This window comes from Elephas maximus, chromosome X, assembly GCF_024166365.1.
Source record: "Elephas maximus indicus isolate mEleMax1 chromosome X, mEleMax1 primary haplotype, whole genome shotgun sequence".
Taxonomy (NCBI): Eukaryota; Metazoa; Chordata; class Mammalia; order Proboscidea; family Elephantidae; genus Elephas; species Elephas maximus.
In genome coordinates, this window is record NC_064846.1 from 20,807,644 (window position 1) to 20,879,732 (window position 72,089).

Consider the following 72,089-nt stretch of genomic DNA (forward strand, 5'->3'; position numbering starts at 1 on the left):
AAACATTTGCCCCATCCAGATATAATTTCCCCACACTTTGTTGCAAATGAAGTCACTTCTTTTTGGAAGAGATCTTCAGCTCTGTTTTACAGCCTGCCTCTTCCCCTGAGCAAAATCTGAACCAAGGCTTTGGAGCTGAAAGCAGGGATGGGGTGCACTTCTCTCTGCATGATACTGTTACCCAATTAGGATCCGTGCCCTGGAGCAGTTGAGCCAATGAAAGTACTCCAAGTCAGAAAGAGTGAAAAAGTTTATTAAGGAGATGTATACATCACTGGGGACCTGACAGCAACACAGGCTGTCTCTATGGAGTCCCAAAGAGCAATTTTACATTAGAGCTTATATAGAATCTTAACAAGGGTTAGAAGTGTCTTTGTAGTCCACAGATGGCATGGCTTGAGGAGTTATTCATTACAATATAGTGACAAGAGACTCTTTATCAGACTAAAGAGATACATATCAGATACCTGGGCTCTGATTTTCCTGTTGTGGGGGGAGTTTGTAAGTCACAGGTGGTCGGACAGAACAAAATAGTTATTTGTATCAGATCAAAGAACAAAGTAATTAGCATTAGGTCAAAACAAAGTCGTTAACAGAGGTATGTGAAGGAGGAGGCAGACAGAGGAAGGAGAAAAACTTACAGGTTCATCACGGCGTTAGTTATGTCAAGCTCTCTGTTGCCCGTTTTGAAAAGGAGAAAACATGCTGGGGAGTAATAGGGTCACAATACCTCTGCTTTAGATGCTGAGTTCTTGGTTGAGTAGGGATGGTATTCTTGGGTCTTCTTGGATCGCCTCTCCTGGTATGGAACCTTATGAGCTGGGGCTAGAGCAGTCACTCTTCAAGGGCAGCACCCAAGCTAGAGCCTCTGTCTGAGTTGGTGATGGGCAGAACAGTGCCTCCATTTCTTGGACACACTCACCCAGACCTTAGCCTCTGCAACAAGTAACTGAAAGGAGCATGAGAAATGCTAATGTCTTGCCAATCTTGGGAAGATGCCATATCCCTCCTGCTGGGAGCCGGGGACAGAGGGATTCCTAGTTTTGTCTACACCTGTCTGGAGTGTAGTTTCCGTACACTGAGCTGAGAGCGGGGGCAGGAGGAAGTGGATTGTGGTACAAATGCCACAGACACTCACTGTTCTTAAGAGGTTTTAGTAAATTTTGACTAAATGTTTCTCGACTAAATGTCTCAACTAAATTTTGACTGTGTGCCCTTTGCACCACTTCTGGAGACTTTAAATGGTTGTTTTTGTTTGTTCTATAATTTCCACCAGTTTCACTGGGCATGGGTCTGCACAGTTCCTAACACTGCCATGCTGAAAGTGGAACCTCCTTCGTATAAATTTTGACAAAGTTTTTGGCAATGGATTACTGGACCCCCGTTACCTGCTTGAGGTGGTTTTCTGTGGCCATCACCGGCATTTGTGATGCTGGACAGTCTTTCAGCAATCTCCTAGCTGTGTGTCCTTGGGCAAGTAACGTCACCTTCCGAGACATACACCCAGTACCTGGCTCCCCAGACTAAAATGAGCATGAAGGAGATGATGAGGGCTAATTGCTTAACACAGGGCCCCATCAGAAGCAGTAAACCCACTTTGTGGCCATTACAATGGGATAGCTTGATGAGTTTGGGATTTTCAAGGTGTCATCTTCAGGTTCACTCTTGGCTTTATTCCCCCTTGGCCCCATTGGGTAAAGTTGGCAGATCTTCTGGATTAAGCATGCAGCATGAGGAAAGTAGTTGACAGGACAGCTCAGAGGACAGTGTCCTCCCCAGTCCCTCTAACCCACACTGGATATCTCTGTCCTTGGCAGCCTTCCCACCAGCTAATTCCCTGGTCAGTGCACTCTGCCCTGGGCTTATTAAAAGTTTCGACTCAAAGGTATGATTGGGGCCAATACCCATCTTTCTTCTGTATATTACACGTGCATTACAGAATGTTGGGGAATGCTCAGATAGAGCATGGGCAAAGCACACATGCAGACAGAAATGGGATTCCCTGAAATATCTCCATGCTAGCCTTCCATACTGACTGACGTACCCCCCACTAAATTCAGTCCTTTAGTCAAACCCATACTCCACCAAAATGGAATCTTTGTGCTATCTTACAATCAATCACATGCTAACGTCATTAGTTCATTTGGGACTTCTGATAAGATACCTGGGGAGGAGGCCTGAAGGAGAGTGAATTTTAAAGACAAAAAGATAAGTTCAAACATAGGGGCCCTTTCTAAGGGGGTGCAGCCTTAGTATAGAGCTAAAGGAGTGAAGGCGAGGCACTCAAGGAGACTACTCAGTTCTCTGGTCACTGGTGAAGCATAGCTACCCCAGCACACATTACCTTAAGCCCCAAAGTAGCCTAGAGGCTCCACATTTTTTTCCCTGCCGTCACAACCATCTTACTGTCATAAGCAGCAGATTTTGCTGGTTCAGGGCAGGTCGTCTGGCACAAGGCAGAAAAGGCGTCACGTTGGACTCTGAATTATCTGTGGGACCTGCAATAAATTACTTGAAATGTCATTGGCCAACAGGGATTTTGATTATTAAGCAAGATGATCCAGTGTAGTACCTGGGGCCTGGCATATAAAAAGCCTTCAGTAAAAGAAGTAATTATTACTCAGTGCTTTGAATTTACTCGCACTTCTCAAGACTGTCCGCAGCTCCAAAATGACCTGCTCTCATGGAAAACAAAACCTTCTCATTGTATGAAAATAGATGAAAGAAGTACCCCCACCCAAGTCTCAAAATGTTGTCTTTCTGTTCTCGCCCTGTAGGTCTTCGCTTCCCTCTTGAAGGAGTGTAACACAACTTGCCCCTCCTGCAATGTCTCTTGCCCCAGGTCCTGGCCCCATGCATCCAGACCAGGCACCTCTCACTGCCACTTAAAATCTCTCTAGGGAAGTTAGGGTAGGAGGGTGAGCTGGCCCTAGGTACTCTCTGGTCTGTGGAGGGTGACAGTTCAGAGAACCTCCAGGTTTCTGAGACTATGGTCTCCTTAACTCCCATTCTCCCACATACAGAGCCAGTCCAAGGAAAGACACCATGCACTGGGCCCACTTCCCTCATCAGCTGAGGGGCCAGTAGAACTGGGCATCACAACCTTCATCTGAACTGGGGCAAAAATTCATTACCAGACTCACATAACAAGCTTGGCAAGGGCCACCACTGTCTGAGCCAGTACCAGAATGGAGTAAGGTTAATGGTAATATCCCAAATGTCAATGGTCATCTACTCACCTAACCCCTTAGTCCCTACAAACGCTCCACCATCTAGAAGAGCATGTCAGAGAATCCCTGGGCAGAGGGGTACATACTGTATAGGACACCATGCTGGTTGGGGGTTGGGCGAGAGTAGCTGAGTGAGAATGGCTCAGAGCCTAACGGAAGATTCAATCTGTAACAAAAACCTGTTGCCTTCAACTCGATTCTGACTCATAGCAACCATATAGGACAGAGTAGAACGGCCCCATAGCGTTTCCAAGGAGCGGCTGATGGATTTAAACTGCTGACTTTTTGCTTAGCAGCCACAGCTCCTAACCACTGTGCTGTCAGAGCTCCTCTGTAACAAAAAGAGGGAGATAAAAGGGATATGAATAAAGTCTCAGTCTCTGTAGGAAAAGAGAATAAGAAGTTCCACTAGAAATGATCACTATCATTTTTCACATTAAACTCCTTGTTTAAGGGCCCGAAGTCCATCGAATGGGGAAAAAACAGTCTTTTTAACAAATGGTGCTGACAAAACTGGATGTTCATCTGCAAAAAAATGAAACAGGACCCATACCTCACACTGTACACAAAAACTAATTCAAAATGGATCAAAGACCTAAACATAAAGCCAAAAACTATAACGCTCACAGAAGAAAAAAATAGGGTCAACACTAGAGGCCCTAATGCACGGCATTAACAGGATACAAACCATAACCAACAATACACAGACACCAGAAGATAAGCTAGATAACTGAGATCTTCTAAAAATTAAACACTTATCCTCATGGAAAGACTTCACCAAAAGAGTAAAAAGAGAACCTACAGACTGGGAAAAAAATTTTGTCTATTACAAATCCAACAAAGGTCTAATCTCTAAAATATACAGGAAAATTCAACACCTGTACAACAAAAAAAAATAAATAATCCAGTTAAAAAATGGGCAAAGGAAATGAAGAGACTCTTCACCAAAGAAGACATTCAAACGGCTAACAGACACATGAAGAAATGCTCCCAATCACTAGCCATTAGAGAAATGCAAATCAAAACCATAATGAGATACCATCTCACCCTGGCATTACTCACATGAATAAAAAAAAACAGGAAATAACAAATATTGGAGAGACTGCGCAGAGATTGGAACTCTTATGCACTGCTGGTGGGAATGCAAAATGAAACAACCATTTTGGAAAACGATATGGCACATCCTTAGAAAACTAGAAATAGAAATACCATATGATCCAGTAATCCTACTCCAAGGAATATATGCTAGAGAAATAAGAGTTGTCACACAAATAGACATATGCACACCCGTGTTCATTGCAGCATTGTTCACAATAGCAAAAAGAAACAACCTAGATGTCCATCAACAGATGAATGGATAAACAAACTATGGTACATACACACAATGGAATACTATGCAATGATAAAGAACAATGATGAATCTGCGAAGCATCTCACAACATGGATGAATCTGGAGGGCATTATGCTGAGGGAAATAAGTCAATCACAAAAGGACAAATACTGTATGAGACCACTACTGTAAAAACTCATGAAAAGGTTTACACACAAAAAGAAAGTCTTTGATGGTTACGAGGGAGGGGAGGAGTAGGGATGGAAAAACACTAAATAGACAAGTGTTAACTTTGGTGAAGGGTAAGACAGTACACAATACTGGGGAAGCCAGCACAACTTGTACAAGGTTAGGTCATGGAAGCTCCATAGACACATCTAAACTCCCTGAGGGACTGAACTGCTGGGCTGAGGGCTGTGGGGACCATGGTCTCGGGGAACGTCTAGCTCAATTGGCGTAACATAGTTTATAAAGAAAATGTTGTACATACTACTTTGGTGAATAGTGTCTGGCGTCTGAAAAGCCTATGAGCGGCCATCTAAGATATTCCACTGGTCTCACCCTTTCAGGAGCAAGGGAGAATGAAGAAAACTAAAGTCACAGAGGAAAGATTAGTCCAAAGGACTAATGGACCACATCTACCACGGCCTCCACCAGACTGAGTCCAGTACAACATGGTGCATGGCTACCACCACTGACCGCTCTGACAGGGATCACAATAGAGGGTCCTGGACAGAGCACAAGAAAAATGTAGAACAAAATTCTAACTCACAAAAAAAGACCAGACTTACTGGCCTGACAGAGACTGGAGAAACCCCAGGAGTATGGCCCCTGGACACCCTTACAGCTCAGTAATGAAGTCACTCCTGAGGTCACCCTTCAGCCAAAGATTAGACAGGCCCGTAAAACAAAACAAGACTAAAGGGACACACCAGCCCTGGGGCAAGGACTAGAAGTCAGGAGGGGACAGAAAAGCTGGTAACAGGGAACCCAAGGTCGAGAAGGGAGAGTGTTGACATGTCGTGGGGTTCTTAACCAATGTCACAAAACAACATGTGTACTAACTGTTTAATAAGAAGCTAGTTTGCTCTGTAAACCTTCATCTAAAGTACAAGTAAAAAAGGAAAATAAAACCTCCTTCTTTAAGCCTCTGGAGTGGCATTTCCTGTTAACTCCAGTGAACCCTTTCCTAACATATTGTCTTTAAGTCTCTACTTCACATTTATGTTTCCCTTTAGCCTGAAATAGATGGGATATTTATAGACAATGATGGACTTGTAAAGGAAATAGAGATTAAATTTTATAAAAGTGAATAGCATCACCCTGGATAAAGCATGAAGCATGTGGGAAAAGCAATCCTTTGGATGAAGAGTTTGGTGGTACTACATAGCAACGCTTGTAAGGATGACACAGGACTGAGCGGTGGTTTATTCTGTTGTACACAGGGTCACTATGAGTTGGAACCAACTCGACAGCACTTAACAACAACAGTCAGTATGATGTGCAATATAGTGAGTCCAAGGTATGCTGCCAGAGATGGAGGGTGAAAAAATTGATTTAGGACAGTTGAGTTTAAGAGAAAATGCATTAGGCAATTAGTTACACATTTAGTGAATGTAGGAAGCACATCTGGACGGGAACGAAGTTGGATAATCATGACATATGTATGACCAATTGAACATAGTGAGTCTCAGTGTTTACAGGGCTTCAAAACTTTTAAAAAGCAGGAAAGGTAGTTAATGTGTTTGTGACTCTATCAAAAAGTAAAATGTAGAATCTGGTTTTTATTCCCATTTTTTTTAAGAGGGAACAAAAATGTTCTAAAATTAAGATTATGGTGGTAGGTGCACAACCCTGTGAATATACTAAAAAACACTGAGCTGTACAATTTAAATGAGTGAATTGCATATTATGTGAATTATATCTCAATAAAGTTATTTAAAGAAAACAGGTAGCAGTTCAGATTTGACTCAAGAGCTGTACTTTGCCAACTCCTATTCAAGATCATGTCTTATTTCCTTTTCTTCATTGCATTTATCCCTATACGAACTAAGAGGAACCTGTATCTCAGCACATCTACAACCAGTACACAACATACTACTTGGGAAGCTCAACTGCAGAGCACTGGAGCCTCAGAAACTCGTGGTGGCAGGTTCCTGATGCACAAATGAGGGTAGGATAGTCAAGGACACTGCATTCTAAATTGTGGGCAAACAGTTCATCATCCCCTCAGGCAAAATGTTCAAAGTATATCACTGTTGAGTCAGCATTATGAAAGCAAACTGATTCTGGGATTCACTATTTAAAAGGATAGAGAAAAAATACTAACACAACAGCTACACACCAGGTGCTAAAGTAATACACTCCAGGGAAGATATATGTGAAATCCCAGCTGAGAATGAAATCGCCAACTGATTCTTGTTGTTAAGTGCCGTGAAGTCAGTTTCAACTCCAAGTACAACAGAACGAAACACTGCCCAGTCCACTGGAAGTACTGCTGACTTAAATGACTTCTTTCATAGGGACCTGGATTTGCAACAGCATGTACTTGCCCCTTTCTATCATAGTAGCTACTACTCCATGGGTCAGAAACCAACAGTAGGGATTAACAGAATGCAAGCTCCACTAGACCAGGAATTTTTTTTTCTTTTTTGTTCAAGGCTATAAATCCACTGCCTAGAACAGTGCCTGGCACATAAAAGGCAATCAGTATTTCGGGAGTGAACCAATGAATGCATACCTAAAATATGTAGGATATTGACTTCAACTGTTGTTGTTGTTAGGTGCCATCAAGTCAGTGCCAACACAGTGACCCTATGTACAACAGAGCAAAAAACTGCCCAGTCCTGCACCATCTTCACAATCATTGTTATGCTTGATCCCATTCTTGCAGCCACTGTGGCAATCCATCTCCTTGAGGGTCTTCCTCTTTTTTGCGGACTCTCTAGTTTACAAGCATGATGTCCTTCTCCAGGGACTGGTCGCTACTGATAACATGTCCAAAGTACATGAGATGAAACCTCGCCATCCTTGCTTCTAAGGAGCACTCTGGCTGTACTTTTTCCAAGACAGATTTGTTCATTTTTCTGGCACTCCATGGTGTATTCAATATTCTTCACCAGCACCATAATTCAAAGGCATCAATTCTTCATCCCCCCAACTCTGTCAGTTTGTCATACTGTGGGGACTTGCGTGTTGATGATGCTAGAAGCTATGCCACTGGTACTGAAATACCATCAGGGTCAGCCACAGCAGACAGGTTTCAAATAAACTATCAGACCAACACAGACTTAGAAGAAGGACCTGGCGGTCTACTTCTGAAAAGAATTATCCAGTGAAAACCTTATGAATGGCAGCAGAGCATTGTCTGATATAGTGCCAGAAGATGAGCCCCTCAGGTTGGAAGGCACACAAAGGACAACTGGGGAATAGCTGCCTCCAAGTAGCGTCAACCTTAATAACCTGGATGGAGTCAACTTTTCAGGACCCTCATTTGCTGATGTGGCACAACTCAAAATGAGAAGAAACAGCTGGAAAAGTCCATTAATAATCGGAACCTGGAATGTACAAAGTATGAATCTAAGGAAATTAGAAATCATCAAAAATGAAATGAAACACATAAACTTCGATATCCTAGGCATTAGTGAGCTGAAATGGACTGGTATTGGCCATTTTGAATCGGACAATCATATAGTCTACTATGCCGGGAATGACAACTTAAAGAGGAATGTTGTATTCATCATCAAAAAGAACGTTTCAAGATCTATCCTGAACTACACCGCTGTCAGTGATAGGATAATATCCATACGCCTACAAGGAAGACCAGTTAATAGGATTATAATTCAAATTTACTCACTGATCACTAAGGCCAAAGATGAAGAAATTGAAGATTTTTACTGACTTCTGCAGTCTGAAATTGATGGAACATGAAATCAGGATGCACTGATAATGACCGGTGATTGGAATTCAAAAGTTGAAAACAAAGAAGGATCAGTAGTTGGAAAATATGGCCTTGGTGACGGAAACGATTCTGGAGATCGCATGATAGAATTTTGCAACACCAAAGACTTCTTCATTGCAAATACCTTTTTTCAACAACAAAAACAGCGACTATACATGTGGACCTCACTGGATGGAATCAAATCAACTACATCCGTGGAAAGAGACGATAGAAAAGCTCAATATCATCAGTCAGAAAAAGGCCAGGGGCCAATTGTGGAACAGACCATCAATTGTTCCTATGCAATTTCAAGTTGAAGCTGAAGAAAATTAGAACAAGTCCACGAGAACCAAAGTACAACCTTGAATATAACTAACCTGAATTTAGAGACCATCTCAAGAACAGATTTGACTTGTTGAACACTAATAACTAAAGACCAGATGAACTGGAAAATGATATCAAGGACATCATACCTGAAGAAAGCACGATGTCATGAAAAAGACAGGAAAGGGGCACAATCAAAATAACGGAATAGACAGATGCTTCCAGCGAGCTCTCTTTACAACAAAGACCCAAAAACACAAGTAAAACAAGTATATTTATGGCAAGCTATGAGCCCAGAGCATCAAAGGCAAGCCTGGAAAAGAAACAAAGGGGCAGGGGTAGGAAGAGACCGTTCAGAAGCGAAGATGAGTTACTGGACCGGAATCACAGGGAGCCCTCAGGCACCATTCCTGGAGCCACAGCAGTGGAATGGTACTACCGTTTGGCCGCAGTTTCCTCAGTGAGAAGCAGCCAGCCATACAGCCTACTCACACCTCCCGAACCACAGAAGAACAGCGCTCTTGGCAAAAGCTAAGGACTTCCGTATATTTTACTGTGCCGCCCCCACGCCCAAGCCGGCTTCAGCGGCTAAATTCTCTGGGCCTTGAGATAGGCACAGTGGGGCACCTAGAGCCATCCTCCCAGACATGGAAAAGGAAAAAATTTGCAATTTGGGGAAAAAGAAAATTTGCCTGCCCCACTAACCAGGGGAGCTCAGGACAGAGCACCTCCTGTCCAGGCATAAATAGTCCATGGACATTGAGCACCTTTCCCCTCTGCGTGGACTTGTGTGGGTCTATTTCGGGACAATAGGCCCTTGATGGCAGACTCCAACCGTTTCAGCTGTGCTGTGAAGAGGTGGGTATTTGATGTTTGACATTGCTTTGCCTATTAAACAGGGTCCTCACCTACCCACATCAGGGGCCTAAGGACTGGTAGCTCCACTCAGGTCACCCAGCCACCTGTGACAGGGGTCCAAGGATAACTGCTACCTCCCAGTCCTTACATCCAAAAGCACTGGGTGCCCATGTTCTGTCTGCAGAACCCACCCACCTGTACACTCTAGGGAATAGGGACACGCTTTCTTCGGAGACATGTGGGGGACAATTCTCAGCCCCCTGCCTTGTTCAGAGTGTGACGCCCTGCTGCAACCAGATACTAGTACCTACACCAATCACCCCTGCCCCTCTAAGACTGTAGAACACAGACTGTACCACACACTTGATGATCAGCTACCTGGACACCTGAGCTGAATTCCTACAAGAAAAGTGAATGGACTCCAAGACTGATATACCTGATAACAGCTCTAGCCATCTGATGACAGGACATCAGAGCTCCAAAGGCAAAAATAATCAAGCAAGCTCATTGAAGCAACCCATGGGGGTATACCAAAACAAAACAAAGCAAGAAGCTACAACAGAGTAAGCAAGCATAAACTAATACAATAACGTAGATGGCTCAGAGACAACAGTCAATATCAAGTCACATAAAGAAACAGACCATGATCACCTCAACACGCTCTCAAAACAAAGAATCCAGGGATCTTCTAGATGAAAGTGCATTCCTGGAATTACCAGAGGCAGAATACAAAAGATTACTATAGAGAACCCTTCAAGACATCAGGAAGGAAATGAGGCAATACACAGAACAAGCCAAGGAACACACAGATAAAGCAACTGAAGAAATTAGAAAGATTATTCAGGAACATAATGAAAAATTAAATAAGCTGGAAAAATCCATAGACAGACAACAATCAGAAATTCAGAAGATTAACAATAAAATTACAGAAGTAGACAACTCAACAGAAAGTCAGAGGAGCAGAATTGAGCAAGTAGAGGCCAGAATTTCTGAACTCGAAGATAAATCACGTGGCACTAAAACATTTGAAGAAAAATCAGATAAAAGAATTTTAAAAAATGAAGAAACCTTAAGAATCATGTGGGACTCTATCAAGAGAAATAACCTATGAGTGATTGGAGTAGCAGAACAGGGAGGGATAATAGAAAATACAGACAGAATTGTTGAAGATATGTTTGCAGAAAACTTCCCTGATATCATGAAAGATGACAAGATAACCTATCCAAGATGCTCATCGAATTCTACATAAGGTAGATATTAAAAGAAAGTCACCAAGACATATTATAAACAAACTTGCCAAAACCAAAGATAAAAAGAGAATTTTAAGAGCGGCTAGGGAAGTCACCTACAAATGAGAGCCAATAAGAATAAGCTCGGACTACTTGACAGAAACCATGCAGGCAAGAAGGCAATGGGATGACTTACATAAAGCATTGAACGAAAAATACTGCCAGCCAAGAATCATATATCCAGCAAAACTGTCTCTTAAATATGAAGGTGAAATTAGGACATTTCCAGATAAACAGAAGTTTAGGGGATTCATAAAAACCAAACCAAAACTACAAGAAATACTAAAGGGAGTTCTTTGGTTAGAAAATCAATATCTGAGCCAATATTATTAGTCTTATTGGCTCTCATTTGTAGGTGACTTTTTGTTTATCCCTAGCCACTCTTAAAATTCTCTTTTTATCTTTGGTTTTGGCAAGTTTGATTATAATACGTCTTGGTGACCTTCTTTTAACATCTACCTTATGTGGAATTCGATGAGCATCAACCCAAGACTAGAACACTGGGCAGAGCAACCAGAAGTCAACCCAGGCAGGGAAATCAAAAAACCAAAGAAAAATTTAAAAAAAAAAAGCTCAAAACACGGTAACAGCGATGTTATTATATAAAAGAAGACAACATTAAAACAATAAAGAAGGACTAGAAATGTAATCATGGATCTTCCATATGGGGAGGAAGATATGGCGATACAGAAATAAAAGTTAGGTTAAATTTTAGAAAAATAGGGGTAAATAATAAGGTAATCACAAAGGAGACAAACTATCCTACTCATCAAAATAAAATACAAGAAAAAAATAGAGACTCAGCAGAAACAAAATCAGGAACAGCAAATATGAGAAAAGGACAATATATAATCTACTCAGCACATAAAATTCAGTGGGAAAAAGAAACTGTCAACAACATACAAAAAAAAGACATCAAAATGATAGCACTAAATTTATACCTATCCATAATTACCCTGAATGTAAACAGACTAAATGCACCAGTAAATAGAGAGTGGCAGAATGGATTAAAATACACGATCCGTCTATATGCTGCCTACAAGAGACACACCTTAGACTTAGAGACAAACTAAAACTCAAAGGATGGAAAAAATTATATGAAGCAAACAACAATCAAAAAAGAGCAGGAGTGGCAATATTAATTTCTGACAAAATAGATTTTAAAGTTAAATCCATCAGAAAGGGTAAGGAAGGATTGATTATAATGATTAAGGGACAATACACCAAGAAGATATAACCATATTAAATATTTATGCACCCAATGACAGGGCTGCAAGATACATAAAATAAACTCTATCAGCATGGAAAAGTGAGATAGACAGCTCCACAATAATAGTACGAGACTTCAACACACCACTTTCGGTGAAGGACAGGACATCCAGAAAGAAGCTCAATAAAGACAAGGAAGATCTAAATGCCACAATGAGCCAACTTGACCTCGTAGACATATACAGAACACTCCACCCAACGGCAACCAAGTATACTTTCTTTTCTAGTGCACATGGAACATTCTCTAGAATAGACCACATATTAGTTTTTTTTTTTTCTTTTTTAGGTCATAAAGCAAGCCTTAGCAGAATCCAAAACACTGAAATGTTACATAGCATCTTCTCTGACAACAAGGCCATAAGAAGTGGAAATCAATAACAGAAAAAAGCAGGGAAAAGAAATCAAACACTTGGAAACTGAACAATACCCTGCTCAAAGAAGACTGGATTATAGAAGACATTAAGGATGGAATAAAGAAATTCATAGAATCCAATGTGAATGAAAACACTTCCTATTAGAACCTTTAGGACACAGCGAAATCAGTGCTCAGAGGTCAATTAATATCAATCAATGCACACATACAAAGAGAAGAAAGGGCCAAAATCAAAGAATTATCCCTACAACATGAACAAATAGAAGGAGAGCCACAAAAGAAATCCTCAGGCACCAGAAAAAAACAAATAAAAATTAGAGCAGAACTAAATGAAGTAGAAAACAGAAAAACAATTTAAACAATTAACAAGACCAAAAGCTGGTTCTTTGAAAAAATCAACAAAATTGATTAACCATTAGCCAACCTGACAAAAGAAAAACAAGAGAGGAAGCAAATAAACCAAATAAGAAATGAGATGGGCGATATTATAACAGACCCAACTAAAATTAAAAGAATGATATCAGATTACTATGAAAAATTGTACTCTACCAAATTTGAAAACCAAGAAGAAATGGATGAATTCCTAGAAACACACTACCTACCTAAGCTAACAGAAACAGAGGTAGAACAACTAAATAGACCCATAACTAAAGAAGAGATTGAAAAGGTAATCAAAAAACTCCCAGCAAAAAAAAAGCCCTGGCCCAGAGGGCTTTCCTGCACAGTTCTACCAAACTTTCAGAGAAGAGTTAACACCACTACTACTAAAGGTATTTCAGAGCGTAGAAAAAGACAGAATACTACCAAACTCATTCTATGAAGCCACCATATCCCTGATACCCAAACCAGGTAAAGACACCACAAAAAAAGAAAATTACAGATCTATATCCCTCATGAACTTAGATGCAAAAATCCTCAACAAAATTCTAGCCAATAGAATTCAACAACATATAAAAAAAAAATTGATTCACCATGACCAAGTGGGATTCATACCAGGTAGGCAGGGATTGTTCAACATTAGAAAAACAATTAACGTAATCCATCATATAAATAAAACAAAACACAAGAACCACGTGATCTTATCAATGGATGCAGAAAAAGCATTTGAGAAATTTCAACACCCATTCATGATAAAAACTCTCAGCAAATAGGAATAGAAGGAAAATTCCTCAACATAATAAAGGGCATTTATACAAAGCTCACAGCGAACATCCTCCTAAATTAAGAGAGCCTGAAGCATTCCCACTGAGATCGGGAAGCAGACAAGGATGCCCTTTATCACCACTCTTATTCAACATTGTGTTGGAGGTCCTAGCCAGAGCAATTAGGCTAGATAAAGAAATAAAGGTCATCCAGGTTGGCAAGGAAGAATTAGTATTATCTCTATTTGCAGACAACATGATCTTATACAAAGAAAACCCTAAGGAATCCTCAAGAAAACTACTGAAACTAATAAGAGTTCAGCAGAGTATCGGGATACAAGATAAACATACAAAAATCAGTTGGATTCCTCTACACCAACAAAAAGAACATCCAAGAGGACATTACCAAATTAATACCATTTACAGCAGCTCCCAAGAAGATAAAATACTTAGGAATAAATCTTACCAGAGATGTAAAAGACGTATTCAAAGAAAACTACAATACACTTCTGCAAGAAACCAAAAGAGACCTACATAAGTGGAAAAACATACCTTGCTCATGGACAGGAAGACTTAACATTATAAAAATGTCTATTCTACCAAAAGCGATCTATACATTTAATGCAATTCCAATCCCAATTCCAATGACATTCTTTAATGAGATGGAGAAACAAATCACTAATTTCATATGGAAGGGAAAGAGGCCCCGGATAAATAAGGCATTACTGAAAAAGAAGAACAAAGTAGGAGTCCTTACTCTACCTGATTTTAGAACCTATTATATACCGCCACAGTAGTCAAAACAGCCTGGTACTGGTACAACAACAGATACATAGACCAATGGAACAGAATTGAGAATCCAGACATAAATCCACCCACATATGAGCAGCTGATATTTGACAAAGGCCCTAAAACAGTTAAATGGGGAAAAGACAGTCTTTTTAACAAATGGCACTGGCATAACTGGATATCCATCTGCAAACAAATGAAACAAGACGCATACCTCACTGCACACACAAAAACGAGCTCAAAATGGATCAAAGGCCTAAATATAAGATCTAAAAAGATAAAGATCATGGAAGAAAAAATAAGGACAACGTTAGCCCTAATACATGGCATAAACACTATACAAAACATTACTAACAATGCAGAAGAAAAACTAGATAACTGGGAACTCCTAAAAATCAAACACCTGTGCTCATCCAAAGACTTCACCAAGAGAGTAAAAAGATTATCTACAGACTGGGAAAAAGTTTTTAGCTATGACATTTCCGATCAGCACGTGATCTCTAAAATCTACGTGATACTGCAAAACTCAACTGTAAACAGGCAGATAACCCAATTAAAAAATGGGCACAAGATATGAACAGACACTTCACTTAAAGAAGACATTGAGGTAGCAGATACATGAGGAAATGCTCACCATCATTAGGCATTAGAGAAATGCAAATCAAAACTACAATGAGATTTCATCTCACTCCAACAAGGCTGGCACTAATCCAAAAAACACAAAAGAATAAATGTTGGAGAGATTGGAACACTTCTACACTGCTGGTGGGAATGTGAAATGGTACAACAACTTTGGAAATCAATTTGGCACTTCCTTAAAAAGCTAGAAATAGAAATACCATGCGATCCAGCAATCCCACTCCTTGGAATATATTCTAGAGAAATAAGAGCCTTTACATGAACAGATATATGCACACCCATGTTTACTGCAGCACTGTTTACAATAGCAAAAAGATGGAAGCAACCAAGGTGCCCATCAACGGATGAATGGAGAAATAAATTATGGTATATTCACACATTGCAATACTACGCATCCATAAAGAACAGTGAGGAATCTGTGAAACATTTCATAACATAGAGGAATCTGGAAGGCATGCTGAGTGAAATTGGTCAGTTGCAAAAGGACAAATATTGTTTAAGACCAGTATTATAAGAACTCAAGAAATAGTTTAAACAGAGAAAAAATATTCTTTGATGGTTAGGAGAGGGGGGAGGGAGGGAGGGTGGGAGAGGGGTATTCACTAATTAGATAGTAGATAAGAACTACTTTAGGTGACGGGAAACAGAACACTCAATACAGGCGAGGTCAGCACAACTGGGCTAAACCAAAAGGAAAGAAGTTTCCAGAATAAACTGAATGCTTCGACGGCCAGTGTAGCAGGGGCGGCAGTTTGGGGACCATGGTTTCAGGGGACATCTAAGTCAACTGGCATAATAAAACCTATTAAGAAAACATTCTGTATCCCACCTTGGAGAGTGGCATTTGGGATCTTAAATGCTAGGAAGCAGCCATCTCAGATGCTTCAATTGGTCTGAACCCACCTGGATCAAAGGACAATGAAGAACACCAAGGACAGAAGGTAATTCCGAGCCCAAGAGACAGAAAGGGCCACATAAACCAGAGACTACATCAGCCTGAGACCAGAAGAACTAGATGGTGCCTGGCTACAACCGATGACTGCCCTGACAGGGAACACAACAGAGAACCCCTGAGGGAGCAGGAGAGCAGTGGGATGCAGACCCCAAATGCTCGTAAAAAGACCAGACTTAATGGTCTGACTGAGACTAGAAGGACCCCGGTGGTCACGGTCCCCAGACCTTCTGTAGGCCCAGGACAGGAACCATTCCCAAAGCCAACTCTTCAGACAGGGATTGGACTGGACAATGGTTGGGGAGGGATGCTGGTGAGGAGTGAACTTCTTGGATGAGGTGGACACTTGAGACTATGTTGGCATCTCCTGCCTGGAGGGGAGATGAGAGGGTAGAGAGGGTTAGAAGCTGGTGAATGCACACGAAAAGAGAGACTGGATGGAGGGAGCAGGCTGTCTCATTAGGGGGAGAGCAATTGGGAGTATGTAGCAAGGTGTATTGGCACTAGAAAAAAAAAAGCAAGGTGTATATAAGTTTTTGTGTGAGAGACTGACTTGATTCGTAAACTTTCACTTAAAGCACAATAGAAAAAAAAAAAAGACAGGAAAGAAAGAAAAGACCAAAATGGATGTCAGAAGAGACTCTGAAACTTGCCTTTGAATGTAGAGTAGCTAAAGAGAATGGAAGAAATGATGAAGTGAAATAGCTGAAAAGAAGAATTCCAAAGGGCAGCTCAAGAAGACAAAGTAAAGTATTGTAATGACATGTGCAAAGACCTGGAGTTAGAAGACCAAAAAGAAAGAACACGCTTGGCAGTTCTCAAGCGGAAATAACTGAAGAAAAAATTAAAGCCTCAAGTTGCAATATGGAAGGATTCTATGGGCAAAATACTGAATGATGCAGGAAGCATCAAAAGAAGATGGAAGGAATATACAAAGTCACTATACCAAAAAGAATTGGTTGACATTCAACCATTTCAGGAGTTAGCATATGATCAAGAATAGAAATGGTATAGAAGGAAGAGCTCCAAGCTGCAAAAGAAGGTATTGGTGAAAAACAAGGCTCCAGGAATTGACAAAATACCAGTTGAGATGTTTCAACAAATGGATGCAGTGCTGGAGGTGCTCACTCACCTATGCCAAGAAATTTGGAAGACAGCTACCTGGCCAACAGACTGGAAGAGATCCATACTATGCCTATTCCCAAGAAAGGTGATCCCACCGAATGCAGAAATTATCAAACAATATCATTGATATCACACACAAGCAAAATTTTGCTGAAGATCATTCAAAAATGGCTGCAGCAGTATATCAACATGGAACTGCCAGAAATTCAAGCCAGATTCAGAAGAAGATGTGAAACCAGGGATATCATTGCTGATCTCAGATGGATCCTGGCTGAAAGCAGAGAATACCAGAAGGAGGTTTACCTGTGTTTTATTGACTATGCAAAGGCATTCAACTGTGTGGATCATAATTATAGATAACATTGGCAAGAATGGGAATTCCACAACTCTTAATTGTGCTCTGAAGAACCTGTCCATAGATCTAGAGGCAGTCGTTCAAACAGAATAATGGGATACTGCATGGTTTAAAGTCAGGAAAGGCGTGTGTCAGGGTTGTATCCTTTCACCGTACTTATTCAATCTGTATGCTGGGCAAATAATCTGAGAAGCTGGGCTATCTGAAGAAGAATGGGGTAACAGGACTGGAAGAAGACTCATTAACAACCTGCGTTATGTAGATGACACAATCTTGCTTGCTGAAAGTAAAGAGGACTTGAAGCACTTGCTGATGAAGATTAAAGACCAACCCTTCAGTATGGATTACACCTCAACATAAAACGAAAATCCTCACAACTGGACCAATAAACCACATCATGATAAACAGAGAAAAAACTGAAGTTGTCAAGGATTTCATTTTACTTGGATCGGCAATCAACACCCATGGAAGCAGCAGTCAAGAAATGAAATGAAGCATTGCATTGGGCAATTCTGCTGCCAAAGACCTCTTTTAAGTGTTAAAAAGCAAAGGTTTCACTTTAAGGACTAAGGTGGACCTGACCCAAGCCATGATGTTTTCAATCACCTCACATGCATGTAAAAGCTGTACGATGAATAAGGAAGACCAAAGAAGAATTGATGCCTGTGAATTGTGGTGTTGAAAAGAATATTGAATAAACCATGGACTGCCAAAAGACCAAATGAATCTGTCTTGGAAGAAGTACAACCAGAGTGCTTCTTAGAAGTAAGGATGACGAGACTCTGTCTCATATACTTTGGACATGTTATCAGGAGAGATCAGTTCCTGAAGAAGGACGTCTTGTTTGGTAAAGTAGAGGGTCAGCGAGAAAGAGGAAGACCCTCAACCAGATGGATTGACATAGTGGCTGCAACAATGGGTTCGACCATAACAATGGTTGTGAAGATGGTGCAGGATGAAGCAGTGTTTTGTTCTGTTGTACACAGGGTCACTATGAGTGGGAATCCATTTGATGGCACCTAACAACAATCCTTCTTCTGTCTTCCTTATTCAATGTCCTGCTTTCACATGCATATAAGGCAATTGAAAACACTATGGCTTGGGTGAGGCGCATCTTTGTCTAATAAAAAAAAAAAACAAAAACATACCCATAAAGTTCAACTACATACCCATAAATTGGGGAACTAACTAACTACTAGATGGTTGGGAGGTCACACTGGATCTGTAAGGCAAACTTGGAATACTAAAATAAAAACCTATGATGCAAAATATGTTCTAAAAAAATTAAAAAGTGAAGGAAAAAAGAATGTAGATTAATTTTTTAAATGGACAGATCTACTAAAGAAAGAAAAGCATGAATATGATATTGTTACAAAGGATTAACATAAAAATCTCTTTAATCAATCATGAAAATTGTTGAACACTCTCCAGAAGATACACTCCATCTGGATTTGAAAAGTTGCATTTAAAATAACTCTTGAAGTTTATTACACTAATTTTTTCAAACCTCATTAAAACCGGGCCCTTTAACTGCCCACAAAATAATACAGAGAATAACAATGTTCTCTTATTACAACCGTTTCACTAAGGTCATAGAAAGTGCTCTCCAATTATAGGTTGAGTGAGCGTGCGCCACTACAACTGCATTGACGATGTCAGATACTTGAGGTACGTATCCATCAGGAAGTTTCAGAGAATCCAAGGTGAAAAAGATATTATCATCTATCACCCCATTTCTTCCACAGAGGCTAGTAATGCGGACCTGTAAATATAATAAATGAAAATGTTTATTTAAAAGCATACACTGTCTCTCTGGCTCTAAACTGTAGTTCACTCCAAATCAGTGATTCCTAATCTGACTAGCACTTTTGAAACACCAGGAGTGCTTTGTAAAAATATTCATGCCCAGACCCCATTTCAGACCAATTAAATCAGAATCTCAGGACGGATCACTGCTCTAAATATTATACAAAATGTTTATTAGCCTCTATATTAACCGCTATATTTCTGATTGAGAGAATGAAAGGGGTTGATGTGGTGGTAAGTTGACCTTCATTTTTCCCCTACTTCCTCTGTCACATTCCAAGTTCATTCCTCCATCTGCACCTTTGTGCAAACTGAATTTCCAACTCCTTTTCAGTCTCCACTATCCAAATAATACCCAGATTTTACTAGCAAGTTCACATCTCACTCCATTCATTCTTTCCCAACAATTATCCAGCACATGATTTTTTAATTTTCTTGTTGTTCTCAGAACTTAATACTTCCCAAATAAACTCATTTAAATCTTTATTATATCCCGTATTATTCTCTAGTAACTTCCTTTCAGCAGTACAGCATTTTCAATAAGAAAATAGGCTCCTCTTTGGCAAAGAATGTATTTTCTTTTACTTTTCTAGGTTTCCAACACACCCAATAGCATCCTGAGCAGCAGAAATTATCACTAGTGGAAGGTTTAGCAGAAACAAAGTACAGGCGCAACATGCAAACGAACTACCTCATACACGTGCTTATGTCTCAGGGGCTTCACCGAGATTGCCTTTCTGCTCCACGTGTCTGGCTGGATGGAAAACTCAGCTTCTATCCAGTCACCCTCATAAGGCTCAAAACCTAAAACAGCCATGGAGAAAAATCGAATTGTAATTATCTCATATTTTTTGGTAACGGTAAACTTTACAAGTTCCTCTGAAGTTGTAGTACACTAAAATAGTTTCCATATCAAAGGTATATTTTGAACATTTTTAAACAGGTACCCTGTAAATTTTCGTGTCAAAAAGAAAGTTTATACTCTTTTAGCCATTGATTCTTGTCTGCTGATTTAACAAAGTCAAAGCTGGAAAAGTGTCAACTGTGCATTCACAGGCCAACCTTTATGTGGGGCACAGGATTTATAAAACCATTGGTCACATTCACAACTCCTTCTGGAAAGGCAGTAAAGCACATAGGTAAGAGAAAAAGTTCAAACCTGGCTACCTTAGTTCAAATCTTGATATTGCCATTTACTAAATTTGCAACCTTGGTCAAGGTGCTTAACCCTCTCTGTGCCTCAGTTTCTCCATCTACAGAACGAGAAGCATAATAATACAACATAGAGTTGCATGGAAATTAATCAATACATGTAAAACTCCTTGAATAGTGCCTGGCACACAATCAGCACCAAATAAACATTGACCACTACTGGTGGTAGCAGTGTTGTTGTTGTTAGCTGCCTTCGAGTTGGTTCCAACTCATGGTGACCCTATGTACAACAGAATAAAACACTGCCCTGCCCCGCACCATCCTCATGTTCATTGCTATGCTTGAGCCCATTGCTGCAGCAACTGTGTCAATCCATCTTGTTGAGGGTCTTCCTCTCTTTTGGTAACCCTCTACCAAGCATGATGTCCTTTTTCAGGGACTTGTCCCTCCTGATGATATGTCCAAAGTTCGTGGACAACATCTCGCCATCCTTGCTTCTAAGGAGCATTCTGGCTGTATTTCTTCCTACGGATTTCTTCATTTTTCTGGCAGTCCACGGTATAGTCAATAGTCTTCGCCAACACAATTCAAAGGCATCAATTCTTCTTCAATCTTGATTATTCATTGTCCATGCATATGAAGCAATTGAAAATACCATGGCTTGGGTCAGGTGCACCTTAGTCCTCAAAGTGACATTTTTGCTTTTTAAGACTTTAAAGACGTATTTTGCAGCAGAAATGTCCAATGCAATACGTCTTTTGATTTCTTAACTGCTGCTTCCATGGGGGTTGATTGTGGATCCAAGTATAATGAAATCCTTGACAACTTCAATCTTTTCTCCATTTATCATGATGTTGCTTATTGATCCAGTTGTGAGGATTTTTGTTTTTTTAAGTTGAGGTGCAATCCATACTGAAGGCTGTGGTCTTCGATCTTCATTAGTAAGTGCTTCAAGTCCTCTTCACTTTCAGCAAGCAAGGTTGTGTCATCTCCATAAGAAAGGTTCTTAATGAGTCTTCCCCCAACCCTGATGCCACATTCTTCTTCATATAGTCTAGCTTCTTGAGTTATTTGCCCAGCATACAGATTGAATACACTTGGTGAAAAGAAACAACCCTAACACACAAATCTCCTGATTTTAAACCATGCATGATTCCCTTGTTCTATCTGAACAACTGCCTCTTGATCTATGTACAGATTCCTCATGAGCACAATTAAGTGTTCTGAAGTTCCCATTCTTCACAATGTTATCCATAATTTTTTATGATCTACACAGTTGAATACCTTTGCATAGTCAATAAAACACAGGTAATTCTTTGTGGTATTCTCTGCTCTAGCCAGGATCCATCTGAAATCAGCAAAGATATTGTTTGATAATTTCTGCATTCAGTGGGATCACCTTTCTTGGGAATAGGCATAATATGGATCTCTTCCAGTCGGTTGGCCAGGTAGCTGTCTTCCAAATTTCTTGGCATAGGTGAGTGAGCACCTCCAGCACTGCATCCATTTGTTGAAACATCTCAACTGGTATTTTGTCAATTCCTGGAGCCTTGTTTTTCACCAATACCTTCTTTTGCAGCTTGGAGCTCTTCCTTCTATACCATTTCTATTCTTGATCATATGCTAACTCCTGAAATGGTTGAATGTCAACCAATTCTTTTTGGTATAGTGACTTTGTATATTCCTTCCATCTTCTTTTGATGCTTCCTGCATCATTCAGTATTTTGCCCATAGAATCCTTCCATATTGCAACTCGAGGCTTTAATTTTTTCTTCAGTTATTTCCGCTTGAGAACTGCCAAGCGTGTTCTTTCCTTTTGGTCTTCTAACTCCAGGTCTTTGCACATGTCATTATAATACTTTGTCTTTTCAAGCTGCCCTTTGAATTCTTCTTTTCAGCTATTTCACTTCATCATTTCTTCCGTTCTCTTTAGCTACTCTACATTCAAAGGTAAGTTTCAGAGTTTCTTCTGACATCCATTTTGGTCTTTTTTTTCTTTCCTGTCTTTTTAATGACCTTTTGCTTTCTTCATGTATGATGTCTTTGAGGTCATCCCACAACTCATCTGGTCTTCAGTCATTAATGTTCAATGCATCAAATTTATTGAGATGGTCTCTAATTTTAGGCGGGATATACTCAAGATTGTACTTTGCCTCTCATGGACTTGTTTTAATTCTCTTCAGCTTCAACTTGAACTTGCACATGAGCAATTGATGGTCTGTTCCTCAGTTGGTCCTTTGCCTTGTTCTGACATATTGAGGTTTTCCATTGTCTCTTTCTACAGATGTAATCAATTGGTTCCTGTGTATTACAACTGGTGAGGTTCACATGTATAGTCTTCATTTATATTGTTGAAAAAAGGTATTTGCAATGAATACGTCATTGGTCTTGCAAAATTCTATCACGCGTTTCTATCACCAAGGCCGTATTTTCCAACTACCAGTCCTTCTTCTTTGCTTCCAACTTTCACATTCCAATTGCCAGTAATTATCAATGCATCTTAATTGCATGGTTGATCAATTTCAGACTACAGAAGTTGGCAAAATACTTCATTTTCTTCATCTTTGGCATTACCGGTTGGTGCGTAAATTTGGAGAATAGCCGTATTACCTGGTCCTCCATACAGGTGTACGGACATTATCCTATCACTGACAGTGATGTACACTTCAGAATAGATCTTGAAATGGTAGCAGTAGCAGTAGGAAATACTGCTACAATAAGAATAAAACAATTTGTCCAGGTTTTTTGGACAGGTAATGGACTCTAAGATATATATATATATATATATATATATATATATATATATCTTACATTTTATAGTTCATAAACAAATAGTTACAGATTTTCACAATAAAAGTAAGTCACAGGATGCAAAAGTACCAGGGAGGATTTGGAGCAACTGGAACTATCAAACATTGCCGCTGGGAGTAATTATATTTATGTATTTCCTTGAACTATGACTCGGTGGTTTCAGTCCTAGTCCTGCGCATTTAGCTATGACAAACAAAATCATAGGTCCGCAGGAACATTTATACAAGAATGTTCTTAGCAGCATTATTCATAATAGCCAAAAGCTGGTAAGAGCCAAGGTGACCTTCAACAGGAGAATTGAGAAACTAACTGTGATATTTATATAATGGAATGAACTACAGACATACACACCATGGATAAATCTAAAAACATTCTTCAGAGTGAAAAAGGTCTTAGACGAAAGAGTCCCTATGTCTGATTCCATTATATAAACTTCTATAACAGGCAAATAAACTCTACAGCAAGAAAAAGAAATCAGAACACTGTTTTCCTGGGGTTTGGAGGAGACAGGGATTGACTGGGGAAGGACATGAGGGTAATTTTAGGTTACACAGGTACATGCATTTGTCAAAACTCAAAGAAATTCAGAAGAAAAACTAACTGTAAACAAATACTGAACTTGAGTTAGTGATAAGCATGCTGAAGTATTTAGAGGAAACTGTGTGTCTGTATTTACTTTCAAATGCATCAAAAAATACAAGGTGGTCTGGTGGATGGATGGAATGATAAATACATGGATAGATATCAGATTAAAAAACAAAATCAAACCAGTTGTCACCAACCCCATGTGTGTCAGAGTAGAACTGTGCTCCTTAGGGTTGTCAATGGCTGTGATCATTTGGAATAGATCTCCAGGCCTTTCTTCCAGGGTACCTCTGGGTGGACTTGACTGTCAACCTTTCAGTTAGCAGCCGAACACTTAACCATCTTACCACCCATGAATTCCTAGATATGAGATAAAACAAGTATAATAAAATGTTAATAGCAAAGTCCAGGTGGTAGTTACACAGTTGTTAACTGTAAAATTATTTCAAATTTGCTGTATATTTGAAAACTTTCATAATAAAAAGACAAAAAGTTAGGCTACAATGGTAGACCTGTACTTTATAATTCCAGTTGCAGTTAACAGAGTTCTCTCTAATATGTAGTTAAATCAGAAATACAATCAGAAACAATCTGCCTCTCTTTTCCAAACACTTTCCAAACACAAGGTAACTAATACTTCATCTTCAATGACCACATGCAGGGTGCTTGGTGATAAAACAAAGTGCCCTCAGATATGAGTGGCTAGGAACATCTAACTCCAACCAGTCTCGAATGGCAGTAGTACGAGTATCAGATGCTGCTGCCCCCAGCCACTCACTTGGCAGACCAGTTGGTTGTGCCATGGCCCATGCCACAACCTACAACAGGCAAGATTTTGCCAGGCCACCAAATCAGCAGAATCATTGGGAAATTTGGAATACTTTAGGTTAGTTTTACATGAAATATTTGTGGGAAATAGCAACTCAGATGTCCTGTCATAAAGTACAGAGATTAGTCCTAATGCAAAGAAGAAAATGTTAAAATCTATCCCTAGAAAAGCAATGGAGGTAGTGAACATACTGAACCGTAAGAGTTCAAATTCTGTACAATATATAATTTTGAAATCAGAGGACTGCATCTGGGAACGTCTCAACTTGAGGTATGACTCTTTTAAGGTAGCTCGTATTTTCAATTGGATACATTTATATTCCATAACAGAATGGGAGGAAATTAAGGAGACCTATGAATTTGCAACTCGATCTCAATTTTATGAAACACTCAATTTTTTTCTTAATATCTATTACTGTGCACAGATACATTCATTTTTATAAATAATTTTATTTGAAAAAATTCATGAATAATACTATTTTAAAGGTCCAACAATGAAACCAATCTGTCAGTCAACATATAAATATTCCAAAAATTGATTTGATTTTAATTAATTGCAACACCTCCTTTTAGTTTCAAAAATGCCCAGGGTTAGACAATAGATATATGGCCACCCAGATATAGCTGTAGCTGTAGGAGAGGGCTGCCCTACAGAAGCTATGGCCTTTGGTAGAAGAATAAAGACACTGCCAACTTGCAGCCTGGCAGTTAAGATAGCTAGAGGAATAAATATCCCAACCTCTCCCTTCCTACCCCGCAGTCTTCTGCTTGTGCTTCTCACTGTCTAAATCCAACCACAAGAATATCAGCAACTGAACAGCAGAGCCCTTTACCCTTCAGAGAATTCACTGGTCAAAGAGCATATTGAAACAGGGCAGCCACCTCTGGATTAAGTAAGACACTGGACTTTTGGGCAATTTAAGGAATAGGGGAAAGTCTCAAAAGGCTACACAGGATGCCCTTTTAATCTTTCAAATAGATATTCAAGCCAGTTTATTATAAAAAGTAAAGAAATAACCTTATTTGTGACCCCAGGCTTCTCACTCAGGTCACACTTGTTACACAAGGAAATGCAGGATGTTACAGGACTGTACTACTGCTTACCCTAAAAGATAAAGGGCAAAGAAATAGTAATATTGTATACTTTGACTGTAGAGCCCCCACTATCACCACATTTAGATTAAATGGTTAATTCCACTTTAGCATCCTTCACCAAAATGGTTAAAGATTTATTGTTTATTTACATATAAAAAACATTTGTAGACCCATCACTGATGTTAGGCATTTCCCATGAGTCTCTTGGACCTAAGACCTCAAATTTTGCCTGCAAAATGGGGCTGATAATCACCACTATCCTGTGAGGCAGGCGAAACCAAATGGGGTCATGGGCCCCGAAGTACCAGTTAGCCCACTTCCTACTGACATAAACTGACATAAACATGTTCATGTTGTGCAAACACGAACACACATGCTCATCCCCTCTGTCTCTCACACTCCCATCACACACAATCTGCATGTTTACCTTCCACTCATTCCTCAACTTACTACAATTGTGTTTTTCATCTCTACCACCTTATTGAAACTGACCACAACAAGGTTACCTCAGAAAATTCTTAGGATTAAATCTAACAGTTTAAGTTATATACTTAACTGGATCCTGCTGACATTGACAATCTCATACTATCCCTCATTCAAGTCATACCACTCATACTCACCACACTCTGGCCATTCCATCTTCCTTTTTATTTCTAGAACATGCCAAGACCTTTTTCTACCTCAGGACTTTTACATTCATTCTTCTCTGCCCTGGAACATTTTCCCTAGGTGGCTCCTTATCCTTCATGTCTTAGCTCAAATGTCACCCCCTCAGAGGAGCCTTCCCTAATCTCCTATCTATAGTAAACCCCAACCTAGCCCACCCCCAGTTTTTTTATTGTGTTAAAAATGTACACAACAAAACATACGCCAATTCAACAATTTCTACGTGTATAACTCAGTAAGATTGATTACATTCTTCAAATTGTAAAACCATTCTCACTATCTGTTTCCAAACAACTCCACCACCATTAACATAAACTCAATGCCCCCTAAGCAAAACTTCCCTTTTCCCCTCCTTCCCATTCCCCCACCTCTAACCTGTTGCTGACCAGTCCATGATGACTCACAGCAACCCTATACATCAGAGCAGAACTGCCCCATAGGGTTTTCAAGGAGTGGCTGGTGCATTTGAACTGCCAACTAAAAGAAAACTAGCAGAAAACAATTCCTAACTATTTTTTTTTGTTTGCTTGTGGGTTGTTTGTAGTCCACCCCATTAGAATGCAAATGTTATGAAAACAATACTTGAAACCGTGTGAAATACTCAAATACCTGTTGAACATCAACAAGGGAACAGCATATATTCGCTCCCAATTATGTGGGACAAAAAAAATTTGTAAAGCAATGTTTCCTTTTTTCTACTTTTAGATTCCTATTATTTTTTAAATTGGGATTGTTTTCTGCCATTTTCACTGGGTTTCATAACCAAATTAACAGCAGCTATGCTGACAATTTTAAGTATAACTGATTGGGAGCCCTGACAATTTTAAGTATAACTTATTGGGAGTGCAGCACTTTTTTTTTTTTAATCCACTCCCCTCCAAAAAATTTTTTTTTTTCATCCTGGAGAGGTCTTTGGAGAATTAATGAATTTACTTCCATTAATTCTGCAACAGTAAGTCACTCCACCTGTGCTTTGGATCCCATCCTGTCTTTACTCCTCAGTGACCTTGTTCCATCAGTCCTTCCTGCTCTCTTCTGCACCTTCGATAAATCCCTCTAGCGCTACAAACACGTTTAAGTCTTTTCCATCTTGACGAAACGTCTCCTAGTGAGGGCTACCGCAGGAGAAGTAGTTCTAGTATGAAATTCTCTCAACAATTTAGGCAAATTCCAAATTTGACCCTTGAAATGATGTCTGCAATCATCGCAAAATCTAATCTAGAAATTTTTTTGATTGGAAAAGCCTAATTTAAATTAAAAAAAAAATGTGAACTGTACCTTTACAAACAACGTCTAGAGAGAAGTAAGTTGTGTGGTTAACGAAGCCATCACCTTCCAATACAGAGGTAACACAACCAAATAAAACTCTGGGACCAGAGTCTGATGATCCATCATCATCACAATTATCAGAGACAGCATCCACCTACAAGATTAAAAAAAAAAAAAAGTTATTTCAAACATACCAAAAGTTTTAAAATGGGAAATGTCAGCTTAAATTGTTGTTGTTCAATAAAGGGTTTAAAACCCACTGCCAGTGAGTCGATCCTGACTCATAGTGACCCTATAAGACAGAGTAGAGCTGCCCATAGGGTTTCCAAGGCTGTAAATCTTTACAGAAGCAGACTGCCACATCTTTCTCCCATGGAGTGGTTGGTGAGTTCGAACCGCTGACTTTTTGGTTAGCAGCCGAGTGCTTTAAGTACTGGGATTCTACAAAAGGTTTACACAACTATAATAAACAGTTGTGAATATACTTCAACTGAAAAATACATCACAAACATGAGTTGATGGTAAAAATAATACCTGAGCTTCATATATTTTTCAAATGCAGCTAAAAACATTCTTTGTGTACTCATTGAGTTAAATGCACTGATAGTATTTGATTCAAAGATAAAAGATATACGGTTCCTGCTGTCCAGGAATTCACAATCAAATGGGGTAAAAGGCAAAATTAATGCATTCAAAGCAAGTTAAGAGAAATTATATGAAAAAAAGTTCAAAAATTGGCTTCTGGGAATTCCCAGGAAGAAGCAACATTCAGACTGGGAGAATATATGGCAGTTTTGTGGAAGAAGTGAGATTTGACCTGGGCTGTGAAAGAAAAGAAAGATTTTACCTGGTAAATGGGGGTGGACTGGGGACAGGGCAGGTAGATGACAAGGGAGGAAAAAAAAAACAAGTCAAGGTAATAGAATAGGGAGGATAACTATAAGATTCAAGCTTGGGACACCTGGGGAGACAGAATCATGAGATAAAGTTGAAAAAATGGCTTCAAACTGGGGCAGGCTCTATAAAAGCCAAGTCAAATCATGGTTTTATTTTATCTACACTAAGGAGGCATCTAAAACTTTTGTTTATTGGAAGCCCTTACCCAACCATGGCCAGTCCCCCCCACCCCACACACACACACTGTGGACACACAATTACCTCTTGCTTCTATGAGGACTTAGCGCCTACAATTATTGCTTTTTTCCTTCTACATTAACAATTTTTTCTATATCTAATGAATCAACATAAAACATACCCTATAATCTCCTATCTTTTAAGAAAAGAGATAAATAAACCTCCCTTGACCTTATTTTCCCTTCAGCCTCATTTCTGGGCCTGCCCACCCCCAGCAAAAGACATTGAGAGAATCATCTACACTTCCTTAAAAAGGTAGAAATAGAAGTACCATATAATCCAGCAATCCCACTCCTTGGAATATATCCTAGAGAAATGAGAGCCCTCACACAAATAGATATATGCACACCCATGTTCACTGCAGCACTGTTTACAATAGCAAAAAGATGGAAACAGCCCAGGTGCCCATCAATGGATGAATGGATAAACAAATTATGGTATATTCATACAATGGAATACTACCCAGCGATAAAGAACAATGACGAATCCACGAGACATCTCTTAACATGGATGAATCTGGAAAGTATTATGCTGAATGAAATTAGTCAGTTCCAAAAGGACAAATATTGTATGAGACCACTATTACAAGAACTCAAGAAAAGGTTTAAACGCAGAAGAAAACATTCTTCAGTGGTGGGGAGGGAGGGAAAGGGGTATTCACTTACTAGATAAAAAAAAATCCACTGTTGTCAAGCCGATTCCGACTCATAGTGACCCTATAGGACAGAGTAGAACTGCCCCATAGTTTCCAAAGAGCACCTGGTGGATTCGAACTGCTGACCTCTTGGTTAGCAGCCGTAACACTTACCACTACGCCACCAGGGTTTCCAACAGTAGACAAGACTTATTTTAAGTGAAGGGAAGGACAACACACAATACAGGGGAAGTCAGCATAACTGGACTAAACCAAAAGCTAAGAAGTTTCCTGAATACAACCAAACACTTCGAGGGAAAGAGTAGCAGGGGCAGGGGTCTGGGAACCAAGGTTTCAGGGGACATCTAGTTCAACTGGCATGACACAGTTTATTAACAAAATGTTCTGCATCCCACTTTGGTGAGTGGCATCTGGGGTCTTAAAAGCTAGCAAGTGGCCATCTAAGGTGCATCAATTGGTCTCAACCCACCTGGAGCAAAGGAGAATAAAGAACACCAAAGACACAAGGAAAATATAAGCCCAAGAGACAGAAAGGGCCACATAAACCAGAGACTCCATCACCCTCAGACTAGAAGAACTAGATGATTCTTGACTACCACTAATGACCACCCTGACAGGGAACACAACAGAGAGTCCCTGACGGAGGAGGAGAAAAGTGGGGTGCAGAACTCAAATTCTAGTAAAAGGAGCAGACTTAATAGTTTGACTGAGACTGGAGGGACCCCAGAAGACATGGCCCCCAGACTCTCTGTTAGCCAAAAACTAAAACCATTCCTGAAGCCAACTCTTCAGACAAAGGTTAGACTGGATTATAAGACAAAATGATACTTGTGAAGACTGTGCTTAACTGAAGTAGATACATGAGACTAAATAGGCAGCTCCTGTCTGGAGGTGAGATGAGAAGGCAGAAAGGGACAGGAGCTGGTTGAATGGACATGGGAAATACAAGGTGGAAAGGAGGACTGTGCTGTCACATTATAGGGAGAGCAACTTGGGTCACATAACAATGTGTATATAAATTTTTGTATACACATTGTTATACAAACTTTCACTTAAAGCACAACAAACAAAAACAATGCCAAGATTAGAAAAGTTGCCTAGAAGAAAAAAAAAGAGAGAGACGCAGCTTATTTTTTGTGAGCTAAGATTTGGCCATGTTTAAAGTGCTAATTTCCTGTGATGCTGGAAGCTATGCCACTGGTATTGCAAATACCAGCAGGTTACCCATGGTGGACAGGTTTCAGCTGAGCTTCCAGACTAAGACAGATTAGGAAGAAGGACCTGGCAGGCTATTTATGAAAAAATTAGCCAGTGAAAACCTTATGAACAGCAGTGGAATGTTGTCTGATATAGTGCTGGAAGATGAGCCCCTCAGGTTAGAAGGCACTCAAAAGATGACTGGGGAAGAGCTGCCTCCTCAAAGTACAGTTGACCTTAATGACATGGATGGAGTAAAGCTTTCGGGACCTTCATTTGCTGATGTGTGATAACTCAAAATGTGAAGAAACAGCTGCAACCATCCATTAATAATCGGAACCTGGAATGTACAAAGTATACATCTAGGAAAATTAGAAGTCATCAAAAATGGAATGCATGAAGTTTGATATCCTAGGCATTACTGAGCTGAAGTGGACTGGTATTGGCCATTTTGAATTGGACAATCATATGATATACTATGCTGGGAATGACAAATTAAAAAGGAATGGCATCACATTCATCATCAAAAAGAACATATCAAGATCTATCCTTGATCTTGAAGATGTGGAAGTACAATGCTGTCAGCGATACGGTAACATCCACACACCTACAAGCAAGACCACTTAATACGACTATTATTCAAATTTACTCACCAACCATTAGGGCCAAAGATGAAGAAATTGAACATATTTACCAACTTCTGCAGTCTAAAATTGATCAAACATGCAGTCAAGATGCTTGGATAATTACAGCTGATTGGAATGCAAAAGTTGGAAACAAAGAAGGAACAGTCGTTGGAAAATATGGCCTTGGTGACAGAAACAATGCCAGATATCACATGATAGAATTTTGCAAGACCAACAACTTCATTGCAAATACCTTTTTTCAACAACATAAACAGCAACTATACATGTGGGCCTCGACAGATGTAATACACAGGAATCAAATCCACTACATCTGTGGAAAGAGACAATGGCAAAGCTCAATATCAGAATAAGGCCAAGGGCTAACTATGGAACAGACCATCAATTGCTCATCAAGTTCAAGTTCGAGCTGAAGAAAATGAGGAAAAAGTCCATGAGAGCCAAAATATGACCTTGACTATACCCCACCTGAATTTAGAGACCATTTCAAGAAAACATTTGACTCATTACAACGATTGTGAGCATGGGGGAGGACCAGGCAGTGTTTCATTCTGTAGTACACAGGGTCACTATGGGTCGGAACTGACTCGACGGCACCTAACAACAACAACACACTAATGACCAAAGAACCAATGAGCTGTGGAATGGCATCAAGGACGTCATATATGAAGAAAGCAAGAGGTAATTAAAAACACAGGAAAGAAAAGACCAAAATGGATGTCAGAAGAGACTCCGAAACTTGCTCTTGAATGCAGAGTAGCTAAAGCGAAAGGAAGAAATGAAGTAAAAGAGACGAAGAGAAGATTTCAAAGGGTGGCTAGGGAATACAAAGGAAAGTATTATAATGAAATGTGCAAAGACCTAGAGTTAGAAAACCAAAAGGGAAGAAGACGCTCGGCATTTCTCAAGCTGAAATAACTCAAGAGAAAATTCAAGCCACGAGTTACAATACTGAAGGATTCTAAAGAGAAAATATTAAACAACACAGGATGCATCAAAAGAAGATGGAAGGAATATTCAGAGTCACTGTGCCAAAAAGAATTGGTTGATGTTCAACCATTTCAGGAGATAGCATATGGTCAAGAACCGATGGTACTGAACTAAAAACTCCAAGCTGCACTGAAGGCATTGTCAAAAAACAAGGCTCCAGGAATTGACAGGATAAAAATTGAGATGTTTCAACAAACGGATGCTGCACTGGAAGTGCGCACTTGTCTATGCCAAGAAATCTGGAAGACCGCTACCTGGCCAACCAACTAGAAGATATCCACATTTGTGCCCATTACAAAGAAAGGTGATCCAACAGAATGTGGAAATTATTGAACACACACAAGTAAAATTTTGCTGAAGATCATTCAAAAGCGGCTGCAGCAGTATATCAACAGGGAACCACCAGAAATTCAAGTCAGATCCAGAAGAGGTCATGGAATAAGGGATATCATTGCTGATGTCAGAAGGATTTTGGCTCAAAGCAGACAATACCAGAAAGATGTTTACCTGTGTTTTATTGACTATGCAAAGGCATTTAACTGTGTTTACCATAACAAATTATGGGTAAGATTACAAAGAATGAGAATTCCAGTACACTTAATTGTGCTGATAAGGAACCTGTACATCAGAGAAGCTGGACTATATGAAGAAGAACAGGGCAGCAGGATTGGAGGAAGACTTATTAACAACCTGCGATATGCAGATGATACAACCTTGCTTGCTGAAAGTGAAGAGAACTTGAAGCACTTACTAATGAAGATCAAAGACCACAGCCTTCAGTATGGATTGCACCTCAATATAAAGAAAACAAAAATCCTCACAACTGGACCGATGAACAACATCATGGTAAATGGCGAAAAGACTGAAGTTGTCAAGGATTTCATTTTACTTGGATCCACAATCAACACCCATGGAAGCAGTAGTCAAAAAATCAAACGACATACTGCATTGGGCAAATCTGCTGCAAAAGAACTCTTTGCAAAAGCAAAGATGTCACTTTGAGGACTAAGGTTCCCCTGACCCAAACCATGGTATTTTCAATCGCATCATATGCATGTGAAAGCTGGACAATGAATAAAGAAGACTGATGGCGCAGGACCAGGCAGTATTTTGTTCTGTTGTACATAGGGTGACTAGGAGTGGAACCGACTTGACAGCACCTAATGACAACAATGACAAAGGGCTGATGGATATTGGCCCTTAAAGGACAGCTGACAGAGCTAGAAAGAGAGGGGACACTCAGTAGTGTGAGAAAGGGTTCTGAGAAGGCAAGGATAATGGGATCTAAAACACAGGTGCAGAGGGTTGGCCTTAGGAGGACGGACACTTCTCCATTCTAACAGGATGAGAGGAGGAAGGACAGATGAAGACATAGGTAGATTTGCAGGTTTCACTGTTAAAATTAACAAGAAAAAAATAGCAAACTACTAGCTTTGGAAGGAAGTTGTCTTAGGCTGGGTTCTCTAGAGAAGCAAAACCAGTAACGCATATAAAGATACATACACAGAAATTTATATCAAGGAAACAGCTCACACGATTATAAAGGCTGGAACATCCCAAGTCTGTAGATCAGGATAGAGGCCTCTCCTGATTCACACAGCCACAGAGGCTGGCAAATCCAAGATCAGCAGGTCAGAGTGCAGGGCTCCCACTAGCAGGCTGTGAAGGTTGACGAATCCCAAGATCAGCAGGCAAGACCACAAAAAAACTTCTCCCAATCACATACCTGCAGGGACTGCTGAACCCAAGATCGGCAGGTTGGGGGGCATGACTCTTGCTCACAGGCTATAAAGATCAATGATTCCCCAAATTGGAAGGTAAGCTGCTAGCTGAAGTCCCAAGAACCGGAGGTCAGACAACAAGAAGCAGCTGCAGGATCCCCAACAAGCCAAAAAGGAAGGAAGTTGGCAATGGAGGAGAGATGAAGGCCAAGGGGGCGGTGACCTGCCACAGGCCCCGCCCCCACCAGTACCACTCAGCAGATTCCATCATGGGGATGATCACATATCAAATTTCAAGAGGGAAGTGATCACAACATTACACAACTGCCAAAACACTGAGAATCGTGACCCAGCCAAGCTGACACACAATCTTAACCACTGCAGAAGTGAAAAGCTTCTCCATCTGCCCAACCTCACTTCCCAAGGAGTACCAGGACTAAGATGGCTTGATGATGGCTTGATAGATGACTTATACATAACCTTCATGGAATATACAATTCTGATGTTAAAGTGTATGTAAATATAAAAAACAAATGAAAGCTCCAAATTTTTTACATACAGCCAGCATTATAGTGACTCCAAATTTTGATAAAATTAGCATAGAAAGAGACAACTATAGATCAATTCCATCTATGAAAACGTAAAAGTCTTAAATAAAAAGTAAACAAAGAAATCCAGCAGTATATTACAAGAATTATACACCATAACCAAAACCAAAGGGGGATCATTCCCATAAAGTAAGAATGGCTTACTATTAGGAAAAAGATTCATATTTTTCTCCATATGGAATGGCTGAAAGGGAAAAAACTGTACGAAGATCTTGAGAGTATTGAAAAATATTTTAAAAATTCATCATCCTTGATTTTTAAAACCCAGAAATGTAGTACAGAGGAGTACTTTTTTACCATAACTAACACGGATATTTCAAAGCCACTGTCAGTATCATGCATTCCAAAAAAACATGAACCCGATAAGGGCTATAACCAGTCTTGTATTTTGAGATCCCCGTTTTTTCCCATTTTAACACTTCGAAAATCAAGATGACAACCATAAGCTGTATTTTAAATTTCTATTATTAAATTGATGGCATGCCTTGAACTTGATGAGAGTCTTAAGAATTGAAGAGATTTTGTCTGAAAGGGCCAGTCAGTGTTGAATAGACATACTGTATTTTCTAGATGCTAAGATCCCCTTTGAAGATCCTGAAATCATAGAATTTCTTATTATACATATCAAGTAATTAACTCTTTGTTGAAGTTTCCAAAGTGATATATAAGAACTAAAAAGAATATGTTTCTGTATGTGTTTGCATAAATTAATATAATCTTGATAGAAAAGAGAAGTGAGTAACACAATTGAGCCAAATCCCACATCTTTCCTGATGCAAAGTCAACAAATAGTGGCCAATACTGTTAAGTCAAGAAAAGTCACAAGCATATTATACACATTATTCAGGTGCCCACGAGAAGAACTAAAAATAGAAACCATGAAAAGTACCACGCATGCCTGAGAAATGAAAGTTGTGATGGATGGCATGAAGGAAGATTTTTTTACTTTTCATTTTATATCCTCCTAGAGTTTGATTTGTATGTGAAAGCTAGACAATGAATAAGGAAGACTGAAGAAGAATTGATGCCCTTCAGTTTTGGTGTCGGTGAAGAATACTGAATATGCCATGGACTGCCAGAAGAATGAACGAATCTGTCTTGGAAGAAGTACAGCCAGAATGCTCCCTGGAAACAAGGATGGCGAGACTTCGTCTCACTTACTTTGGACATGATACCAGGAGGGACCAGTTCGTGGAGAAGGACATAATGCCTGGAAAAGTAGAGGATCAGCGAAAAAGAGGAAGCCCCTCAAGGAGATAGAAGGACACAGTGGCTGCAACGATGGTCTCAAGCATAGCAATGATTGTGAGGATGGTGCAAGACTGGGCAGTGTTTTGTTCTGTTGTACATAGGGTCGCTATAAGTCGGAACCGACTCAACAGCACCTAACAACAGAGTTTGATTTACATATGATTTTTATGTGTATTTAAACTTTTTCATAACTAAAGTTGATATCAAGTATTCATTTGACAGTTGCTTTCTAAAGAATGATAATACAGTACACCTCAACCAGTAAAACATGCAGCAAGAAGTATTCAGGAAGTTTGCCATCTAGCAAATTATGTAACAAAAATCAGTACACCCTCTCCTCCCTTATTGACATGGTTAGGTTCCAAAGACCAGGTTATTATGCTACATCAGTGTTATGCAAAAATGGAGGATGACCACATCAGATCACAAAATGGAAGATGACTACATCATTATATAACTTTCAAATTACATCATTATACAACTGCCAAATTATATCATTACATAACTGCCAAAGTACATTATGACATAACTGCCAAACCAATGAGAATCATGGCCCAGCCAAGTTGACACACAACCTTAACCATTACAGCCAGTGTTACTCTCACCTCGCACCACAGCATTCGTTAGTGCCAAATGTACTTCACTGATGCACAAAATAGATAATAGATTTTTTTACTCTTGTCATATATGTGAAATTTCAGATAAAGAGACAGTCGGTAAGTGAGGAGAAGGTATACTACATAAGAAGAAAATATTAATTGAAAAAAAAGTAAAAATATGTTGGTATTTTTAATGATTTAAAATTATTTTAAAATTCAAAGTTCACTTTAAAAAGTTTAATAAATAATTTAAATAAAATACATATTGACAAAAACAGTTAAATGGGGAAAAGACAGTCTTTTTAACAAATGGTGCTGGCATAACTGGATATCCATCTGCAAAAAAGTGAAACAAGACCCACACCTCACTCCATGCACAAAAACTAACTCAAAATGGATCAAAGACCTAAATATAAAATCTAAAACAATAAAGATCACGGAAGAAAAAATAGAGACAACGTTAGGAGCCCTAATACATGGCATAAACAGTATAGAAAACATTATAAAGAACGTAGAAGAAAAACTAAATTGGGAACTCCTAAAAATCAAACACTTATGCTCATCCAAAGGCTTCACTAAAAGAGTAAAAAGATTACCTACAGACTGGGAAAAAGTTTTTAGCTATGACATTTCTGATCAGCACCTGATCTCTAAAATCTACATGATACTGCAAAAACTCAACTGCAAAAAGACAAATAACCCAATTAAAAAAGGGGCAAAAGATATGAATAGACACTTCACTAAAGAAGACATTCAGGTTGCTAACAGATATATGAGGAAATGTTCACGATCATTACCCATTAGAGAAATGCAGATCAAAACTACAATGAGATTTCATCTCACTCCAACGAGGCTGGCATTAATCCAAAAAACACAAAAGAATAAATGTTGGAGAGTCTATGGAGAGATTGGAACACTTCCACACTGCTGGTGGGAATGTCAAGTGGTACAACCACTTTGGAAGTCGATTTGGCGCTTCCTTAAAAAGCTAGAAATAGAACTACCATACGATCCAGCAATCCCACTCCTTGGAATATATCCTAGAGAAATAAGAGCCTTTACATGAACAGATATATGCACACCCATGTTTATTGTAGCACTGTTTACAGTAGCAAAAAGATGGAAGCAACCAAGGTGCCCATCAACGGATGAATGGATAAATAAATTACGGTATATTCACACAATGGAATACTATGCATCAATAAAGAACAGTGAGGAATCTGTGAAACATTTCATAACATGGAGGAACCTGGAAGGCATTATGCTGAGTGAAATTAGTCAGTTGCAAAGGACAAATATTGTATAAGACCACTATCATAAGAACTTGAGAAATAGTTTAAACTGAGAAGAAAACATTCTTTTGTGGTTATGAGAGTGGGGAGGGAGGGAGGGTGAGAGAGGGGTATTCACTGATTAGATAGTAGATAAGAACTACTTTAGGTGAAGGGAAAGACAACACACAGTACAGGGGAGGTCAGCACAACTGGACTAAACCAAAAGCAAAGAAGTTTCCTGAATAAACTGAATGCTTCAAAGGCCAGCATAGCAGGGGTGGGGGTCTGGGGACCATGGTTTCAGGGGACATCTAAGTCAATTGGCATAGTAAAATCTATTAAGAAAACATTCTGTATCCCACTTTGAAGAGTGGCATCTGGGGTCTTAAATGCTAGCAAGCAGCCATCTAAGATGCATCAATTGGTCTCAACCCACCTGCATCAAAGTAGAATGAAGAACACCAAGGACACAAGGTAATTATGAGCCCAAGAGACAGAAAGGGCCACATGAACCAGCCACTACATCAGCCTGAGACCAGAAGAACTAGATGGTGCCCGGCTACAATCGATGACTGCCCTGACAGGGAACACAACAGAGAACCCCCGAGGGAGCAGGAGAGCAGTGGGATGCAGACCCCAAATTCTCATAAGAACAGACTTAATGGTCTGACTGAGACTGGAAGGACCCCGGTGGTCATGGGCCCCAGACCTTCTGTTGCCCCAGGACAGGAACCACTCCCAAAGCCAGCTCTTCAGACAGGGATTGGACTGGACAATGGGTTGGAGAGGGATGCTGGTGAGGAGTGAACTTCTTGGATCAGGTAGACACTTGAGACTATGTTGGCATCTCCTGCCTGGAGGGGAGATAAGAGGGTGGAGGGGGTTAGAAGCTGGCGAAAAGGACACGAAAATAGAGAGTGGAGGGAGAGAGCAGGCTGTCTCATTAGGGGGAGAGTAATTGGGAGTGTGTAGCAAGGTGTATATGGGTTTTTGTGTGAGAGACTGACTTGATTTGTAAACTTTCACTTAAAGCACAATAAAAATTCTTTAAAAAAATACATACTGACAATGGAGCAAAAATATGTATAAAATCTTAGAAATAAGCTTAGCAGAAAATGTATAGAATTTATTTGAAGAAACTATAAAACTGTTTAGAAGCACATGAGAGAAGAGACATGCTTTGTTGGGGAGACTATTATCAATATGTCAGTGTTCCCTAAATTAAATCTATAAACTCAATGTCTTCCTGATAAAAAATCCCAACAGGATTTGTTGTTGTTGTGAATGGAGGGATTAAACATGTGGGAACGGACAGGAAAATTAAAAAAAGAACAAAACGAACAAAAAAAAAAAAATCAGAAGTTTTGACAGGGGAAGTAGGCTACCAAACATTGTTTCAGTAATCCAAAGCATTTGTTCATACCACCAGGGTAAGACAGCACAACCAAATGAACACAATAGGATGTCCCGACAGTTTTAGATGACTGTGGAAATGTAGTTTGTGATAGATGTGGCATTTCAACTCAGTAGGGAAAAAGAGGATTATTCAGTTAAAGGTATGGGGACAACAAGGTAGTCATTAGCAAAATAATATCTGCATTCTTCTCTCAGTATCTACATCTAAATTGTTTCCGTACAAAACAGGATGATTAAAAAACTAGTTGCCTTAGAATCCTGACAACCAGTTAGATGTGAAAAAATATTTTTTGGAGGAAAATCTAAGTGAATATTTGTGTAAATTATGAAGTGCAATAAAAGAATTCTTACAAAGCAACATGGACAAGACTGACACATTACAGTATATAAAAATTAAACTCCATAAAACAAAGTCAAAAGACAGTCTTGGAGGAAATATTTGCAAAACATTCATATAATTTTCCTAAGAAAGCTATAATTTTCTTAATATACAAATCCCTCCAATGCCCCTAATATGTAAATAATGCTAAGAAAACAAACGTTGTCCTCATTAACACTTAAAGAAATGCAAAATGAAATGATGAGACTGCTTTTCACTTCTCAGATTTGAGAGACTGATATCTCCATCTTTGTCAATACTGGCAAACAGGCAGTCTCACTACATGCTCCTGAGACTGTAAATTAGTACAATGGAGTTGAAGAATTATTTGATGATACCCATTAAAACAGTAAAAACTTGGAGCAAGGTGATGGTTGCACAACTTTGTAAATTTACTAAAAATGTTATTCAACAATACCCTTAAAATGGCAACACATGTAAATTATACCTTAATAAAAGTGTTCTTACAAATGTTTAAAATGCATGTCCTTTCACCTAGCAATTCCACTTCTACAAATGCATACTACAGAAATCTGTTATTTAGGTTAAAAAAAAAAAAGGAACGTATACCCATTGCCATTGCTGTCTAGTCGATTCCGACTCATGCCGACCATACAGGCAGAGTAGAACTGCCCCGTAGGGTTTCCAAGGAGCAGCTGGTGGATTCAAACTGCTGGTCTTTTGATTAGCAGCCGAACACTTAACCATAGTGCCACCAGGGCTCCTCAGGAAAGTATAACCAAAACCCAAACCAAACTCCTTGCCGTCGAGTCAATTCCAACTCATAGCGACCCTATAGTACAGAGTAGAACTATCCCATACGGTTTTCAAGGAGCACCTGGTGGATTCGAACTGCCCACCTTTTGGTTAGCAGCCGTAGCCCTTAACCACTATGTTAGTATAAAAAAAAAAATGTTAGTATACAGCCCAATAATTATCATTGTTAACCAGATTTTTTAAATGCTGAAGAATAGATATAAAATTTATGCTTTTATGAACAGAAACCACTAAAAGATAAGGTGAAAAATCCCACACAATCAGGTAAATGGGACTTCAAATTCCACTCTACATTCACTGTACCAGGTCACATCAGAGAGGTTGAATAAACAGAAGCATGACTGTCCCCAAACTCTTGCAAATCTTACTTTGATTGCTTTCAATCCCTGAGATGTTTCATCTTCTTCCACAAGTGCAGTAACTTTTTGTCCAACTTTCAGAAGCACATTGCCAGTCACAACCTCATTAGTAAAGTAGATTAACTCGTTAATCAAGCCATAATCATCACAGAACCTTGTCACGACTCCCTGCACAGTTTTCAACTTGGTGTCACCTATGAAATGGATAAACAAAAGTTTACATTAATTAATCTTAAAAGCAAAAACCCAGTTCCACTTTTTCTCTGTATGGTATGGAGGCTATATGCCACAGGCAATGGGCGTTGAGTCTGGAGCCAGACTGCCTGAGTTTGAACCACAGCTCCTCCATTTACCATCTGTGTGACCCGGGCACATTTCTTAACCTCCCTGGCCCTCTTGTTCTCTGTGATACCAGGACAATAATAATGTCTGTCTAATAGGATTGTTTTGGAAACCCTGGTGCATAGTGGTTAAGAGCTACAGCTGCTAACCAAAAGGTCAGCAGTTCGAATCCACCAGGCACTCCTTGGAAATCCTATGGGGCAGTTCTACTCTGTCCTTTAGGGTCGCTATGAGTCCGAATCAACTCGATGGCAATGGGTTTGGTTTTTGGTTTAATAAGGTGTTGTATTAACTGACACATCCATGTAAACTGCTTAAAACTGTGACTGCCTCACACAGATTTGAGCTTAAATGTTATTGTATTTGTAGAGTCTTTAAGCATCCATTATTGTTATATAATGTCATTATTATCACCAAGAGCAGCAGCATCTAGAGATTTGTAAACATCTCACCAGGCAAAGCACTAAAAGAGATTTGGGGATTTAAGTCTAGCCCAAAAGTACATCTGAATCACTTGGAATTTTGTTTTGTTTTCTGAGCTAGGGCAGCTGCTGATAAGCAATAGTTTGGGATCCAAACCCAGGCAGTCTGCCTGCAGAGCCCACACTATGAACCTCAACAACACAGCCACCTCCCCAGAGACACGGGTGAATTAACAGGTTGACTGGGAGAAATCTTGATTACACTAGATTACAGAATGAGAAGCCAAGAAAATCCCGACAGAATGAAAAAAAAAAGACCAAATTTGTTAGCTGAAATCGTACCATAGAAGAATGTGGAAGTGACAAGGAAGACAACTGCCACTCGACCACATGAAAACCTGTCCACGACTGTACCATGTGGCCCCATTGGTAAGAGTAGGGCCAATTAGTGGACTCTAGAGTGAGATATTCCATCTATAAACTAGAGAGCAGGCTTTTAAGGCAGGCATACTAAGATTCGGCCACCTCAGGAGGGGTTCTAACTCAAACTCAAGCACCGGAAGACAGTGCTGAGGGAATAGTGTTGACCAAAGAGGCACCTTTTCCTAAGTACCATCCTGAAGACACTATGACTGTCCTGGAAGTAACTGCCTCCAGAGGCTGGGGAGCACAGAGGTTAGGAATGTGAATGCTGGGCCTGATTGCCTGGGTGTGAATTCTGATCTGCCACATTCCAGCTTTGTGCCCTCGCTCACTGTCTGTGTCTCCCTGACTGTGCTTGTCTTAGTCATCTAGTGCTGCTATAACAGAAATACCACAAGTGGGTGGCTTTAACAAAAAGTTTGTTTTCTCACAGTAAGTAGGCTAAAAGTCCAAATTCAAGGTGTCAGCTCCAGGAGAACGTTTTCTCTCTTTGTCTGCCTTCTCATCAATCTTCCCCCAGACTAGGAGCTTCTCTGCACAGGGACCCCAAGTCCAAAGGAAGTGCTCTGCTCCCGGCACTGCTTTCTTGGTGGTGTGAGGTCCCCAACTCTCTGCTTGCTTCCCTTTCCTTTTATCTCTTGAGAGATAAAAGCTGGTGCAGACTACACCCCCGGGAAACTCCCTTTGGTGACCTGAGTAAGAGTGATGTTACATTCCCACCCTAATCCTTTTAACCGCAGGCAGAGATTATGATTTATAACACAGGAAAATCACAAAATGGAGGACAACCACACAATACTGGGAATCATGGCCTAACCAAGTTGATACACACTTTTTTGGGGGGACATAATTCAATCCATGATAGTGCTGCAAAATGAACTTGTAATACTGCTACTTCACTCATTGGGTTTTTTGGGTTAAATGGCATCTTAATGGCACATACAAGCACTCAACAGACATTAGATATTATTGAAGTTCAGAGAAGGCATGAAATCTACCTGAAAAAAACCTTTTCACCTTTTGACTAACTCCCACCAACTAATTGCATGCTTCCACAAGTACTCACTTAGCATGTGCTTTACGACAGGTTGCAGAATGCAAAAGTGAGTAAATTAAACAAGGTCACGTGACAGATATGACTCCTCCATTTGGCTTCAAAAGATAAGCTAATTTCAGAAACAAAATCAAATTCACCCTCAAATCAGGGAGATTCACTATTCCAGGAAATAAGTTCATGACCGCTTGGTATCTGCACACAGCAAGGTGCAAAGCCATCTGGGGGAAATGCTGGCGAAGGATACAGATCGCCGGGGATTTCTTTACTGACACCATAGTCACTTTGGGCAGGAAAGTTTGAGGCGTAGGTCGATACAGGACCAGCTCTTGGGGACGCAGGGACTAAGGATGCCTCATCACCACCACCATAAGATGGCGCCACGCCCTTTGCCCCCTCCCCAATCACAAGATGGCGCTGCCCTTCTAAGTCTCTAGGGCCGGAACAGGGGTGGGGCGCTTAGGCCCCTGACAGAGATGAGGGTTAGGGGAGAGAGGGAGAATAGGAGTTGTGGGGGGAGGATGCGGTACACGCAGTACGTGCCTTCCAAGAGCTTTAGCTGCTGCATCCTCTCCTCCTGCAAGGAGTCCTCCCTCCTACAGAAGAAGGCCAGAGCCCTGGAAATAAGCCGGAGCATGATTCTGTCGTCGCGCCGGCCTAGGCACCGTGCAGCACTAGACACGAGGCCTGCTTCTGTCAACGCCTCTAGTCGCCCGTAGCTCTCTCCTCACAGCAGCCGCTCAGAGGCCACTCCCCCTTCTCCGCCTCAGCCTCCGCACGGCCCAACCACCAATCAGCGACCCTCACACAAGCGGCAGCCAAGGCCGGCCGCAGCCTGAAGAGCCCGCTCGTGCCCCACCCCTCTCAATTCCCGCCTTACAGGGCGCATGCGCTTGGGCCCGCCCCATCACTGTCTAGCCAATGGGGGCACAGTGCGCTAGTGGAGGGGAGGGGGTTTAAGTCCTGAGATGGAGAGGGTTGATGAGCGGGTTTTTGTGGCTCTCCTACCACAGACAAGAGCAGAAACTCGACGGTCTTCATGAAACCTCTTCAGACCCCTGTGTGCACTTCTCTAAGGGTGGAGCAGCTCCTCTGTTGGGCGCTGCCGGCCTTGCTGTGTGCCCAGACTGGAAGGTGGGTCATCACCCTGCCTTGAGACTGGTTCAGACTCCCGGGTGTCCAGCTCCAACTCCTCGCTGCCTCATGGTCCTTTTCTTTCCCTTTGCTTTTGGTTTGCCTCCTCCCCAGCACAGAGTTCATTGGTCAGCAATGGCTTTCTGTGCAGTGTTAGATGCCACCATGCACTTAGTTGCCATGGAGTTGGCTCCGACTCATGGCAACCTTATTTACAACAGAACATAAAACCAAAAAAAAAACAAAACAAAACAAAAACCCGTTGCGGTGGAGTCAATTCTGACTCATAGCGACCCTATGGGACAGGGTAGAACGGCCCCATACGGTTCCCAAGGAGCCCTGGTGGATTCAAAGTGCCAACCTTTTGGTTAGCCCCCCCGTAGCTCTTAACCACTGCGCCACCTGCGTTTCCAACATTACATAGGTGTCCTGGAAAAGCCAAGTTTTCACATCTGCTTGGGCCTCAAACAGGCTGGCCTTTTGCTCTGCTTGGAAGTTGGTGCTGCCTGTTGCTTTATAACAAAGCACTCCTTGCAGTGGTTCTAAATAATCTTTTAAGTATGACTCATCAAATTGTTCTGGAGATAAGGATGGTATCTTAGTTAACTAGTGTTGCTATAACAGAAATAGCACAAGCGGGTGGCTTTAACAAACAAGTTTATTCTCTCACAGTCTAGTAGGCTAGAAGTCCAAATTCAGGGCATCAGCTCCAGCTTTCTCCCTCTGTCGGCTCTGGAGGAAGGTCTTTGTCATCAATCTTCCCCAGTTGAGGAGCTTCTCAGGCGCAGGGACCCCAGGTTCAAAGGACACGCTCTACCCCTGGCACTACTTGCTTGATGGTATGAGGTCCCCCTGTCTGTCTGCTCACTTCTCTCTTTTATATCTCAAAAGAGATTGATTTAAAACACAACCTAGATTGAGTTCTGCCTTATTAACATAACTGCTTCTAATCCTGCCTCATTAACATGATAGAGGTAGGATTTACAGCACATAGGAAGACCACATCAGATAACAAAATGGTTGACAATCACAGAATACTGGGAATCATGGCATAGCTAAATTGCTGTACATTTTGGGGGGACACAATTCAATCCATAACAGATCGCTAGGCAGGCCAAGTGATGCAGCACCGTGTAGGGAAACCACGTAAAGAAAAGGAAAATCCTTAAAGCTGGGCTGATAAACAACATCATGATAAATGGCAAAAAAAAAAAAAAGTGAAGTTGGCAAGTATTTCATCTTCTTGTATCAACAATCAACACCCATGAAGCAGCAGTCAAGAAATCAAACAAAGCATTGCATTGGGCAAATCTGCTGGAAAAGACCTCTTTAAAGTTCTAAAAAGCTAGTATGTCACTTTGATGACTAAGGTGCATCTGACCAAGCCATGGTATTTTCAATTGCCTCAGATGCATGTGGAAGCTGGAAAATGAAAAAGGAAGACTGAAGAATTGATGAATTCAAATTGTGGTGTTGGTGAAAAAATACTGAATATACCATGGACTGCTAGAAGAATGAACAAATCTATCTTTAAGGAAGTACAGCCAGAATGTCCCTTAAAAGAGAGAATGGTGAGGCTTCGTCTCACTTACTTTGGACACAACATAGGAGGAACCAATTGCTGAAGGACATCATGCTTGGTAGAGGGTCAGCCAAAAAGAGGGAGATCCTCAATGAGTTGGATCGACACAGTGGTTGCAACAATGGGCTCAAACATAGCAATGACTGTGAGATATACACAATGTCACTATGAGTTAGAACGGACTCGATGGCACCTAACAACAACAAAGGTGAGCCAAGCCAGGTGATGCAGCATCATGTATGGAGTTTGGATTGCATTGCTTCTATTTTCTTCGGAAAATTCAACCTTCTGTGTGCAGCCATGGTCACATATTGAAAACATTAAATGATGATTTTGCTTGTTGTTAATGAACCGCTCATCAAAAATCTGTTCAAAAACATTTATGCAGCTTTAAGAATCTCCATATCCAGGCTACATGAGAATGTCTGGAGCAGGACTGAAGTGACTCCAGTGTGCCCTCAAGGGTGGGAAACACTGTCAGAGGCAGAGCATCTGGTTCATCAACACCCATGGACAATTTAGTGAGTATTATGCTTTCAACTGGAGCACTGGTGGCACAGTGGTTAAGAGCTCAGCTGCTAATCAAAAGTCGGTGGTTCGAATGCACAAGCCACTCCTTGGAAACCCTATGGGGCAGTTCTACTCTGTCCTTTTGGGTCGCTATGAGTCAGAATTGACTCGACTGCAACATGTTTGGTTTTTTTGGTTATCCTTTCAACCGACTGGAAGAAATCCATATTCGTGCCCATTCCATAAAAAGGCCATCAAATGGAATGGGGAAATAACTGAACAATATCACTAATACCACATGCTAGCAAAATTGTGCTGAAGATAATTCAAAAACGACTGCAGCCCTACATTGACAGGGACCTACCAGAAGTTCAAGCCGGATTCATAAGATCATGTGGAATGAGGAATGTCATTGATGATGTCAGATGGATCTTGGCTGAAAGCAGAGAGTACCAGAAAGATATTTTATCAACTACATGAAGGCATTTGACTGTGTGGATTGTAACAAATTATGAATAACATTTGAAGAATGGGAATTCTAGAACACTTAATTGTGTTCATGTGGAACTTGTACACAGATGAAGAGGCAGTCATTTGAACAAAACGGAATACTGAGCAGTTTCAAATTGGAAAAGGTGTGTGGCAAGGTTGTATCCTTTCACTTATTCAATCTGTATGCTGAACAAATAATCCAAGAAGGTGGACTATATGAAGAAGAATGAGGCATCAGGATCAGAGGAATTCTTAATAACAACCTCCGATATACAGATAACACAACTTTGCTTGCCAAAAATGAAGACTACTTGAAGAACTTAACTGATTAAGTAAAAGACTACAGCTTTCAGTATGGATTATGCTTGAACACGAAGAAAATGAAAAATCCTCACAACTAGCCCAATAAACAATGTCATGATAAATGGAGAAAAATTGGAAGTTGTCAGCTATTTAATTCTACTTGGATCAACAATCAAAGTCCATGGAAACAGCAGTCAAGAAATCAAAAGATGTATCGCGTTGGGCAAATCTTCTTTTTCAAGTTCTAAAAAGCAAAGATGTCTTGATGACTAAACCAAACCTGACCCAAGCCATGCTATTTTCAGTCTTCTCAGATGCATGCAAAAGCTGAGCAATGGGAAAGGAAGAGTTGTGGTGTTGACTAAGAATAATGAATATACCACGGACTGCCAGAAGAACAAACAAATCAGACTTAGAAGTATTACAAATACAATCTCTGCAAGATTAAATTCAGATATGAATTCATAAGCTTTATTTGCAATTCATGAATCAAGGGGTCTCTGGTCTGAAACCCAGACAAGGGCTTCAAAGGACAAGTGAGAGACCAAAGTTATATGGGCAAAGCGGTTTAAGAATAAGGAAGTATTGCTGAGCAAAAGGTGATTGGTTAGTTCTAAGTTACTCTCATTACATGGCATATTGGCACTATAGCTGAGGTGGCAGCCACAGGTTGGTTGACTTAGGTTTGGACTCCTGGAAAGGTGTGACCCCAATACCCCCCAGCATGTTTTCTCCTTTTTCAAAATGGGCAACTGAGAGCTGGACATAACTAAAGCTATGATAAACCTATAAGTTGTTCTTCCTCCACCTGCCTCCTCCTTTGCAAACCTCTGTTAACGACTTTGTTTTGACCTAATGTTAATGACTTTGTTCTTTTTTTTTTTAAACTGATGCAAATAACCTTTTGTTCTGTCTGGACTACCTGTGGCTTACAACCCCCACAGGAAAATCAGAGCCCAGGTATCTGATATGTACATCTGTCTTTTGTTGCTATCCTAAATGAATAACTCCTCTTGACCATACCTCCGGCCAAGTAACTACAAAGACACTTCTAATCCTTGTAAGAGTATTATAAAAATAAGCTCTAATTAAAATTGCTCTTTGGGACTCCACAGAGACAGCCCTATTGCTGCAGGGTCCCAGATGATGTATAAAAACCAAAACCAAACCGAGTGCTCTTAAGTCAATTCTGACTCATAGCAACCCTATAGGACAGAGTAGAACTGCCCCATAGGGTTTCCAAGGAGTGCCTGGTGGATTCAAACCGCCGACATTTTGGTTAGCAGCTGTAGCACTTAACCACTACACCACCAGGGTTTCCAGGTGATGTATACATCTCCTTAATAAACTTTCTCACTCTTTCTGATTTGGGGTATGTTTCATTGGCTCAACTGCTCCAGGGCACGGACCCTAATCAGGTAACAAAGGTCAGGCATTTACAGGAAATAGAAACTAGCTAGGTTTTGACGTGCTTATGTGGGGCTTAGCATAAGTGACTCCATCTTGGGACTAGGATAGTTGAGTTAACAGAAGAAATACAAAATGTTCCTTAAAAGTGAGAATGGCAAGACCTTGGCTCACTTATATTGCACACATCAGGAAAGACCAATTGCTAGAAAAAGACATCTGTTTGGTAAAGTACAAGGTCAGCAAAAAATGAGGGAAAACCTCAATGAGATGGATTGCTACAATAGCCACAACAATGGACTCAAACATACCAGTGATCATGAAGACGGCACAGGACTGGCCATAATGTCCTCATGGGTCCGAGCCATTAAAAAAAATTGCCATCGATTCCCACTCATGGTGACCCTATAAGACAGAGTAGAACTGTCCCATAGGGCTTCTGAGGAGCGGTTGGTGGATTCAAACTGCCAACGTTTGTGGTTCGAAGCTGAGCTGTTAACCACTGCACCACCAGGGCTCCCAGTTGGAGCCATAGCAACTAAAAACAAATACTCAGGTCAGTCCTCCATTTGAAAACTGGTATGGGCTCGTGGTGACTGCTCTTAATAAGTCCTGACCATAAGAAAACAGCATTTACCAGTTTCATTAAATAGTCTGGAAAAACACCATCAGGTTTGGATTGGGTTTGGTTTAGCTAATGTACAATAAATACAGATTAGATGAAACCACTAAAGGACTTTTTAAACACACTAGGAAGGGGGCGGAGCCAAAAGGTCAGCAGTTCGAATCCACCAGCCACTCCTGGGAAATCCTACCAGGCAGTTCTACTCAGTTCTACAGGGTCTCTATGACTCAGAATCCACTCCATGGCAACTTTTTTTTGGAGGGGGTTGTTTGGTAAATGGGCGGAGCTACGCTGGGGGCGGTGGCTCAAGAGAAGCAGGGACAGGCGAGGGCAGGTGCTGTGGGCGGAGTGTACTCAGAAACCACTGTTCTGTGGCTACTGGAAGGGGGAGGAGCTACTCTGGGGGCCCCTAGGAGGGTGGAGAGGGGCGGGGCAGTGGTGATGGGGAGGGTCCAATGGGCGGGGGGCCGGGGGAAGGGAGAGCCGGGGACCACAGCTCTGTGGCTCCTGGAAGGGGGTGGAGCTATGCGGGGGGCAGGGGGTAGCCCCTTCAGAAAGTGGGGAGGGGCGGGACTGAAGTGGACGGGCCATGGGCGGGGCAGGGGAAGCGGGGAGGGGCAGGGCTGAGGTACCAGGGGCGGTCCCAAGGGCGGGGCTCCCAGAAAGGGTGGGGCTATGATAAAAAGATAAAAATTTTTTTTTTTCAGGGAGCCACTGAGGTGCAGGGCTGAGGCAGTGGGCGGATCCAATGGACGGGGCGGGGCTAAAGCGGTGGGGGCGGGTCCCATGGGCGGGGTTTGGTTATAATATTGAAAAATATTGTCATTGTCCTTTACTAAAGGAAACAAGCTAAAAACAAGGTCTTGAAAATATCACATGATGAAATCTTAATAAATCAGATAATGGAAGTGTCAGAAATGAAGAAAAAAAGATTTCAGTGTTTGTAGGGCTTGCTAGCAGGAAGCCTATAAAATGTGAATAATACACAATACATTTGCCTTACAATTTAAAGTTCAAATAGCTGGCTGGGAGAAGGGTCTGAGCTGACTGTGATGCAATCTGTGAAGAATTTCATTTCTGCAATGGAAAGTGATCCAAGAAAGACATAAGCATAAAAAAAATCTTCAGCTGAACCCAGGCCAGACATTTCCAGATGTTAGAGGTAGGCAATCATATTAGAATGTCTGCAATCAGAAACAGGAAGTGCTGGCCCTAAAAATATAAAACATATCATGCTTATCTTCTGAAAATGTGAAGTTCGAAATTAGTACGCCAAAATTGGAACACATTTTTGGTTGTCAAAACTTTGAGTTTTTTTTTTTAATTTCAATTGATGACGTTTCACTAGGAAATCATACACAAAATGTCAAAGATCATGAGAAATGAAAATTTAAAGCAAAATATAGGATATGAGAAATGAAATTTAAAGCAAAATATAAACAAATGCTTTCTGCAAAACATGAGAAGATTCTTGCAACCTAAATTTCTTCAGGTTATCCTGCTACCCCAAATAAATGTACTATAATTTCCAGTCCCCCCATGTCAGGGATTGAATTATGTCCCCCCAAAAATGTGTGTATCAATTGGGCTGGGCCATGATTCCCTGGTATTGTGTGGTTTTCCTATATGTTGTAAATCCTGCCTCTATGATGTTAATGAGAGAGGATGGGCAGCAATTGTGTTAGTGAGGTAGGACTCAATCTACAAGATTGGATTGTGTCTTAAGGCAGTCTCTTGAGATAGAAAAGATAGAAGCAAGCAGAGAGACTGGGGGACCTTATACCACCAAGAAAGCAGTGCTGGGAGCAGAGGGAGTCCTTTGAACCTGGGGTTCCTGTGCAGAGAAGCTCCTAGTCTGGGGGAAGATTGATGAGAAGGCCAACCGAGAGAGACAGCCTTCCCCTGGAGCTGAGACTCTGAATTTGGGCTTTTAGCCTTCTTTACTGTGAGGAAATAAATTTCTCTGTTAAAGCTACCCACTTGTGGTATTTCTGTTATAGCAGCACTAGGTAACTAAGACACCCCACCATAATAATAATATTTCTTGATTCAGTGGAGCCTTTATGGCACACGGTTATTTGTTAATGAGGCTGTAATAAAGGTATTCCCTGAGCATGGGGTGAGGGGAACATTCATCACTGAAGCACCTTCTTTGTTAACCTCAAACTGCTTCTTCCCTCCTTGTATTAGTTATCTATTTCTCCTTAACAAATTACCCCCAAAACTTAGCAGCTTAATAAGTATTTATTTTTTCAGAGCTTCTGAGGGTTAGGAATTTGGTAGTGGTTACTGGGTGTTTCTGACTCAGAGTCCCCTCATGTGATTGCTGTCAAGATTTTAACATGGGTTGCAGTCATCTGAAGGCTTGACAAGGGCTAGAAGACCCTCTTTCAAGACGGCTGGCCACTTGGTTTATTGGCACCAGTCGCCATCAAGTCGAGTCCAATGCTCTGGCGACCCCGTGTGTGTCAGAGTAGAACTGTTTCATAGGCTTTTCAGTGGCTGGTTTTTCAGAGGTAGATTGTCATGCCTTTCTTCTGGGGCACCCCGGATGGCACTCAAACTGTCAACCTTTCAGTTAGCAGCTGAGTGTGTTAACCATTTGCACCACCCAGGAGACCTCAATTCCTCATTAAGTGGGCTTCTCCATAGGCTACCTGCATGTCCTCAGGACATGACAGCAGGCTTCATGAGTGAGTGATCTAAAAGCATGGAGAAGGCCGCAGTGCTTTTGATGACCTAGTTACAAACCATCATTTCTGCCATATTCTATTCATCAGAAGAGAGTCACTGAGTCCAACCCATACTTAAGGAGAGGAAATTTAAGCCCCACCTTTTGAAGGGAGGAATATGAAAGAATTCGAGGGCATATTTTAAAACCACCACACACTCTATGCTTCTCTGCCCCTACTAGCCTTTTACTTTTTAAGTATTTCTTCAGTTAACTTTTTTTTCTTTGGTCAGTTAACTAACTAGGTCAAATAGAGTATACAAAAAGAAACCAAACCTGTTGCCATCGAGTCGATTCCAACTCATAGTGACCCTATAGGATAGAATAGAACTGCCCCATATGGTTTTCAAGGAGCACCTGGTGGATTTGAACTGCTGGCCTCTTGGTTAGCAGCCATAGCTCTTAACCACTGTGCCACCAGGGTTTCAAATTTCTTGGCTGTAGATACAAGATGAGTTTAATGTCCTGGGCATTGCATTATCATCACTGGGAAACTAATGTTCTAGACTGTATTCTGAGTGAAAGATATAAGACATGATTGAACTTTTCAGCCATTATTTCTTTGAATGTTTCTTTCTGTTCCTTTCTCTCCTCTCATTCTGTTATTCCTATTACTAGTATAATGGTGCACTTAATGGTTTCCCACATTTCTCTAAGGCTCCATTCATTTTTCTTCATTCTCTTTTTCTCATTTCTTCTGATCACATAATCTCTATAAATCTATGTTCAAGTTCACAAATCCTTTTCTTCTGGCAGTTCATATCTGCTGTGAAGCCACTCAATTATTTTTTTTTATTTCAGTTATTGTTCAACTCCATAATTTCCATTTGGTTCCTTATTGTAATTTCTGTCTCTTTATTGATATTCTCTGATGTGATGTTCTCATCAAACCTTCCTTAACTTCTTTGATCATGGTTTCCTGCAGTTCGTTAGCATATTTATAATGGCTTCTTTGAAATCTTTGTCTTTTTTAAATCAGACATCTGGTTGCTTTCATAATCAGTTTCTTTTGCCTGCTTTTTTCCAGTATATGGGTCATCTTTTCCTGTTGACATACATGTCTCATAATTTTATGTTGGAAACTGGAGATTTTAGATAATACGTTGTAGTAATTCTGTGTACTTGCACCCATCTCCTGGGGCATATTGTTATTTGCTTGTTTATTTAGTGACTGGCCAGATTATTTTCGTGATGTGTTCCCCTTCCTACAATGTTAAGCCTCAGGTATTGCTCCTCATTGGGCATAGCCTTGGTTATGCCCACAGCCACCTTCAGATGACAGTGGTTTTTGCAGGGCTCCTTTGACTTTCTCTTGCACTGACCAGACCCAGCTGTTAAGTTCCACTGATTGTCACCTGATTGCTCCCATGTTTTCAACAGTGACCTGGAGCATAAATTGCTGTACAGATTAATTCAATCAAATTCAGGCTCCTTTGAAAGGCTAGTTCCTGAGGTCCATTTCTGAAATTTGTTTTGACCCCGAGAGGGCTCTTCCCAGTTGTCTCTTTCTCTAGCTCTCTCCTACAAACCAGCTGTCCTATAGTTTATCCTGTATCTCCAGAAAATCTACCAGTTGCTTTCAAGACAACATCTATTCTTTTTGAGAAGCCCCTTAATCTTGAACTTCTCCATGTTCTGTTGAAAATGAATTCAGTTTTGGGGGGAAGAGATTAGGAGCTATCTGCTTTATGGCCTGCTACTCCCCCAGGCAAAATCTCTGAGCCACGGGGCTCTGTAGCTGGTGGGGGGGAACAATGGTGCTCATATCTCTGAGTGACATTGCTGGTTTAGGAACTGAGTGCTAGGTAAGGGCGAGGGGACAGTCGCCTCAGGCCTTCTTGGCTTGCCTACCCTAGTATGGAAACTTTCAAATTGGGACAAGGAGAATTTTGGCCCTAGTGTTCTCAGTGGTGCCACATCCAAGGTAGAGCCTTAACCCCACCAGTGGATGCTGGGTGGAAAAAGGGAGCCCCTACCTCTTGGTCATACTTGCCTGGAATTTAACCTCAGTAATAGGTAGCCCCCTGGAGAAGGAGATTTTGCTTTGTAAAGCAGAGGATCAGCAAAAAAAATTTTTTTAAAGACCCTCAGAGAGATGGATTGACACCATGGGCTCAAACATACCTACTATCGTGAGGATAGCACAGTATGGGGGAACATTTTATGCTGTTATACATAGGGTCTCTATGAGTCAGAGCCCACTCAACAGTAGCTAATGATGACAACAGCAACAGGTAGCTGGGGCCAGGATAAGAGATACTAACATCCTTCCTCTTCCAGGAAGATGGCCTTCTGACTGGGAACTGGGGAAAGAGGAATCCCTGTTCTCTTGACTGTACTACTCTGGATAGAAGCTTCTGTCTTGCTAAGCTTGGAGTGGGAAGAAAGGGAGAGGCCTTGATTCAAATACTTCAGACTTTTGCCATTCTTACCAAATTTTAGTAGCTTTTCTTAGACATTTCTTCATTTGCTGTATCCCCCAGGACCATTTCCAGAGGACTTTAAAAGGTTTTTTAAAAATAATTTTCACCAGACTCACTGGGGAGTGGATCCACAGAGCTCTTCACAGTGTCATGCTGGAAGTGTATCTCCTTCCTTACGTTTAAATCATACATCAGTATTTTCCAGCTCACATTTTATTGCAGAGCAGTAAACTTTTCCAGAGATGAGGAAGGAGAAGAAGGGGTGTGGAAAGGAAGATTCAAGCCATAACTGCTATCAATGAGGAGAGGAGTGGTAGGTCACAGGGGGAGAGCGAGTGGTTGAGATTTTTCCTTGTCATCTTTAGAGTGATAGAAACACTGTCAAAGAATTATTTGGGTTAAGTTCAAGATAATCCCCTTTTCAACTTCAGCTGAAAAGAACATATAAAGATTGTTTTTTGCATGTTGCCAACCCAGTTCAGTTTCCATTTTAATTTGAAAATCTCTTAACTGAAATTATTCTGGTAGCGGTTTCATAACTACTACCGTTACCTCTTTCTCCTCACTTGGTACTTAGTAACAAAGTGCTTCTCAGTTTTAATATGCCAAAACTTTAGATTTACATCATATTTTGGCTCTAATCTTTTAATTCTATTATCAAAATAAATACAGAACTGATTCAGCTCATTGACTTTAGCACAAAATGAATTCATGCACCTTCCACAGATTAGAGGAAAACAACCTGAATTGAGCACAAAAGGATATTCCTCTTATATTGGTTCTGTTCTTATATTAAAAAAAAAAAAGTGTCAGTGGCTACATGTGAGGTAATCCTAATTGAGACAGAAGTAGATATTAAGGAGCTGTTTGTCCAAGAAATTAGCCTAAACTCCGGAAAAACCTTTGGTAATCCTAACTATCCTGCTTCCCATCTTTCTTGTGACCAGGATATCCAATACTAAAGCTTGACCTGAATTTCCCATTGGAGCATAGAGAAGAGCCATGGATGAAGGAATTACAAGCCTCCAAAGAAATGAAACAATTACATGATCCCAATATAGGTAAGTAATTATTCATTGAATACTAGGAAAGACAAAAAAAAAAAAGAAGAATTCAGCCTTCAGCAGGGTAAAGAGCTTTGGGATTCCACTTAGGAGTTTCTGTCTTCCCACTAGTAGTTTAATGTAACTCTCTTTAGTCCCTTACTTTCTGTTTTCCTTGGAACACGGTGATACCTGAAATTTCTATTTCTTCTCTCAGGTTTTGAGATCGAGAGAGAAAATGAAGAAGATATTTCAAAACAGAATAAGCTGGAGAATATGTATCCATTTATTGTTGCTTTAGAGGGGAATGCGCTACATGGTCCCATTTTGCAAAAAGACTATGAGCCATTAGAAAATCCGTGGGAGCCCCCACCCGAGGAGCTACAGACAGATTTAACAAAGCTTGTAAATCCTCAGAACCACTCTGTAGGAGAGAAACCTGAGAGCTCCAACTTGGAAGAAGCTGTCACTCCTAGACCCCATAAGAAAAAGAATCCAGGAGAGAAACCTCACCGATGTGCGCAGTGTGGAAAATGTTTTGCTCGGAAGTCACAGCTTACTGGGCACCAGAGAATTCATTCAGGAGAAGAACCTCACAAGTGCCCCGAATGTGGGAAAAGCTTCCTTCGTAGTTCAGACCTTTACAGACACCAACGACTTCACACTGGGGAGAGACCCTATGAATGCACTGTATGTAAAAAGCGATTCACTCGAAGGTCACACCTTATAGGGCACCAGAGAACCCATTCTGAAGAAGAAACATATAAATGCCTTGAGTGTGGGAAAAGTTTTTGTCATGGATCTAGTCTTAAAAGACATCTGAAAACTCATTCAGGTGAAAAACCTCATAGATGTCACAGTTGTGGGAAAAGTTTTATTCGACTGACGGCTCTTACTTTGCACCAGAGAACTCACACAGAAGAGAGACCTTTTAAATGTAATTACTGTGGGAAAAGCTTTAGACAGAGACCAAGCCTTGTTATTCATTTAAGAATTCATACAGGGGAGAAGCCGTATAAGTGTAGTCATTGTTCCAAAAGCTTCAGACAGAGAGCAGGTCTTATTATGCACCAAGTCACTCACTTTAGGGAAGATTTCTTTAAGAATTGTTGAGGGAAACAGGTCCTACAGAAGTTAACACTAACTCATAAAAGTCTTAACCTGCAAGAGCCTATTTGTCCTGGAAGGACAGTTTTTTTTTGTTGTTGTTTTTTGTTTTTGTTTTGGCTATTTTTAAAACTCATTTTCCAAGGCATATGGGTTTTAGAGTATCCACCTACTCTTACAACTCTCCCGGATTTGATTTTTACTCTGTCTCCACAACTTTTTTTTTTTATTATAATAAAAATTTTTGTGTACTAAGCCAACCATATCATAGGTGTAAGCATAAAACATACAAATGATGACATTCCTTTCAGGTCTAGGGTCAATATAATGGATTATCTCAGTAACCATGTCTATCTGACATATTTATTTTAGCAGTATCATAATTACTTTGCTGCGTCATTATTAAAGATGGATATATTAGTTCAAGGCATTAGGATATGCCCTAGGTGGAAAGCTAGGAAACAATGAAATTGGTCAAACTATAAAAATGTGTCAGGAACATAAGAATGAAGGGGATGACATTTACCTAGTAAGGACTGTGTTATTGAAATTTTTTGTGTTTAAGAAAATCTAATTTTTAACATTTACTTTGGAGTGTTAGAAAATTTGCTATCATGCTTAGTTGGCAGTCTGTGGTGATGCTGCTTAGAGCTGAGTATTTGGTGATTTATTTTGTTCACAGAATAAATAAGGTATATGCAAGAATCCAGAAACCCTGGTGGCGTAGTGGTTAAGTGCTATGGCTGCTAACCAAAGGGTTGGCAGTTTGAATCCGCCAGGTGCTCCTTGGAAACTCTATGGGGCAGTTCAACTCTGTCCTACAGGGTCGCTATGAGTCGAAATCGACTCAACGGCACTGGGTTTGGGTTTTTTTGGTATGGAAGAATCCACTTGACAGCTGACGTAGAATCTGATTTAATTTAGATTGACCGATGAATTGGTATCCATTGCTTTTCAGTCTTTTTTGCTATTCAGTCAGTGTCTCGCAGAGCATTTAAAATTGTATCCTTCCTTTAAATCAGCCTCTTGCAGAATATGAGCCATTGAACACTTAGTTCTGCAAATAAGTTTGGGAAATGCTTTGTGTTGTCTCTCCTTTGTAGATTCACAGTGCACATCAGCATGTGAGAGTCTTTGAGAGGTCCTCCAGTAAAGGAACAAAAACACAAATACCTTTTTGAGTCAATATTTCCTAAACTTATTTGACTCCAGAACTCTTTTTCATGTATACCCGGAAGTAGTGTTCTGCAAATATTCCTTGGAACACAACTGTCTCAAACAAATATTTCTGTAGCCACCAATATAGACTCATTGTTCCCAAGCCTATTTATCTTCAGTTATTTCAAGAAGTCATCAAAAAATTCTTTAAACAACCATATATGTCTTTTATGTAATACATACACACATCACTTTAGGGAGGTGAGGGTCACTAAATCAGATAATCTGTACATTGCCCAGTGATTCTCAACCTCTTTGAATTTTACTTAAAATTATACACACACACACACACACACACACACCTTATCTAAATGTTCTCATTATATAAATGTTCTCATATACTCATGTTAAATTTTCTTTCAGTGAGGGAAGAATTCTTTGTCCATTAGAGCTGTTATTATGTGAAAATATTTATAGAGCCTGGCTTCTTGTAAAATAAAATAGGATATCCAAATATTTTCTCTTCATGAAAATATCCAGCCATCCTTTCCTTAAACTAGAATCAGGGGAAGTGTATCTCTTCTATTCTATTGAAGTTGTTGGAAGTAATATTCAGTATATGTATTTGTTGGGTATCTGCTGTGTACCTAACTAAACCTGTTCTAGGCTTAATGGAAGCTGGTAAAGAAACAAGTTATGTGTCAGGCTCATAAAGTTATTATAATATCTTTAGTTAAACAAGAGTTGGGAAACATGGAGAACAATGCAAAAGAGTTTATAATTAAGTGCCAAATCATACCAAGTGCTGGAGCCAGGATTCTTGTCATCCAGGTCCCTGTATGATGCTGCTATATTTCTAGGGTTAAAATTGGGATCCCAGTAGCAATAAGCATGTAACATGGGAGGAGTCTGAATGTAGAAATGAAAATGCTGAATGTAATGGCTTTTCTTTTTTGTGAAATTGCACTCAAACCAGAACAGTGCCTTAGAATGGATATGCCCAACTGCTCTGTATCTATGCAATAGTTTAATAAAGTGGATATGTATATGCCCTTCCTGCTTCAGTCTCATTAATTAATTCTTTGAATAACTTAGAACTGCTCTCCTGAACTGTGGCGGCAAGCACTGCAGTTGACTCCTGCCCCTACCTCAAGTCAGAATCACTTTATTCTGCGCAACGATGGTGCTGTGTTTATACACTATTCTGTATTTAATACAGTCCATTTTAGCTAGGAGGATTAACCGCAAGTATGGTATGAGTGGCAACCTCCCAATCCGTATCATAAACACACGTGACTGGGTTTTTTTACAGGGTAGAGGGCATCTTTTATCTCTTCATCCATTACAGTGCCCTGTATATACTAAGCATTAATAAATACGTGTGCCTTTCAAACAAGAAACTTGTGAAACAGTTCTCGGAAACTGGTAACATAGAACATTGCATGGATATGCCTAATTATACTTCTGAGCATTTCAAAAACATCAGGGCAAGAACCAGTACCCACCTAATAAGTACAATGAAAATTAAATGAAGTATATTTAAGTGCAGGCCAAACATATAGTAAGCTTTCAATAAATATCGGCATATTTTATTTTAATTCTTTGTTTAACGATAAAAGCATTTGTTTGTTCTAAGGTGCCATCGAGTCAGTTCCAACTCATAGCAACCCTATGTACAACGGAATGAAACACTGCCTGGTCCTGTGTCACCCTCACAGTCGGTGTGATTGAGCCCATTGTTGCAGCCACTGTGTCAATCCATCTCTTTGAGGGTCTTCCTCTTTTTCACTGACCCTCTGCCAAGCGTGATGTCCTTTCCAGGGGCTGGTCCTTCCTGATAACACATCCAAAGTATGTGAGATGTAGTCTCGCCATCCTTGCTTCTAAGGAGCATTCTGGCTGTACTGCTTCCAAGACAGATTTGTTCATTCTTCATTCTTCTGGTGGTCCATGGTATATTCAATACTCTTTGCCAACACCATAATTCAAAAGCATCAATTCTTCTTGGGTCTTCCTTATTCATTGTCCAGCTTTCACATGCATGTGAGGTGAGTGAAAACTTCATGGTGTGGGTCAGGCGCACCTTAGTCCTTAAAGTGACATCTTTGCTTTTTAACACTTTAAAGAGGTCCTTTGCAGCAGATTTGTCCAATGCAATGCATCATTTCATTTCTTAACTACCGTTTCCATGGGTGTTGATTGTAGATTCAAGTAAAATGAAATCCTTGACAACTTCAATCTTTTCTCCGTTTATCATGATGTTGCTTATGGGTCCAGTTGTGAGGATTTTTGTTTTCTTTATCTTGGGGTGCAATCCATGCTCAAGGCTGTGGTCTTTGATCTTCATCAGTAAGTGCTTCAAGTCCTCTTCACTTTCAGCAAGCAAGGTTGTGTCATCTGCATAACACAGGTTGTTAGTGAGTCTTACTCCAATCATGATGCCCCATTCTTCTTCATATAGTCCAGCTTCTGGGATTATTTGCTCAGCATACAGATTGAATAGGTATGGTGAAAGGATACAATCCTGATGCACACCTTTCCTGACTTTAAATCAGGCGTATCTCCTTGTTCTGTTCAAACGACTCACTCTTGATCTATGTACAGGTTTCTCATGAGCACTTTTAAAGCTATGAAATTTTCTATAAGTCTAGCTTTGATCACATTTCATAATTTTTACATATAATGTTCTCATTGATGAGTTCCAAATCACTTGTTATTGCAGTTTTTATTTTAATTCCTCTTTGACACAAGAGTTGTACAATATTGGCATTTTCCTCTTAATTTTTTATTTTACTGCACTGTGATTAGAAAATGAGGTTTATCCTATTTCTGCTTTTAAAGTTCATTTAGGTTTTCTTGAAGACTGACATTAAATAAAAGTTGGTAAGAATCCTAAACCAAATTCAAACCCACTGACATCACTGAGTCAATTCAGACTCAGCAGCCCTATAGGAAAGAGTAGAACTGCCCCATAGGGTTTCCAAGGCTGTAATTTTTTTTCCCTTTATATCTGTTTTTTTTTAATCAACTTTTATTGAGCTTCAAGTGAACGTTTACAAATCCAATCAGACTGTCACATATAAGTTTATATACATCTTACTCCTTACTCCCACTTGCTCTCCCCCTAATGAGTCAGCCCTTCCAGTCTCTCCTTTCGTGACAATTTTGCCAGCTTCCAACTCTCTCTATCCTCCCATCCCCCCTCCAGACAGGAGATGCCAACACAGTCTCAAGTGTCCGCCTGATATAATTAGCTCACTCTTCATCAGCATCTCTCTCCCACCCACTGTCCAGTCCCTTTCATGTCTGATGAATTCTCTTCGGGGATGGTTCCCGTCCTGTGCCAACAGAAGGTTTGGGGACCGTGACCGCCGGGATTCCTTAGTCACATCCAGACCATTAAGTATGGTCTTTTTATGAGAATTTGGGGTCTGCATTCCACTTATCTCCTGCTCCCTCGGGGGTTCTCTATTGTGCTCCCTGTCAGGGCAGTCATCGATTGTGGCCGGGCACCAACTAGTTCTTCTGGTCTCAGGATAATGTAGGTCTCTGGTTCATGTGGCCCTCTCTGTCTCTTGGGCTCTTAGTTGTTGTGTGACCTTGGTGTTCTTCATTCTCCTTTGATCCAGGTGGGTTGAGACCAGTTGATGCATCTTAGATGGCCGCTTGTTAGCTTTTAAGACCCCAGACGCCACATTTCAAAGTGGGATGCAGAATCTTTTCATAATAGAATTATTTTGCCAATTGACTTAGAAGTCCCCTTAAACCATGGTCCCCAAACCCCCGCCCTTGCTCCGCTGACCTTTGAAGCATTCAGTTTATCCCGGAAGCTTCTTTGCTTTTGGTCCAGTCCAGTCCAGTTGAGCTGACCTTCCATGTATTGAGTGTTGTCCTTCCCTTCACCTAAAGCAGTTCTTTTCAGCTAATTAATCAGTAAAAAAAACCCTCTCCCTCCCTCCCTCCCTCCCCCTCCCCGTAACCACAAAAGTATGTGTTCTTCTCAGTTTATACTATTTCTCAAGGTCTTATAATAGTGGTCTTATACAATATTTGTCCTTTTGCCTCTGACTGATTTCGCTCAGCATAATGCCTTCCAGGTTCTTCCATGTTATGAAGTGTTTCACAGATTCGTCACTGTTCTTTATCGATGCGTAGTATTCCATTGTGTGAATATACCACAATTTATTTACCCATTCATCCATAGATGGACACCTTGGTTGCTTCCAGCTTTTTGCTATTGTAAACAGAGCTGCAATAAACATGGGTGTGCATATATCTGTTTGTGTGAAGGCTCTTGTTTCTCTAGGGTATATTCCGAGGAGTGGGATTTCTGGGTTGTATGGTAAGGCTGTAATTTTTATGGACGCAAACTGTCATATCTTTGTCCTACAGAGCAGCTGGGTGGTTCGAACCACCCACCTTTTGGTTAGCAGCTGAATGCTTAAACACTGTGCCACCAGGGCTCCTAAAGTATCCTAGAGACTATAGAAAATAAGGGCCCTATTTATTTGTAGGGCACAAATACAATATTGTACTTCCCAATTGGATCTGGTTTGGTTTAGTTCACATAGAATAAAGATTAGATGAAACCGCGAAAGAACTTTTTAAGCATTCTAGCAAGAAAGGCCCAAACAATGCTAAATGAAACCCTGAAAACACCCTGTGCAGTATCCAGGGTAAACAGTGATTAAGAAGGGGGGTGGGGTGGGAGTGCTTGGAAATCACTATTGGGTAAAAAAAGGACAACGGGCAATGCACCAAAAATTCCTTATCAGTGCCACCAATAAAGAAATATACATCACCAGCAAACATACCAGAAAGAAAAGAAATTCGGGTGCTTGGTGGCACTGAAGACAGTGGGAGGGGTGGGGGGCCTGAGGAATGGGCAGGGCCTTCCAGTAGGCAATCTGAACAGAACCAAGATAGCAGTCCAGACCCTCAGGCCCTCGACTCCCCCCCCCGCCCCGCCCCGCAAAAAAAGCCATCCCCTGGCGGCAGTGGGTGGGTGAAGCACTACCTTCCAATCAGGAGGCGGGGCTGTGTCAGCAAATACAGGTCCTCCCCTGGGCAGGAGGCTGGAATATGCCTGTTGGGGCGGATTCTGTGAGCGGGTGGCGGGGCTGTGGAAACGGGGGTGAGTCCTGTGGGCAGGGCTGTCTCAGTGACCGCCTCCCTGTTGCACCTGGAAGGGGGTGGAGCTATGCTGGGACCAGCTGCTCGAAGAACCTGAGAGGGTCTGCGCTGAGGCGGTAGGGGCAGATTCTGTGGACGGCGCAGCAGCCATCTCTGCGGTGCCTGGAAGGGGGCTGAGTTAGGAAGGGGACCAGACACTCAGAGAGCCAGCGAGGGGCAGGGCTGAGGCAGTGGAGTTGGTGGAGCTGAGGCAGTGGGGGAAGACCCCATGGGAGGGGCTTTGTCAGCCACCTCAGCTCCTTGGTACCTGGAAGGGGCGGAGCTATGCTGGGGGGCGGTCTCTCAGGGGAATGGAGAGGGGCGGGGCTGAGGCTGCAGGGGAGGGTCACGTGGGCGGGGCAGGAGGAGAGGGGAGGGATGGGGCCGAGGCGACAGGGGCGTGACCTATAAGCTGGGATTCGTAAGGGGACACAACTCTAAGGCACCTGGAAGGAGGCGGAGCTACACTGGGGGCAGCCGCTCTGGAGTCAGCGAGGGGCGGGGCTGAGACGGCGGGGGCGGGCCCCATGGGAGGGGCTGAGGCGGTGTGGGCAGGTCCTGTGAGCAGGGGTGGGGCTGAGGTGGGGGCGTAGCCCATGGGCGGGGTTTTGTCTGCTTCAGCAACTGTATGGCGCTTGGGATGGGGTGAAGCTATGCTGGGGATGGGTCATATAAAAAAAAATTTTTTTTTTTTATGGGCGGTGCAACTCTGGCACCGGGAAGGGGGCGGAGCTATGATGTGGGCAGCCAATCAGGAAGCAGGTGAGAGGCGGGGCTGAGGCGGTGGGGCGGGCCTCATGGGCGGGGTTTTGCTGGCCTCCGCAGCTCTGTGGTGCCTTGAAGCGGGGGGGAGGTGCTATGATGGGGGCGGCAGCGCCGGGAGCCGGCGAGGGGCGGGACTGAGGCGGCGGGGCCGCCCTTTAGAGGTTGAGGAGGGGCTGTGGCGGCGGCCCCAGCTGGCGAGGGACGCAGGCGAGGCTGCGGGCAGGGAGGTAGGGAGGGTGCCGCCGGCTCCGCGCGGCTCCCGCTGCTCGCGCTCCCGGGGGTCGGCGGGGCCTGCGCCCATGGCTGCGTCGGCGGCCCTGTCCGCGGCGGCGGCGGCGGCCCTATCGGGCCTGGCAGTGCGGCTGTCACGCTCGGTCGCGGCCCGCGGCTCCTACGGCGCCTTCTGCAAGGGGCTGACGCGCACGCTGCTCACCTTCTTCGACCTGGCCTGGCGGCTGCGCATGAACTTCCCCTACTTCTACGTGCTGGCCTCGGTGATGTTCAACGTGCGCCTGCAGGTGCGCATCGAGTGAGCCAGGGGGCCGGGCTGGGGTCGCACGTCCCCCCGCCCGCCACGGCCCGGGTCGCCGCATGAAGGACAGCGCGGCCGCCGCAGAGGGAGGAGGGAGACGGGCCCGGCCCGCGACTGTGGCCCCGGCGAGAGGACGGCCACCGAGCCCTGCCTGACTGCGCACAGGTGCTGCTGTCACTGCGCCATCGCACGGAAACTCACACGGGCCTGCTCATCGGCGACCTGTTGCCTCACGGAGGCAAAAAAAAAAAAAAAAAAAAAGCGCCCTTTTGGAGAAAACAGCAAGTTGATTAGACTGGTCCAGACGCAAAAGGTAGGAGGGAGAGGCTGGATGGAACTGGGGTGGAGAGAGGCGGTGACAATGAATCTAGACCGCAAGGCCCTGGGTGGTTTGGGCGAAACACACATGGAAGGTGGCCTGGAAAGCGGCATGGGGAGCAGCGAGCCGAGGAAAGGCAAGGCCAGTGCCTTGTCCCTACTTCCGTCGAGTGACTCTGAAATGGGGTGAGGGGCGGCGGCATCAGCCTCGGGAGGGTCAGCCTGCAGCGGAGGGATGCGGCTTCCCTGTCGCCCGCGGCCCAGTCCCCTCCCCTTTTCCCCAGAGGCCCCATGGTGTCATCTGAACTGGAGGGAATGACAGCGGAGGCGGAGGCAGATAGGAAGGATGGTCTGTTCTTGGCCAGACCCCAGGTCTGCCCCCTTCGCGGCCCTGGCCCCTAACGAAGCAGCCTCCTGCCCTGTCTTTGGGTCAGGGCACTGGGCTCTGCTTGTGCCTACTGCCACTTTTGCTGCCCCCCCCCACCTGAGGGCACCCCCAAAGCTCTGTTTTTGGAGACTGGGGAGAGAGGGAAAGACTGCCCCTCGCTGGCACATTTTGCTGTTCCTGCATCTCAGCACACTCCCAGTGCCACAGAAGTCCACCCTCTGACGTGGACAGCCCACTGTGGGCCTGAGGAGGAGGGAGGGGAGGCTCTCCGTGGCCAGACAGCAGCCTCAGGCTGGGGTCAGCGGGCAGAGAGGAGGTGGAGGAGTAGAGGGCTGGAGGGGCAGCACTTGGGGACACAAGGACCTCTCTGGGTGGGAGGCAGTGCTGAGTCTCCATCTCTTTCTCTCTTTCAGGAATGGGGGTGTGTAGGTGGTGACCCGCCCCTGCTCTGCCTGGTCAAGACTGCCAAATCCCTGCAGGACTCCCCTGGCCCTGAGGCTGCCTGAGGAGCAGCTGAGTGGAGGCCTGACAGAGACGTCCACAGAAGCCCAGCAAGCAGAGGCCGGGGTGGGGCTGCCCCGTGGTCCAGTTCTGGCTGGGAACTTGCCTCTTGTCACATAGATAGGAGGTAGGGAGCAGAATCTGTCTCTAGGCCTGCATGCCCCCACTCCCCTCCCCAGGCTTCTCCAAGACCTGGCACCTTGGGGGATGGGGGAGGGGAGCACAGGGTTCCCAGAGACCCTCGAGAGAGAGGGGTCCAGGGCTAGGGGACCTGGGATCTTGCTTTCCTTGGGGTGGGATGGAAGGTCACAGGGAGGACCAGGAGGACAGTCTGAGCTGAGAAGGGGGACAGGAGAGATGAGTCCCAGAACCCCCTTGGGAGCCAAGGGCCTCACCCCAAGTCTAGTCTCCCCACCCTACCCCACACTTGACCAAGGGCTCCTCAGTAGTTGGGTGGCACAAACCATGTAACATAAGTGGTGGTGGGTTTGGGGGGGGATTGTGGCTAGGCTCCTGGGGACATACTGTACCAGAAAGGTGAAGGGATAAACCCAGGGTGGGATGGGGCTGGGACCCGTGGCATGACCTCTGTCTCTCTGTCCCCAGGCTTGGCTCCCACCCCCAGAATAACACTGGAGAATCTCGTCCACATGGCCTTGTCCTGGTGCTGGAGGCTCTGGGTGTGCTGCTAACTGGCATTCCAAACCAGCAGGGGGGAGCAGGGAGCAGCCCTGGCCTCCCACCTCTCCCCCCACCCACACCTCTGGCACTGGTTGCTTGTAGCCCAAGTACTCAGAGGCCCTGGGATTGGAAACTGCAGTAACCTGGTCAGCCCAGGGACAGGGAGGTCTAGTGTCACTATCTTCCCTCCTCAGCTGCGCAGCTGGAGGTGGGGGCCTGGAAGAAGACCTCTGCCTGCCTCAGCCCAGCCCCTGCAGTCCGCACAGCCAGGGCCCAATGGATTCTGTCCCTGTGCCAAGCCTCCTAGCAGCTCCTGATCCAGGTGGCCCCTCTCACCCACTCCATCCCTCCCCACGGAGGACCACTCTGGGTGCTTGGCAGCCTGCCATTTCCATCCACAGGTGTCAGAGGATGGGCAGCCTCATGAGAGAAGAGCCACACAGGGCTGAGGAGGAGTGAGGGGCCTCCTGGGTCTGACCCACAGATGTGGCCCTTTCAGTGTGTGAGTGTGTGTGTGTGTGTGAGTGTGTGTGTGTGTGTGTGTGTGTGTGTGTGTGTGTGGTGGGGACGGAGCTGTTTGCAGCGTGAGCTCCCTGTACAAGGAGCAGCCTGGGGCCTAGCACACCCCTTTCCCTTCAGGAGAAATATGTGGCAGAGCTCGAAGGTCCCTGCCCTCAGCTCTCAGAGACCCCTACCCTTCCAGGAAGCCCCACCCCTGCACAGGAGTCCAGGACCTGGGCCCTGGCCTTGGCTGTGGTGTCTTGGCTCATATGGGCTAGAGAAGGGGCAGGGACAGTGGTTAGCTTGTTAGCACCATGTTCCTGCCCCCTGCTCTCTTACTGTTTTGGCTTGGGCAGTCCCAGTGCTTCTGCTTGTCCTACTCTGCTTTCTCCTGTGCCCTGGGCCCTGGCTGCCTGAGGGGCTCACAGTGCACTTTATTTATTTGCAGCCCGTTTCCCAGGGGTTTCAGACATAACGTTCTGAATAAGATGACTTTTGTTTTTCTTTGTGTGATTAACTCTATACTGGTCAGCACAACCCAGTCAGAGAAATGTTCTCGTTTCTGTCCTTGTCAAAACTTGTTGACTCTTAAAAAAAAAAAAAAGTCCTCGAATTCAAATAAAATACAATAAAAACTAGGCCTCCTGTTTCTGGTTGATGCAGTAGCCCCAGAGGAAGGGGAGGGGCCAGTGGTGACCTCACCAGTTCTGAGGGACAGGACCTGGGGGAGGCGAAGGTGGGTGCTCAGGGCTATGCCCTGGACAAGGGGGTGGCTGGAGCAGTAGCATGGTGTCTGTTCAGAAGAAGCTCTGAGACCTGACTCAACTGGGACCCTGCCCTAGGAGAAGAAGGCAGCAGAGGCCAGCTCGGAGGTGACACTCTTCTGTGCAAACTAATACCTAAGTCCTTTGTTCAAACAACCTAATACATAAGTCCTTTCTTCCATTTTAGAGGCTGGTTTTGAAAAGTGTTAATTCTTTTGAACCTTGAGGGGTGAGGGTGTCCTGAAGTGAAATAGCCAGTCTGAGAACCCTCCGCAGCTGTAGGTGGTAAAGGCCCCATTGGCTCCCTGATGTCCCTGTTGGTGCTGAGTTGTGGAGAAAGTAATCTTCCAGGCCCTGGGCACCTTGCTTCCCTTTCCCTCACCTTAGCCCCCAGCTCAGGTCCATCAGAGGCCCACTCCCAGTGGCTTCTTGAAGAAGCCCAACCAGGAACTCCTGGCTGGGACAGTGGTGAGGGTTGGCAAGCAGACGAGAAGGCTCGTAAGAAGCCGGGGGTGTGGGCAGCGGGGGCCAGGATGTGCGCCCCAGAAGGGAGGCCTCCTTGAGGACACAGGGTTGTGGTCAGAGGAGCCCAGCCTGGGGTGAGGGACCCCCAGGAGTCAGCAATAGTGGCGATGGCCTGTGGCACTGCCATGACAGAGAGATGGACCCTGGCCCTGCCAGGGTGCATTTTCACAAATAAAATTAGGAATATACTAACTTGAAACCTGCTTTCCCCCTTCATGTTTAACTTTCCATGTTATTCATTATGTTTCTCCATCAAAAGCTGCCTGGTGTTCCCTTCTAGGAAAGTGTCACCATGCATTTCCCTGCACCTCTTGGTTGTTTCCCTTCATTGTTGTTGTTGGTTGGTTGTTCCAGGGATTTGATTTTTCCATTGTTGTTGGGATTTGTTTCTTTTTGTTTCTGTAAATGATGCAGTGACAGATAAATTGGAATGGATCAAAGAGAACAACTTTTGTGAATCAAAGAACACTATCAGGAAAGCGAAAAGACAACCCATAGAATGGGAGAAAATATTTGAAAATCATATATATCTGATAAGGGACTTGTACCCTCAATTGTAAAGAGAATGCTACTTAATAATTTAAAAAAAGACACCCAACCCAGTGCCGTCGAGTCGATTCCAACTCATAGCGACCCTATAGGACAGAGTAGAACTGCCCCACAGAGTTTCCAAGGAGCGCCTGGCGGATTCAAACTGCCGATCCTTTGGTTAGCAGCCATAGCACTTAACCACTAAGCCACCACGGTTTCAAAAAAAAAAAAAAGACAACCCAATTTAAAAATGGGTAAAGGACTTGAATAGACATTTGTCCAAAGAAGATAATGAACAGGCAACAAGCACATGAAAAGATGCTCAACATAATTAGTCATTAAACAAAAACCAAATCCATTGCCCTTGAGTTGAATTCTGACTCATAGTGACCCTATAGGACACAGTAGAACTGCCCCATGGGGTTTCCAAGGCTGTATAATCTTTACAGAAACAGACTGCCACATCTTTCCTGGAAGAAATGGATGGTGGCCTTGAACCACTGATCTTTGGGTTAGCAGCCAAGCGCTTTACCCTTGCACCACTAGGGCTCCTTTCATTAGTCACTACCAAAAAACCCAACCCTTTGCTGTCGAGCCGAGTCCAACTCATAGCGACCCTATAGGACAGAGTAGAACTGCCCCAGAGAGTTTCCAAGGAGAGTCTGGTGGATTCAAACTGCCGACCTTTTGGTTAGCAGCCGCAACTCTTAACCACTACATCACCAGGGTTTCATCATTAGTCATCAGGGAAATGCAAATAAAAACTACAATGACATACCATTTCACGCACACTGAGGTGGGTATTTTTTAAAAGAAGGAAAGAGCGAGTGTTGGTGACAAGGATGTGGAGAAATTGGAACCCTCGTACACTGCTGGTAAAAATGTAAAATGGTGCAGTCACTGTGGAAAAGACTTTGGCAGTTCCTCCAAAAGTTAAACATAGAATTATCGTATGGCCCAGCAATTCCACCCCTAGGCACATACCCAAAAGAACCGAAAACAGATATTCAAACAAATACTTGTAGATGAACGTTATAGAGGCATTATTCTCAATAGCCAAAAGGTGGAGACAACCCAGCTGTCAATCAGGTGATGAACTGATAAACACAATGTGGTTTCTTCATACAACAGAATGTCGTTCGGCCATAAAGAACAATCAAGCACTAATGATGCTGCGATGTGGATGAACCTCGAAATCATAATGCTGAGTGAAAGAAGCCCTACACAAAAAGCCACAAATTGTATGATTCCATTTACATAAAATACCCAGAATAGGTAAATCCATAAAGACAGAAAGCAGATCAGTGGTTGCCATGGGTTGGGGGGAGGGGAGAATGGGGATGACTGTTTAGTATTTATGGGGGTTGTCTTTAGGGGTGACAAAAATGTTTTGGAACTAGATGCAGGTGATGGTTGGTTGCACAACGTTGTGAATGTACTAAATGCCACTAAACTGTATACTTTAAAATGATTAATTTTATGCAGGGCTGGATTACCCAATAAGCAGGGTGTGCACGGGGCTATTTTTGCATATTTCCTAATCTTACAGATTAGTAAGTAAACACAAGTAAACCTGTGCCTCCCTTGCTTATTAATATAAGCCGGAGTGCACTGTGCTTACTGGTTAATCCATCCCTCATTGGATGTTATATGAATTTCAGCTCAATAAAAATTACCCTGCTGCCCATATTTTTGTTTCATCCTTGAACCTCTCGCATAGATGAACTTCTTCCTAGCCTTTTCTTCAGCCCTGTACAGCCACCCTGCCCCTGGCCCCATGACATTAAAAGTTCAGCAGAGGAGCCCATTCTCATGCCGTTCTTTCTCAAACACTCCTGGCCCTAAGTTCTTTTCCCAATAGGGTGGCCCAGGCAGACAGATTTCCAGAGAGTGATTTGTCTTCTAGGACTGAGCTAGCCACTCTCCCCACTGCTGGCCTAGTGAACAGCAGCACAGACAATACAGGTAGCCCCCGATTTACAACCTACTGTTTTGTTGTTGTTGTTGTTGTTTGGTGTTAGGAGCAACCTCACTCACCACTGTCTTGTGGTCAGTAACATGTACTACATACAATGTCCCCGTGTAATTTCCTGCTGTTATCATTCTCAGACGTTCACTGGCAGATGTTTATATGTAACGTTTCCAACTCCCAAAGACAAATAAAGATCGGACTTATAAAGATTCTGATAATAAAAGGCAATAGTAATTAAAACAAACAAATGTTCGACAAAAAAAAAAAGTGACTTCCGTCAGAACAAACCTACAACGGAGTCGTGGGACCGGAACCTTGTCGTTAAGTCCGGGACTTCTGCCCCCATCCCACCTCCAGCCGCGCGTCCACATGCCCTGGGCTCTGACAGCGACCTGCACCTTCGACACGGATCGCCGCCTCCTGTGTGTATCGGTGCTGCCCACACATAAAGGCCTGCTCCCTCAGGAACCAATCTTCAATGGCCCCACGATCTGCACCCCAAACAGGCTGCTCCCAAACCCCCTGTGAGGAGGGTCAGAGTGAGCAGGCAGGTTCCAAACCTGTAAGAGCGCTCCCGGAGAGCATGTCCCCCACCAGGACGCTCAAAAGACCCCACGAAGGACAAGAGAGATGGAGTTCCCCACGCAGGGTGACCAGACCCTCCGAGAACAGCGGGGCCGGGGTTCTGATCAGCCCGCGGGCCGGAGTCTCAGCCCTGTGCTGTCACTCGCCTTAAGCATAGGTGTCACTAGCTCCAGGGGCTTATGTTCTGACCAACAGAAGAGGGCGCGCTGCTGTCCCTGCCTCTCGAGAAGGCCCTTAGTTGTGGCTCACCGTGATGTTCCAGGCTTTTCCTGGCATCTGTGCCCCAATGCCTCGTGGGCTTTCCTCTCCCCTCCTCATCAAAGGCTGCTGTGGCTCCCTGATGGTCTCTCTCGCTGAAGGACTTAGCGACACCCTCCCAGAGGCCCTCGGATGTAGTTCAAGGGAGTCGCCAGGAGGTGGCGCAATTCTTATGAGCCTGGACGACTCTCGGGATGCGGTAATGAGCATTTCACCCAGCTTTGACAAACAGCTTTTTGTGAATGTAATATACCAAGAAGATGCGAAATCTAGTTTTTCAAAAGATATAGAGGTGCAAGATCTTAAGTAAATAAGCGCCTATGAACTCTCATGTGCTTCCTGTGCCTCCGCAGGCTACGGCAGCGGTTCGCAAACACGGCTGGGAGCAGGGCCCCGGTCAGAATCACAGGGCTTTTTTCAGAGCACCACTAAATACTGGGAGATTGTCCATCCCATCCTTTAAACGAGGTGCAATGCTGTCAGAGCAGGCTTTGAAGGGGGAAACCAGCTGGGCTTGAACCCAGCTGCAGGTTGGGCTGGGTGACTTGGGCTAAGTCCCTCAGACTCTCTGAGGGTCGCTATATTCAATTGCAAAATGATTTGTAATTCCTAGGGTGGTGTGAGGAATTGATGAAATAATGCACACAAATAAGGAAGCATTTAGCACGTGCCTGACAGGAAGCGGTCAGGAAGTGAGCGCCAGTCTGTATCAGCTATTGGCTTTGTGAGTAGTTAGTTACTCATACTGAGTTCCTTAGTCTCAGAGACCTCAGAAAAGCAGCACTGTGTCAGTGGTAAAGGGCCCAAACCTCGGTAAGTACAACAGCTCTACCACTCAGTAGGGGTGGGCGGGAATGTCGCTCAGCCTCTCTGAGCCTCAGCCGCTTTGTGACAGGCAAAACCAGAATGTTGAACAGCCACCTCAGAGCCTATTGTGGAGATTAAATGCCACCATGCACGTGAAAGTGCCTGGCCCATAGGAGGCCTGGATGAGTGGGAGCCACCGCGA

General features: G+C 42.4%; 2 protein-coding genes across 2 annotated transcripts; one reads left to right on the forward strand and one right to left on the reverse strand.

Annotated features, from left to right (window-relative positions):
• Window positions 1–19,185: 19,185 nt before the first annotated feature.
• CT55 (cancer/testis antigen 55) lies at window positions 19,186–43,961 on the reverse strand. Its single transcript, XM_049873037.1, has 5 exons — window positions 43,880–43,961; window positions 40,841–41,025; window positions 27,837–27,981; window positions 20,113–20,225; window positions 19,186–19,377 (listed from the first exon to the last, which is right to left on the reverse strand). Exons 1-5 carry the CDS (start codon window positions 43,959–43,961, stop codon window positions 19,186–19,188), a joined length of 717 nt encoding a protein of 238 aa, XP_049728994.1.
• Window positions 43,962–63,697: 19,736 nt separating this feature from the next.
• Window positions 63,698–66,998, forward strand: SMIM10L2B (small integral membrane protein 10 like 2B). Its single transcript, XM_049872100.1, has 3 exons — window positions 63,698–64,369; window positions 65,176–65,390; window positions 65,870–66,998. Exon 1 carries the CDS (start codon window positions 63,824–63,826, stop codon window positions 64,055–64,057), a length of 234 nt encoding a protein of 77 aa, XP_049728057.1. The 5' UTR covers window positions 63,698–63,823; the 3' UTR covers window positions 64,058–64,369; window positions 65,176–65,390; window positions 65,870–66,998.
• The last annotated feature ends 5,091 nt before the right edge of the window (window positions 66,999–72,089 follow it).

Excerpts from the sequence above, each read along its gene's own strand:
- CT55 (XM_049873037.1), bottom strand. The coding sequence starts at position 43,961 with ATGCGCCCTGTAAGGCGGGAATTGAGAGGGGTGGGGCACGAGCGGGCT. Across the intron at positions 27,982-40,840 it reads AGGGATTGAAAGCAATCAAA|GTGGATGCTGTCTCTGATAA; the intron begins GTAAGATTTGCA and ends TTAATCTTGTAG. Across the intron at positions 19,378-20,112 it reads GACATAAGCACGTGTATGAG|GTCCGCATTACTAGCCTCTG; the intron begins GTAGTTCGTTTG and ends TTATATTTACAG.
- SMIM10L2B (XM_049872100.1), top strand. The coding sequence starts at position 63,824 with ATGGCTGCGTCGGCGGCCCTGTCCGCGGCGGCGGCGGCGGCCCTATCG.